Genomic DNA, 70,786 nt, shown 5'->3' on the forward strand with positions numbered 1-70,786 from the left:
TTTGTCAGATTGGAAAACTGGGGCTCAGATAGAGGGAAAGATTTGCCCAAGACCACCCTGTGAGCTACTAGCAGAGCAGAGGCTTGAACCACAGGTCTCCGGACCCGTGGCGGGGGCTTTTCTATCATCTACCTCTCTGCTTTGACCCCCGCCCTCCTTCCAAGTCCTTCTCCCACTGGAGCGCTTTGCTAGAACGTGGCCCACAACCTGTCCCCCCGCCGTCATGCCTCCCACAGGATTTTGACTTTCTGCTGATCTTTCTTGCGGATGAGAACGACAACCACCCCATCTTTACTGAGAGCACCTACCTGGCGGAGGTGATGGAGAATTCTCCTGCTGGTAGGTGCTGGGCCCACCTGGGGACTCCTGCTGCTTCCAGGCACCCCCTGGGCCCCAGATGCCTGAGGACCTCCCTTGTGCCTGGTGGAGGCCCAGCTGAGGCCTGGCTGAACACAGACCTGGCAAGTGCAGAAGGGTGTGGAGGGGAGAAAGAGGCACAGCTCTGAAGGGCTGGTGGGCCAGGGCTGCCAGGCCTCTTAGGGGCCACCAAAGAGGCCACAGGTCAGGTTGGATGTGGTCATTGGTCTCCAAGGCTGTCTGAGAACAGCCCCACTGCCCCTCCTCGAGGAGAGTTAAGGTGTAAGGACTACCCAGGAGGGGAATAAGCCTACTCCTCCCTGCTCCCTCCACTCCAGGAGCATAGGGCCCCCTAGAGGCTTCTGAAAGCTCAGGGAGCATCTGTAATCACAGGTGGGGGGCCGGGGCCCCTCATAGGTCAGTGTGGCCCTTTCCCCACACGCATGCACTGACCAGCCTCACCTCCCTTCCAAGGGACAGAATCTCCTCTTCACTGTCTCCCCAGGGGAGTCCCCTCACTCCTCCTCCAGCCTCCCCCGTAGCTTGGATTCTAAGTCGGAAAGGGATGAGCTGAGATACTCCTTGTCTCTGGCTGGGTGTCTCCCCTGAAGGAATTTGAAACTGCCTGTGTATGTGCTCACATGTGTGCAGTGCACGTCCACGTAAGGCATATGTGTGGGCTTACACATGTGCACAGACACACGCAGGCACATGGGTCCTGCACAGTGCACTCCGTGTGCAAATATGCCCACCTGCAGAGGCAGACAAGTGCGCAGCCTGGGGACTCCCAGGCCTGCAGGTGCTACAGTGTGAGTGCTCGTGGCCGTGTGAACACGGAGTCCTGCACACACACATGGGTTCCTAGCCATGTATAGTCGGACAGCTGTTAGAGCATTGTGGACACACATGCGTGGACAGACTGGGCTGGGGGTGCATACCTAGCCAGGGCCCCCACGTAGTGAGGGGACATCAGGGAGCCCCCAGACCCTCCCTCGGAGTGGCCAGCCTCAAAGGCTGCTGGGAAGGCAGGCGTGCTCCGGGCGGGCCGGAGGGGCTTGTTCACCACTGTTGTGTTTTCTCCCCAGCAGGGCTTTGAGGCCGCTCCCCAGGCGTCTGCGTCAGTCTGCCAAGGCTGCCGCAGCCCGGCCCAGGGTCTCCCACCCCGTCCACTTCACCTCCCTCCCTCCCTCTCATCCATCGTCAGCCATGGCTCACCGGGACTGGGGGGGGGAGGGGGAGAGGCGGGCAGGGGGCCGGGTCGGCCCTGCAGTGACCCATCTCCCCCGGCCCAGGGACCCCGCTGACGGTGCTCAATGGGCCCATCCTGGCCCTGGACGCAGACCTGGATGTCTACGCCGTGGTGACCTACCAGCTGCTGGGTGCCCAGAGCGGGCTCTTTGATATTGACAACAGCACCGGTGAGGCCTCTGCGCCACCCCAGCTCTCCCGTCCTGGCTCCGGGTACTCCTGCTAGGGTGACCCCACTGCTAGATCTAGGCTCTCCATAGAGACCCCATTCCTCACAATCCCCATCTTACAGCTGGGTTAGGCCACCCGGGGGCCGGGTAGGAGGAACCAGGAAGACACTTGGGGTCAACAGAAGGGACCTGCTGGTGCATAAGCTCTCAGGCTCGGCAGAGAGCATCCCCAAACCCACTCCCCCATCTCCCCTTCCCCAGCCCGGAGAATGGGGCTCCTCGTCTGCCAGAGGAAGCCAACGGTCTGTCCTCAAACCAGACCCAAAGCTCCCCAGACAGAGACTGTGTTACATCAGTCTGGTCCTGGCCGATTGAGTAACAGGTGACAAGGAGGGATATACTAGCACCTCTCTCAACAGAGCTGGTCAATCCTCCAGCCTGGGTCATTCATCCCAGGAGGGACTCGGGAGAATTGCAGAGGGCACCTGCGGAAGGGACAGGCACGGAACACTGGCACCTACGGGACCTCCCTAAACAATGGTTGTTGAGCCTTTGGGGAAGAAAGTCATTGGGTTGCCTTTTCTGCTTCTCTTTCACATCGGTCCCCATCAAGCCTTATCTTTCTCTGTCCCCTCCCTGTTGGTTCTCACCCGGTCTCCCACTGCATCTCTTTTCCTTTGTATCTCCCCGGCTGGTGGCGCTGGGTGCCAGGCGTGGTGACAGTGAGGTCAGGTGTCACCATTGACCGGGAGGCCTTCTCACCTCCCGTCCTGGAGCTACTGCTGCTGGCTGAGGACATTGGGCTGCTCAACGGCACAGCCGACCTGATCGTCACCATCCTGGATGACAATGACAACTGGCCTACCTTTAGCCCTGCCGCCCTCACCGTCCACCTGCTGGAGAACTGCCCACCAGGTATGCAGGGGCAGGCCCCAGGCCCCAGCCCCCAGGCAGGAGCTGGCTGGTGGTCTGTGGGGATTGGAGGCAGAAGTCACGTCCAGCGGGGAGAAGGATGGGCAGCAGGGTGGGTGGAGAGGGAGTCAGGAGACCCAAGTGCCCCTCACCTCCCTTCTCGGACCCACAGCGTCTTGTCTGCAAAATGAGATTATTAAGGTATGTTCCGTCCGTGTTACTGGATGGAAGAACTGACTGACTTAAAATCAAAATAGGATTAACATGATTCCCATCAAAATCAAACATGATTGGGGAGATAAATTTGATTCTAATGGTCATCTGGAAGAAAAAGGACATTTTGAAAAATAAGTATAATAAAGCCAGATTTGTCTTACCAGATATTTATAACATATTACCAAACTACAGTATTTAAAACCACGTGATATGAACACAAGACTCTGGGGCAAAGTAGGCCAGCAACAGATACCGGTAAATTATAAGGAATGTAATATGCGATAAAGGAAACAATGAAACCAATAGTGAAAACTATTTCGTGTGCAAAACATCTCTTCTTATTTAGTCTAGATTCTCACCCCATATCAGACACCAAAAAGAAACCCAAAGACATCCTAAAGGAGCTGTAAAAGAGTATAAAACATTAAAAAATAAAAGAAGACACTTCGGGTGACTATGTATCTGATTTCGGGATAAGAAGGTTCTAAACATATAAGAAACAGAAGAACGTCAAAAAGGAAAAATACTAAATTTTGGTGCATATGAATTTTAAACTTCTTTACATCATTTAATTATAACCAGTATCGAAAGGCAAACAACAAACTGAAAAAAAAAAAAAGGTATTTGTCACAAGTTATCATAATTATACAATTTATATAAATGGACAAAAATGGGCAAAGGACAAAGGCCAACACTTTGCAGAAGAGAAGATGCAACTAATCATTAAATTATTAAAAACTGTTCGGTCTCACAAATAATCAAAGAATGCAAAATAAAATAGGATACCATTTTCCTAGAAAATTGCAAACATGCAAAAGGCATAAAAGATAGATACTTATTTACAAAAGCAAAATAGACTCACAGATTTTGAAATCAAATTTGTGGTTATCAAAGGGGAAAGCGGGGGTGGGGAGGGATAAATTAGGAGTTTGGGATTAACAGATGCACACCACTATGTAAAACAGACAACAAGGACCTATATTCAATATCCTGTAATAACCTATGATGTAAAAGAATCTGCAAAAGGATATATATACGTATACGTATCTCGAAATATATATCTGGGTCACTGTGCCGTACACCTGAAACTAACACAACATTGTAAATCAACTATACTTCAATTAAAAATAAATAAATTTAAAAACAAAGTAGGCTTTATATATAACAATAAAAACAAAGGTAGATGCTGGCAAGGCTACGGTGGGAAGAGGCCCTTGTGAACCACCAAGAAGAGTATCTCGGTGTGGTGTTTTTAGAAGAAGCCACTGTGCTCAGCTGCTCCCCATTCTCACCCCCACAGGATTCTCAGTCCTTCAGGTCACAGCCACAGATGAGGACAGTGGCCTCAATGCAGAGCTCGTCTACCGAATAGAAGCTGGGGCTCAGGACCGCTTCACCATCCACCCAGCGACTGGTGTCATACGTGTCGGCAATGTCACCATTGACAGGGAGGAGCAGGAATCCTATAGGCTGACAGTGGTGGCCACCGACCGGGGCACCATCCCTCTCTCGGGCACAGCCATCATCACTATCCTTATCGATGACATCAATGACTCCCGCCCTGAGTTCCTCAACCCCATCCAGACGGTGAGCGTGCTGGAGTCAGCGGAGCCAGGCACGGTCATTGCCAACGTCACCGCCATCGACCGTGACCTCAACCCTAAGCTGACGTACCACATCATCAGCATCGTGGCCAAGGATGACACTGACCGCCTGGTGCCCGACCAGGAGGACGCCTTTGCCGTGAATATCAACACAGGTACAAGGGCCTGCTCCCCTCCAGCCTTCCTCCTGACTCCCTGCCCCAGCCTCCTGGCTCTCTGCTTTCTCCCTTACCCTCCTTCTATCGGTTCTCTTGCTCTGTTCCTCCCTTTCCCTCAGCTGCTCCTTCCTCCTCTCGTTTCCCCACTATTGACAGCACATCCTTCCCTCTCTCTGCCGTCTCTCCCCTGGCTCCTTCCCTCTCTGCCTTCTCTTCTTCCTTCTCCCTTGACCAGCTCCCTCTCTGTCTGCTTCTCTTACTCTACTAGTATTATATGAGAGTGCCCATGTCACCGCACTCTTGACGGCATTAGATATTACACAGTTTTCGTGTTTGTAATTTCATAGGTAAATGGCATCTTGTTTTTAATATGCATTTCTTTAATAACCGGGTGGTTGAACACTTTCTTCATATATATCCGGGCCATTTAAGTTGTCTCTAAGTTTCATATATATGTATATAATACAGAAAAATATATATGATATATATACACACATACATATTTCTATATTACATATGTGTGTGTATACCCTTAATGATTTTCTTACACTATCACAACACAAAGCGAACTGTGGCTTATCTTTCATGACTTACGCAGCTTATTATAATTTTGATGGTTTTACCATTTTTCCAAAAGTTCAGTGTTTTTGCTCCTTTGGGGAGATAAGGAGGGGACATGGGACAAACTTACAGGTGTCCTTCTTGGAAGGCCCAGAGGAGTGACAGAAAAACTAACATGGCTATGAAAAAAGGCTAAAAATCATTGTTATTCAGAGAAATGCATAGTGAAACATCAGTGAGATATTGGTTTTCCGTATGTGATTAGCAGACATTAGGATGCGGGACAGTATTGAGTATTGGTGACAATGTGGGGACATCCTATGCTGCTGTAGGAATTTTGACTAATTTCACATCTAGACGGCAATCCAACACAAAGTACACTCATACCCCATGACCCAGCAATTCTGTTCCTGGGTATACGTGACAAGGAAACACTCAGGTCGATAATGGGACTATCTGAGGATGTTCACTGCAGTGTTACTGGTGACAGGAACTTGGAGGCAACCAAGGCATCCATCCCTGGGATGTTGGAGAGTAAAATGTGGTGGGTGCACATCATGGGATACCAGGAAGCTGTTAGGAGCAACAGATGAGACGCACACAGAGAAACATGGGTAGACCTTAAAAACAAGTGCTTACGGAAAAGAATAAGAAATAGAATGGGTTATATATACCAGAATCCCATTGCATAAATGTAAAATACATACACAAAAACAATACATGATTTTCGGGAACACCTTCAAATAAAAAATACACTTTAATACGTTGCCCAAGGGGAGAGGAGTAGGAGAATAAAAGGGAATAGATACATACATAAAACAAGAACAGTGCCCGTGACCACAGTGTGCAGTGAACCAGAGAGTATGATTAACTCAGTATGCCTCTGAGGAAAAAGGAAAAAGGAAGACAGGAAAACCATGAGCCACTAGGAGGAATTAGGTAGCTTAGTCATGTGTCAGGTTAGCAAAATTCCTGCTGCAGTGGTTTCTCAGGACCATGGAGAGCTACTCCATGACCCAGCCCACCTTTATGCTGTACTGTTGCCCATTTTTTTCTGTCCTCCCTCCCTCCGACTGACTCTGTTCTCTTCTGTTTTCCTTTCCAGTGTCTTCTCTGCCCCTCTTCCTCATGCTCTCCCCCTCCCTTGCTCACCTCTCTCTCCTTTCTTCCTGCCAGAGCCTCAGCCCTCTGAGTGCGCCTCTCCAACTGGGTTCCCACTTGCTCCGCGGGCTTCCTGCCCCTCTGCCTCTTCCCGTCCACCCCATCCCTCCCAAACCTCCAGCCCGGGTCAGCTCTGAGCCCTTCCATCCCCCACGCCCTACTCTGCTCCCTCCCCTCTGCACCCTGAACTAACTGACGTTGACCCTCTTCTCTCTTCCTCACGGCTGGCAGGCCCACAGGTTTGAGCTCTGATTCTCTGTCGCCTCCCACCTCATCTCTTCTCTGCTTCACCCCATCGCCTTCCTCCATACTCACCGCACCCCTACCACCCTTCCCACCCCGTGGGGCCTGGGCCAAGGCCGTGGCTCAGCCTTTGCAGACTGAATGCAGCCACCCTCTCCCCATCCTCGCTCCCCAGCCTCGGGGGACGGGGAGCGAGAGTAGGAAGAGGAGGAGGAGGAGGAGGCGGCGGCCCAGGGTAAGTGACTGCCCCCTGGCTGGGGCCCCGAGGAGGACAGGAGCTCAGCAGAGGGATCTGCCAGGGGGACGGGAATCCCAGACACCCCAACGCCTGAGAGGGAGCTGGGAAAAGAGAGAGAGAAGAGGTTTCACCCTAGGATGAGGCCAATGGGAGGAAGAGCCACCAGGCCCTCAAACTGGCAGGAAGAAGAGAGGTCCCAACAGAGCCAGGCTGAGATGGGCAAAACTCGTTCTGTCCAGTTCAAGCCCAAGCCTCTGGAGGGCAGGCAGGGGCTTGGGGAGGCGTTGGGTAGGAGAGAAGGAAACAGCTCCTTGCTAGTACTGCCGTAGGGCGGTGCTCCTTTCACGGTGCCCCAGGCAGCCCAGCCGCGTCCTGTCCCACGTAATCAAGACAAAGGGGTGGGCCTTACTGCCTAGGCTGTGCCACCACTGTCCCCTCCAGGGAACCCCCTCAGGGCTTCTTAGCTGCCTTGACCTTCCTTTATGCTTGATCTCCCTAGAATACAAGCATTTTTTTAATCTTGATAAAATACATATAAAATTTACCATCATAACCATTTTTAACCATAAGTTCAATGGTTGTGGAATACAAGCATCTTTTTTTTTTTGGCCACGAAGCGTGGAGTCCTAACCACTGGACAGCCAGGGAATTCCAACAAGCAGGGGTTTTTTTGTTTGTTTGTTTGTTTGTTTGTGGTATGCGGGCCTCTCACTGGTGTGGCCTCTCCCGTTGCGGAGCACAGGCTCCAGACGCAGGCTCAGCGGCCATGGCTCATGGACCCAGCCGCTCCGCGGCATGTGGGATCTTCCCGGGCCGGGGCACGAACCCGTGTCCCCTGCATCGGCAGGCGGACTCTCAACCACTGCACCACCAGGGAAGCCCCCAACAGGCATTTTTTAAACAAGCAATTACATAGCACTTTTTCTAAGTGCCAAGCACTGTTCTAAGCCCTTTACAAATGTAAATTCAGTTAATTGTTATAATCCTCCAAATAGCCCTCTGTGGTAGGTACTGTAATTATCCTCATCTTACAAATGAGGAAACAGAGTGTAGGGAGGTTAAATAATTGCCCGGCTAGTAAGCGGTGAGTGAGGGGCAGAGTGACGTGCCCCCAGCTTGCAGACGGCTGTGGTGTCATCCCAGCCAAAGATGAGACCGGCAAGTCCTGGGTCCTTTGGGGATCATTGCCCTTGGTGGGGATTGGGAGCGTTGGCCAGGAGCACCCCTGGGAGGCCCAGATTTTAGGGGGTTCCCTTCGGGCTGAACCTGACCTGGTCTGGTCTACAGGGTCTGTAATGGTGAAATCCCCCCTGAACCGGGAACTGGTTGCCACCTATGAGGTCACTCTCTCAGTGATTGACAATGCCAGCGACCTACCAGAGCTCTCCGTCAGTGTGCCAAATGGTAAGGCTCCCCACAGGCATCTCCCACATGAGCCCGTAGAGAGACAGGCCCAGAACCGGCACAGGCCTGGCCCCGGGGGGGAGCAGCGGGACCCAGCTACGGGGCTGCCACGGGGGGGAGGGGAGATGGCAGCTACAGTGAGGCTGAGGGAGGCCCTGGGTCCCAGCTGTCAGGCAGAGCTCAGCAGTGGGGGATCCAGAAGCCCAGAATTGTGTGTGATCTTGAACTCCAAAGGCTCAGAGTAGGGAGAAGGCTTGGTAGAGGCTGGAAGGGGACTGAGAAAAGGATGGGTTGACAGAGACTTAGGTTGGAATCCCATTGTCAGAACTGGGAAGCAGGTTGTGGTTGGATGTGAGATAGGAACTTCAGGTCTGAAAAGAAGCCACCTGGTCAGGCCAGAGGAAGCAAAGAGCAAGGAAAGGTGAATTGAGGCCACAGACACCACCCTGGCACCACGGCAGAGAAGAGAGGGGCACGCATGCTGCCTTCTGCAGCTGGGCACAGGCCACCCCGCCTGCAGCCTGAGCCCGGACGGGCTGCTTAGAGGCACTGGATTTTGTGTGGGCCAAGCAGGGAGTGGGGAGGAGGGTGTAGGGATGGGGTGGCCTCACGTGGACTCTGCCATGAGACAAGGACAGCTGCTGGGGTGGGGAGATAGGCCTGGCAGATACTGGCTTATCTTTACAGCCCAGAGGCCCAAGTTTTCAGGAAGGAAGGGCAGACCTGGTCTTCTCCTGTGGGTTGGCCAAAAAGTTCATTCAGGCTTTTCCATGGCATCTTACAGAAAAACCCGAACGAACTTTTTGGCCAACCCAATACTTGTCCCAGGCTCAGAGAGGCAAAGGGCCCAGGCTGGTTATATAGAGGGAACAACTCAGAGAGGAAACAAAAGGCTGAATCATGAAAAGGGTCTTAAAGATCATCTTAGTCCCGTCTCATGGGACAGGTTAGGAAACTGAGGCACAGCGAAGGCCAGGGGTTCCACCAGGGTTACCCAGCCAGTTGGCAGAACCCGAGCCCCTTTCCCAATGGAAGAGTGAGTGACCACACCGGAGGCGAGGGTCACGTGCCATGCCACCACCTGAGGCTTGGGGCAAGCTTTAGGGAGCCCCAGGAGGACTGTGAGATGCTGCCATCCCCTCTGGGTTTGGTTGAGACTTAGGAAGGCCTGGCCCAGCCACACTGGGGCCCATTCATGCCACACTCACCCCCTGCCTCCACCCCAGCCAAGCTGACGGTCAACATCCTGGACGTCAACGATAACACGCCCCAATTCAAGCCCTTCGGGATCACCTACTACACGGAGAGGGTCCTGGAGGGGGCCACCCCAGGCACCACGCTCATCGCCGTGGCAGCCGTGGACCCCGACAAGGGCCTCAATGGGCTGATCACCTACAGCCTGCTGGACCTGATACCCCCGGGCTATGTCCAGCTGGAAGACTCCTCAGCAGGTAGGTGGGAAATCCGCCAGAGGAGGGTTGGGGAACGTGTCTGTGCCTGCTTAGCCCCCGAGAGGGACCATGGCTCGCTTCTCACCCTCCAGTTGGGGCCCCTCAGCGGGCTAGGCCAGATCCAGTACGGCTAACATTCTAGTCACTCCCAGATGCCCGAACTACAGGCAAGGACAGAGTGCCTAGCTCTGGGTCGGCATGGAAGCCCCTTTCGGTGTCTGCTGGAAACCCGGAATACTCCATCACCCTCTCTACCATCCAACCTCCACAGTTAGTATCACTCAGGGGGCAAGAAGCCCAAGAGGGAATTGTCCCAGGGGAGGTCCTCAGCGTGTTAGTGTACATGCCTTTGACTTGTGAATAGGAGAACAGCTGGATGCCAGTGATTCTCGGCCCTCTGGCCTGGGCAGTGCTGCCTGGCTACCCTCCTCCTTCAAGGGACCACACTCATCCCTCAGAGCCCCAGATCCCTCTCTTCATACTTCAGAGAGCTTCCACGAGTGAGGAGTGGCCAAAAGGGCAGTGGGTGTCTCTGTGCCTCAGGCAAGGTCATTGCCAATCGGACGGTGGACTATGAGGAAGTGCACTGGCTCAACTTTACCGTGAGGGCCTCAGACAATGGGTCCCCACCCCGGGCAGCTGAGATTCCTGTCTACCTGGAGATTGTGGACATCAATGACAACAACCCCATCTTTGACCAACTCTCCTACCAGGTGGGTGGCCAGGCCAACAAATTGGGTCTGGGACCTGCATCCGTTCCTTGGCACCTTTGGGCATCTCCCACTCCCACCCTGCCAGCCTTTAAGTCCCGTGGGAATGACCACCCATGAGTAGCTTGATGCCCTGGGTTGTCTGCATCAGTGAGTTTCTCGGGCAAGGGCTGAGACTCTAGGACTGACCATGGCCCGTGCTTTCTCCCTGCCCACTGGGCTCCAGGGAGCCATCTTTGAGGATGCTCCTGTGGGCACAGTCATCCTGAGAGTCACTGCTACTGATGCCGACTCAGGCAACTTCGCCCTCATTGAGTACAGCCTTGTGGACGGCGAGGGCAAGTTTGCTATCAACCCCGACACAGTGAGTGGGCAACGGAGGGCCTGGGTTTGGGGAGTGGGAAGTGGGAAGGGCCCAGGGTCACAGGCTGAGAAGCCACCAAAAGTATTACAGTCATCCCCCTGTTTCTGGGTCCTGCCACCTGGACATCTATAGCCTCAGAGGTCTTTCAGCCAAGTTGGCAAGCCCTGTTCTCAGAGTCCCAGACATCCTGTAGACTGCGGCCTTTCTGTCCCAGGAGACATGGGAGGAAGTGGCCAAAGTCTTTTGGAACTAGCCCCTTGTGGGACAAAAACTGAGATGTGTCTCCACCAGACCGGAAGACTTGATTCAAGTCCATGCGACTGCTTTTTGAAACTGTCAAAAATAGGAAGCTCTGCGGAAAGTGGGCGCAGTATTTGAGCACCTACTGTATACATGGCCCCATCCTCAGTGCTGGGAGAGGGAAGAAGCACCCATGGACATAGCCCCCATGCTCCCATGGGTCTCAGACTTGTAGGAATGCAGAAGTTCAAGAGAAAAATGGGTGATGATTTTAAATGTCGGCAAATTGGTTCAAAGTTGCTCTTGCAGTACAGCGAGAGAGCCCTGTGGCCTGGGGGTGGCTGGCCAGGCAGGGCCTTCCCCAGCTGTGGGGCTGGAGCTGGACTTTCCCTCCCACCGCCTGCCCACATCCCCCTGCACTCTGCCCTTTCAGCAGGGTTGCTCTCCTTCCTCTTGGTGTGAACAATAAAACACACTCCTGGCCTGGCACCATGAACAGTGAATACTTATGGAGTACTACTTTGTACCTGGCCAGGTAGTGAGCTCCAGCCTGGGCCATTCATCCCATCTCCAGGTGAACTGGGGTAGTAAGGACAAGAAGAACCACTAGAATGAGAGCTGCACGGGGCACAGGGGCTGTGGTCTCTTCAGTGCTATATCTCCAGAGCCCAGAACAGTGACTGCACATAGCAGATGCTCAATAAATACCTGTTGAATTGATGAAGGACCTGACTCCACCCTCCCCCTACTAGGGTGACATCTATGTTCTGTCCTCTCTGGACCGGGAGAAGAAGGCTCACTACATCCTGACTGCCTTGGCCAAAGATAACCCTGGAGATGTAGCCAGCAACCGTCGAGAAAATTCGGTGCAGGTGAGGGACCCTTGCGTGGAGCAGAGACACTAAGGACTGCCATTGTGGAGGCAGTAGGCAAAGCCTTTAGAGCATGGCTGCTGCAGGGCAGGAACAGAACCACCCTGGCCCCTCAAGAGGTGCGGTGGCAGGAAGGAGAGGCAAGAGCTTAGCTGGGGGTTCACGATGGCTGTGGCTCAGGGAGACGGGGCCTCTGTAGGAGAAACTTCTTGTGTCAGACCCCTGCTAAGGCAGCTAAACATACCTGGGTGTAACCCAAATAAAGGCTGGGGCTCCACATGGCCCAGTGTCTCCATGCTGTCCCATTGAAAGAAACACAGTCCAGCAACCAAACATAATTATAAAGCATTTATCTTTATGTCTCTTAACATTAATGAGGAACTTTGGTCTTCAGAACAGTGAGAGAATAAATTCCTTATTTTAGGCCAAAAAAAAAAAAAGAACATTAATGAGGGATCAAATTCACAACCCCATTTCCATTCCGGGTCTACTGTCCACACAGTTGCTCTGGGGAGGCCAGCATCCCACCTTTAGGCTCTGTCCCCATTTCCATCCAGAGTCCCACACCTCAAGACTTTGCTTTCTCTTTCTTTCTCCCCCTTCTTTCTGCCCTTTCCAGTCCTGTCTTTCTGTATTCAGTTCTTCCAATTCTCAGCAATAACCTAACCATCCAAAGAAAAGTCTCCTGAAGGGTGGGGAGGTGAGAAGCTGGGTGGGCAAAGAAGAATTCTCTTTGGCAGGTAGGCAACCGAGCTGGGAGCGCTCGCACATACCTGCATTCTGTCCTGTCACAGAGGCACGTGCTGTATTGGGAAGAGCACAGTATTTGTAGTCAGAAGCCTGAGGTTCCACTAGCTGAGTGCACTGCATTTGTCATGTAACCTCTCTGAGCCTCGGTTGTCAAAGCTGCAGGGAGTGGAGGGCAGGGGCAGTGACGATGATGCCTCCCTCCCAGCCTGGCGGTGAGTCCAGGAGATGCGAGGTGGGAAAGCGCTTTGTGCCCTGAAAGGGGTTCTTAAAATCATGGCTGTGAAGGGCTCTGTTACGGATGCAGTCAGGCAGGGCCACAGCAGCCAGGGAGAAAGGGCCTCCTGGTGTATCCACAGGACCTGCCCTGGGCTCTGGGGTCAGCAGACAGAGCCCAGTCCCAGGCCAGACACAAATCCCAGTCAAGAGGGGCGTCCAGAAAGTAGAGTCAGATATATGGGGCCACTGTGGGAAGGAACAGAGGACAGAGTAGGAGCTATGTGGGGAGGAGTCCCCGCTTCAGGACCCAGACACAGATGACCTGTTAACCACGGTACGAGTTGCCGAGCATTCACTCAGGCCAGGGACTGCGCATAGACCATCACGGACGAGCCTCACAAGCCCCTGAGAGAGAAAATCCTATTGTCCCCAACGTACACCTAAGGAAACTGAGGGTCAGGGGGTTAAATCAATAGTTTGGGGTCAGACTAAACAGTGGGCACTGTCCACCTGGGCTTAATCCTGTGTGACCGGGTCACCGGAAGCAGCCCCCAATGTGCTCCTGACCTTTGAGCTCACCCTCCCCTCCAGGTGGTAATCCAGGTGTTGGACATCAATGACTGCCGGCCACAGTTCTCCAAGCCCCAGTTCAGCACGAGCGTGTATGAGAATGAGCCAGCGGGCACCTCCGTCATCACCATGATGGCCACCGACCAGGATGAGGGCTCCAATGCGGAGCTGGCCTACTCCCTCGAGGGCCCGGGCGTGGGTATGTAGCCTGCTCCCCACCAAGGATGCCTTAGGGGGTGGGAGGGGCAGGCTGCCTTCCTGCAGCCCCAGGCCAGGCGTAATAGGAGGAAGGATGGGAAGGAGGTCTCAGTTGGAGCCATGCCCTGCTCTCCTGCCCCCACCTGCCAGAGGCCTTCCACGTGGACATGGACTCGGGCCTGGTGACCACAAAGCGGCCACTGAAGTCCTACGAGAGGTTCAACCTGACCGTGGTGGCCACGGATGGCGGACAGCCCCCACTCTGGGGCACCGCCATGCTCCTGGTGGAGGTCATCGACGTCAACGACAACCGCCCCATCTTCGTGCGCCCACCCAATGGCACCATCCTCCACATCAAAGAGGTACTGCTGACCCCCGGGGCCTCCTGCTACCTACACCCCCTTCCAGTATTCAGCCCGCTTCTCCATCCTGCAGTCATCCTGCAGCCTGAGAGGGTAAAGGGGCCCCCACTGCAAAAGCAGGGAAACTGAGGCCAGAGTAGGGAACGGGCCAGCTCAGTGCCACACAGGGCAGTATTGAACAGTCGCTAGTAAGAAGGGCTGGGCCAGCAAAGGCTCTTGGATTCACATCAGACTCTATCGCTTACCAGCCAAATGACCTTGAGCAAGTGACTTCTCTGAGTCTGTTTTTTCATCTGCAAAGTGGGACTTATAATAGTAGATGCCCCATCTCTTGCTCCTAAACGTCTGCAAGAAGGACAGTCTCCCCGCAAGTCACTTCCCCTACACTTGTCTCAAAATAAACACATAGCCCCTTCCGTCCGTCTGTTGTTCCTGCTGATACCAGTGTGGAGACAGCCTGGGACTTGAGGATGTGCATCAAAATAAGAAACAAGGGGAAGTGGCTGAGCTTCTGACTACCTCCAATTCTTCTTTCATGCCTTGCTCTCAGTTGTCTTGTAAAGATGGGGAAGTACTCCTTTGACTCCTGCCCTTCCCCTCCTTCCTCTCAGCACCCAAGCCCAAAATGCTCCTTGGTAGAATACTTGGGGTGTCTCCCACTTGTTCTTTGCTCCCCAAACTTCAGCATGTCTCCACATCTCAGAATGTCAGTGTTAAGTCCTTGCTGTCACTCTATCTCCTCTTTGAGGTCCCACAAGAGAAATTTCTCCCAGGGCTGAGCTCTAGGAAACTCTATGCTTTTACCTTGTGATTTGCCCTTTCCTGTGTCTACTGCAATGATGCAGTGGCCCTCTTTGCTTTGCCCACTAGGGAGCTCATAGTGGTCAGCCCACCGTGAATGATGTTGCAGGGACTTAGCACACACGCCTTATCTCCCATCCCTCAGTTTCCATCTTCCTGCCAACCATGGTTTTTCTTTACCCTGATTTTTTTTTTAACTTATTTACTCTTATTGTTGTGTATGCATTCTCGTAAGCTGCCTCAAATCTTTTTTTGTAGCGTGAGGCAGGGTATCAATTAATAATAATCTAGTTCTTTTGCACGCCAAAGCCCCCCCTTTTACTAAGTTTTTTCCCTTCAAGGGGTCCCTATTTTGAAAGGTTCATGTCTTCCAAACAACCAGCATTTGTTAAGGAATTATGTCTGTCATCCCACTTTCTGTCAATTAGATGTGACTGCCATTTGGAGTTTCTGATTGTCGTGATCAATGAGGTAAACAGTGAAACCATGCTGAGCTGATCATTTTTGAACTAAAAGCAAAGAAACTTGTTTTTTTCTTGTGCCCTTGGCAGCCTTTTCATGGGTCAATGTCTGACGTAAATTGGGTTTTTTGATATCTCAGACTTAATTCGAACTCGGGAGGCTGAGGCAGAGAGAGGTGAAGCGACGTGTCTAGGTCACGTGGTGATTTAGTAACAGATTAGCATGCACGTGTCCAGTCTCTAGCCACCATGTCATACCATGTCACCCTACCTGCATGCCCCCCATTTTCAGGTACCCCGTTGGGTGGATGGTGTTGTTTGGGGATACCTAGAACTTCTGTGATTGGGGTAGAAGAGAGCAAGACAGACCTGGGAACAGAGGGTGGCTGTGGCCTCAGCTTTGGGATTCCCCTTCTGTCTTCTAAACCTCAGCATGCAGTGGGATCGGAGGGATGGGATAGCCCCCGGAAGGGTGTCGCCCTGAGAGAGTCTGCAGCATGGTGGATCCCAGGCTGGACTTTCAGTGGGCAGTGGCCTTAGCTGGGGGTGGGGTGAAGGGATGTTCTAGCAGATGCTCAGACTCCAGGAGAGTCCAGCCAAGCAGACAGGCGTTTCCTAAGGATGCTGAAAGGTGGCGAGGACATTCTGCTAGGGGAGGAGAAAGAACAAGAGCTCCATCGGGTCTGGGAGCTGGGATTCTCTCAAGATGCCCCAGGAGCCTCCCTCCTGTGCCCCCTGCAGGAGATCCCACTGCGCTCCAACGTGTACGAGGTCTATGCCACAGACGAGGACGAGGGCCTCAATGGGGCCGTGCGCTACAGCTTCCTGAAGACAACAGGCAACCGGGACTGGGAGTACTTCACCATCGACCCAGTCAGTGGGCTCATCCAGACCGCGCAGCGCCTGGACAGAGAGAAGCAGGCAGTGTACAGTGTAAGGGGGTGGGGCATGGCATGAGGGGCGGGGCCAAAGAAGAGACTGCTCTGGGCACAGGACCACAATGTCCCCACCTAGAATGTCTGCGAGGGTAGTGACCTGTCCTCTGGGGATGCCTGCCTGGGGCCCTTCGTCTCTTCCTCTGACTGCACTTCTCCGCCCCCCAGCTCATCCTGGTGGCCAGCGACTTGGGCCAGCCGGTGCCTTATGAGACTATGCAGCCACTGCTGGTGGCCCTGGAGGACATCGATGACAACGAACCCCTCTTCGTGAGGCCTCCGGTGAGCTCACCCATCCCCTGCACTGGTCACCCACACAGGGACTCACCTGCCTGCAAGCACACACTTTCCTGTGCACACTGTGCCGTAGACACACGTGGTTACATGTGGAAACTGCACAGCACTTCACAGAATATTTATTGAGCAGCTACTAGGTCAAGGCATTATCCAGCAGTCAAAAAAGCAGACAAAAGAAAAAAAAAAAAGCCAAAAAAGCTGACAAAAATGCCTGACTCGTGGAGCTGATGTTCCCATGTTTGTATACGCGCTCACACAAGAAGCCTGAAAATCAGTTCTGCTTTAGCGAGCTGGGGCTGAACCTCTTCATGTGGACTCAGACTCTCTAACTTGGTTTTTTCTTCTTGTGTGCACCTAGGATGTAATGTTCCCTGGAGACCGTGTGCGTGCGTGCGTGCGTGCGTGTGTGTGTGAGAGAGACAGAGAGAGAGCACGCTCAAGCTCATGCCCTCCTCATTCAAACATCCATCTAAGTGCTGGGAGACTTCAGAGAATGTGCCAAACCCAGCCCTGCCCTCATGGCGGATGTCACGGGTGACACTCCCTGAGGGCAGAGCTGGAGTGTCTCCAGCCCAGCCCTTGCTCCCTTGAGGTTACAGCAATTTCTCTCGCCCCACAAGGCCTGGGCAAAAAATTCCCTCAGCACCCACAAAAACACTGCCTAGGGCCCTCTGGCAGGAGCCAGGAGCTCAGGCCTTCCCTTGGCCTCCCATGACCTCCCTCTCCCCCTGCAGAAAGGCAGCCCCCAGTACCAGTTGATGACAGTTCCCGAGCACTCACCACGTGGCACCCTCGTGGGCAACGTGACAGGCGCTGTGGACGCAGACGAGGGCCCCAACGCCATCGTGTACTACTTCATCGCAGGTGAGGCCTGACGGGGCTAGTGCCTACCTACCCTGGGGCTGGAGATGACCCAAATATGCCCCCGCCCTGCCCCTCACGCTGTGCCATGGTCCCCCCCTCAGCCGGCGACGAAGAGAAGAACTTCCAGCTGCAGCCCGACGGGCGTCTGCTGGTGCTGCGGGACCTGGACAGGGAGCGCGAAGCTGTCTTCTCCTTCATCGTCAAGGCCTCAAGCAATCGCAGCTGGACACCTCCCCGGGGGCACTCCCTAGCCCTGGACCTGGTCACTGACCTCACCCTGCAGGAAGTGCGTGTCGTGCTGGAGGACATCAACGACCAGCCACCACGCTTCACCAAGGCTGAGTACACTGCAGGTGCAGGGACCAGAGCCTGGGCCTGGGGTGTGGGATGGCCTCTGCTCTGCCGCTTACACCCGCTTGCCCGTTCCTGCAGGAGTGGCCACCGACGCTAAAATGGGCTCAGAGTTGATCCAAGTGCTGGCCCTGGATGCAGATATTGGCAACAACAGCCTCGTCTTCTACAGCATCCTGGCCATCCACTACTTCCGGGCCTTTGCCAATGACTCTGAGGATGTGGGCCAGGTCTTCACGATGGGTAGGGGCTCCAGCCACTTCATGGACTATCGTCTGGAGGAGATATGGTCTGTAGGGTTACCCCAGGGTATAGGTGGCCGGCCAGCCAACCAGCTGTGTCAGTCCTTCCATTAGCCCACCCATCCATCCATTCATCCATCCTTCAGCCAGACAGCCAGCCAGCCATTATCTGTTAATCCTTTTATTCGTCCACCTATCTTTCGATCTATTCTCTAATCCACCTATCCATCTCTACATCTACCCACCCACTTTCTTCTCTTCTTCTTCCCATCTCCTCATCCATCCACCCACCCATCCCACTGAACGATCCATCAGTCCACCCACCTATTCATCTATCTGTCCACCCATCCATCCATCCTCTCATTCATCCATCTGCCCACCCATCTACCCATTTGTCCGTCCGTCTGTCCATCCATCCTCCCATTCTCCTTTCCATAGATCCACCCATCCTTCCATTTGTGCACCTCACCCTCGCCTGCATCAGGCGTTGCGCTAGGTAGGCACTGGGGAGCCAGAATTCTCCCCAGGTGTACAAAGCACACTTGTACGTAGAAGTACGCATGTTTGCTTGTGAATCTGCCTGTGTGGATAGCTGAGCGTCTCTTTGTTAGGTTCTAGAAGGTGTTCTAGAAGGTGTCCCAGTGGGTGTCACATTACCATACCTCCAGCTCCAGCCCCTTCCCTGCTCTTCTCTGCCCACAGCAATCAATCCAGCCTCCTTGGCCTGGCTTTCAAAGCTCCCCAGTCTTCCTCCTAATCCCTCTTTCTGGTTTCACAGCCCCTCACTACCCTTGAGTGCACTGTGCCCACCCAGGCTGACCTGCTCACCATGGCTTCAGCCTGCTCCACACCGTCCTCCCGTGGCCTTCACCTCCTGGAATACCACTCTGACCTCCAACTCTGCCTTCAGATATGCTCCCGCTAGCCACCCTTTGTAGTCTAGTTCATGAGCTGCCACCCCCGGTCACACAACTAGACACCATCCCTTTGTCCTCTGAGTTCGCACTGCTCTTAACCTTAATAAGCATAGAGAGGCTTGCTACAGGTCACAAAGCTAGAAAGTGGCAGATTTTGAACCCAGGTCTACTGCCTTTTAAGAGCAGACTATGCTGTACCACTGCTGGTCATCTCTCAGCTGTGGCTGTGGAATTACGAAGCACACGTGTATGTGTAAGAGACAGAGAGGTGATACTGAGGGAACTCAGAAGTGTTCTGTAGCATCCCAGCATGGGACAGCAGAGTCCCAAACTTGTCCAAGTTGTGTTTTAATATGCAGCACGTTTAGATAAAAACTTAGAATTCTCCAGAAAAAGTGCACCACCCCCGGGCTTTCCCTACAGGGAGTGTGGATGGCATCCTGCGCACCTTCGATCTCTTCATGGCCTACAGCCCTGGCTACTTTGTAGTGGACATTGTGGCCCGAGACCTGGCAGGTCACAATGACACAGCCATCATTGGCATCTACATCCTGAGGGATGACCAGCGGGTCAAGATCGTCATTAATGAGATCCCCGACCGTGTGCGTGGCTTCGAGGAGGAGTTCATCCGCCTGCTCTCCAACATCACTGGTGCCATTGTCAACACCGATGACGTGCAGGTACCCTGCAGGAGAAGGGTTGGGGTGTGGGGCAGTGGAGGGAGAAGGGGGACCAGGCCGCAGGGACAGGGCATTGCAGAGAGGTCAGGGGTATGAAGGGGATCAGTCATTTCCTAGATGCATGGCCTTGGGAAAGTCCTTCCGGGTCTCTGGGTCTCAGTTTCCTCATCTGTAAAATGGGAGCTAATAGTAGTGCCTGGTTCAGTGACTGGCATCAAGCTTGGCCCCTGGTGAGCATCCAGTAGGGATGGGTTTACTGGCAGGGTAGGGCAGGAGAGGCTGTTAGAAGAGGCGCCCATCCCATCCCTCGCTCCTGCCACACACCCCATGATGCCCCTTCTCGCCTAGTTCCACGTGGACACGAAGGGTCGGGTGAACTTCGCACAGACAGAGCTGCTTATCCACGTGGTGAACCGCGAAACCAACCGTATCCTGGACGTGGACCGGTGGGTGGGCGTCTGTGCACAGCCTGTCTTTCGGTCTGCCTCCCTGCCCTAGAAGTCGGAGAGGGGACCCACTAAGGAGTCACAGATGACGCCATCAGGCCTGCTGTATGGGGGCTCTACCCCAGACGTGGGCAGGGCGGGTGGAGAGAACACGGTCTGGGTGTATGAGCAGAGCTCCACCCGCCGGAGCCTTACCCTCCCCATGTGTGAAATGGGAGTATTACAGCAACTGTGAGCAGCAGACAGGAGCTTGTGTGAAGGGATGGTGAACCCTGTAAGATACAGAGCTATCCGAGCTGGGTGCGCCTTAATCTTGCAAGGCTTGGTCGGGGGTGAATGTGGGGGCAGGCTGGCCTGAGTGGGACGGGCTCTCGGGGAACGGCCGAGGATGGGAGCTGAGGCCCCTGCCCCTCGCCCAGGGTGATCCAGATGATCGATGAAAACAAGGAGCAGCTGAGGAATCTATTCCGGAACTACAACGTCCTAGACGTGCAGCCCGCCATCTCTATCCAGCTGCCCGAAGACATGTCCGCCCTGCAGGTACCCCTGGTGACACCGCCCCCACCATCCCCTTGTTGCCCCGGGTGCTCTCAGCCACTCATGCTTGGCCCTGCTGCCCTAGATGGCGACCATCGTCCTGGCCCTTCTCCTCTTCCTGGCTGCCATGCTCTTCATCCTCATGAACTGGTACTACAGGACCGTGTGAGTGACCCCTACGTGCCCTGCCTTTTGAGACAGGCTGACCAGCCCCGCTGCTGGGACAGTCAGGGAGGCAGGCAGGGCCATGAGGCCCTGAGACGCCAGCCCAGCCGCAGCCTCCTTCACCGGCCCCTCTGCTTCTTTCCAGACACAAGAGGAAGCTCAAAGCCATCGTGGCTGGCTCGGCAGGTCAGAGGGCTGTGATGGGTGGGGAGGCGGGAGGGCAGGAGGGGCCCCTGAGGGCCTAGGGTGACAGCCCGGGCCCCACAGGGCTGGCTCAGGCCCAGCTCCCCAGCCGGGTCTACCCCTCCCCCCACACCCCAACCCTTCTCCTGCAGGGAATCGCGGCTTCGTTGACATCATGGACATGCCCAACACCAACAAGTTTTCCTTTGACGGGTGAGTGAGAAGTGGTGTCCCTGAACCCGGCCGGGTGCACTTTGGGGAGACCCACCCAGGACCCAGCTGCGGTGAAGCCCCCGCTGCCTCTCAAGCACTGAGGGCATCATGGACTGGCTGAAACCTGGGGTGTGGGCGCCCCCTGCTGGGCCGGGTACCCCTCTCTCTCCACCGAGTTGGGCTCCCCACCCTGACTGGGTCCCAAGTGCCAGGGGGCGTAGGCTTTGGGCATCGGATACAGGGTGAGGACTCTGCACCAAAGCTGATCCAGATGGACACGTTGTCCTGGTTCTAGCAGGATCCTGAGGCGGGAGGACGCACCCACGGGTACCACAGGCAAGGGCCCTGCCTCTCACGGCCCTGAAGGCCCAGTCCTGTGAAAAGCACAACTACGGCCTGGGAAACGGTGGGGGGGTTAGGGGCGAGGCTTCAAGGGCATCTGTCCACTTGAGCCTGGAGTCAACCCCACTCCCCACCTGCAGGGCCAACCCCGTGTGGCTGGATCCTTTCTGCCGGAACCTGGAGCTGGCTGCCCAGGCAGAGCACGAGGATGACCTGCCGGAGAACCTGAGTGAGATCGCCGACCTGTGGAGCAGCCCCACCCGCACCCACGTGAGCCCAGGCCCGGGCCGGGCAGGGATGGGGTGGACAGTCAGGAGGGACAGGTGGAGGTAGCGTACGCTCTTTGCCATCGCTGGCCAAGGAGCTGGCTGGCTGCGGGGGAACCGGTCCACTGCCCTGCACGTGTGCGTGCGCGGTCTACCTCAGCTCCAGCTAACGCGCCCCCTCTCTCCCCAGGGAACTTTTGGGCGTGAACCAGCAGCAGTCAAGCCTGATGATGACCGGTACCTGCGGGCGGCCATCCAGGAGTATGACGACATTGCCAAGCTGGGCCAGATCATTCGGGAGGGGCCCATCAAGGTGAGCCCTCCTCGCAGCTCCTGCACCCAGACCCCTGGGCTGAGCTCGGACTTGCTCCAGAGGATGCAGGGAGTGGGGAGGATCCTGGGAAACAGCTTTCTCCACCTCTAGGGACTCAGCTAGACCTGCCCTCCACGGGGGCAAGAACACCAAGGCAGAGAGGGGCCAGGGTCCCGGGCTGATAAGGAGCTGCTTCAGCCTGCAGTGTCCTGGAGGCCGGGACTCTGAGATACAAGCCCACGTGGGCTCTGTCTGGCCGCCGTCACCAGGCTCTGCTCTCAGTCCTCTACCCTAGGATCAGACGCCTGTACATCCTACACTCCCAGAGTGCCTTCCGTCACCCCCACCCGAGTTAGTTATGGGAGTGAGTGATGGGCGGCGCAGGCAGGGGAGGGCCTTGGTTGGGGGTTAACACTTTCCCTCCCCCAGGGCTCGCTGCTGAAGGTGGTCCTGGAGGATTACCTGCGGCTCAAAAAGCTCTTTGCACAGCGGATGGTGCAAAAAGCCTCCTCCTGCCACTCCTCCATCTCCGAGGTAGCGGGTGGGCCGGGAGCTGTGTGCTGTGCCCCAGCCCTGGGGGTGCGCTCTCTCTCTCTCTCGTTCATCCTCCTCGGAGTCTCTGGAGATCAGCAGCTAGGGCCCAAGACTGCACTGGGTGGGGGCTCAGAGAGTCAGACGGCGGGCTCTGCTTCTGCTATCTGGGCTCCACAGTGGGCTTCCCCAGGGGTGGGTGGGTGTTGAGGCAGTGTTTCTTAGACTTCAGGAGCCCCAAGAAGATACCTTTGAGAGGTGGTATCATTTTAAGAAATTGGCTGTAGGGTCAAATAGATATACATATTTATTTGCCTGCAGTGATATGTCAACACTTTAGAAAGTCAGACTTTATCTAAAAACCCAGATTTCCAGCTGGGCCAATATTCTCAACTGGAGTAGCTAAAACTGAACAGCTCCACACAGGACAAAAGTGCCATTTGTGAGTCTCTGCTCTACCTTATTAATCCCCTCCAGCTTCAACTGTGGACACTTTCCAGCTGGCCACAGTTAGGAGCTGGTCCTGCTTAAGGCCAACGTGGTAACCAATCCAGATGCCACAACCGCAGTCACAGGGTCTTTATAGATCAAAGTGAATACAGGAGATCTGAAAGATTCTCATAGGAAGCCCACGCTCCGGACAACACATCTGTAGCACCAGAAGTATCCACGGCTCCCCTTTGTACCCAGTTTGAGAAACACTGCCACAGGCCGCACAGGCCTGCTGCGGCACGAGCCCAGGGGTCCTCGTGTGCAGCAGGGAGGCGACAGGCCCATAGCAGGTGGGACTCGGGGCCATCCACCTGCTCAGGGCCTGGGCCTGCCCTGAACATGTGCGGGTCCCGGCCTCTTGCAGCTGATCCAGACTGAGCTGGAAGAGGAGCCAGGGGAGCGCAGCCCCGGCCAGGGCAGCCTGCGCTTCTGCCACAAGCCACCTACGGAGCTCAGAGGGCCAGGCGGGATCCACGTGACGCACGGCAGCACGGGCACGCTGCTGGCTACCGACCTCAACAGCCTGCCCGAGGACGACCAGAAGGGCCTGGGCCGCTCGCTGGAGACGCTGACCGCCGCCGAAGCCAGCGCCTTCGAGCGCAACGCCCGCACCGAGTCCGCCAAATCCACGCCCCGGCACAAGCTTCGCGACGTGATCGTGGAGAGCCCCCTGGAGATCACAGAGCTATGACTAGATGGGGGGAGCCCGACGGGTATGAGCAGCCCAACCCCACCCCTCCCGGGGCGAGAGCAGGGGCAGGACCTCCGGGCGGGGGAGGGCCCTCCCTAGGCAGCTCTGGGCGCGCAGCCTTGGGTCGGCCCAGAAGCAGGGCCCACGTCAGCTGCTCAGATTCCACTTTTGCCAGACGCTCATTCGGCATCTGATCTCTACCTTCATAAAATGTTATTTTTTTAAGAAAACCAAACAGAAATGGTGAGTATCTAAGAACGAGGTAAGGAGGGTCACCAAGAGGCCAAGCTGGCCCTCTTCCCCTCCCACCCCGCCTCACGGCACAGGCGTCCAGCACCGGGGAGGGAGCCCAGAGCAGGCATACCCTGCCTGGCCTTGACTCTCTGACCCCAGTTCAAGTCCCAGTGCATTTCTGCCACATCCCTGGCCGGACATCCAGGTGGGGGCAGTGAGTAATCCCTGCTTCCCCACACAGACATGGTCATTGTCAGCCAACGGCATTCTCCCATTTCACTGGCTTTCCAAACGTGCCGGGCTCATAAAACGACTGATGTTCCCTTGGGTTTTGAATATAGTGTTCGTGTGTATTCCTTTTTTAAATTAAGTTATTCCCTCCATATTCTCCCCTTGGTTTTGTTCAACTGATACGCACTGAACGTTTCTGGAATGGTCTGAATTTAAAAAAAAAAAAAAAGTCACAAGGAACCGGCAATTCACTCTGGCTCTGGTAAACCACCCGTGGGGCTGGGCCGGCGGGTTGCAGGGGTAAGGACAGGGCAGCTCTGGACCCACCTTTGGGGGCACTCCCCTGCCCACTGCTGGCCCCAGGTGTGTCAGGGAGGACCAGATGGCATTTTCTTTCTCTGGCCAAACGGGGCCATAGGACTGCTGGGCACTTACAGGTTCACGGCCTCGGAGCGTATCAGCAGCCACTCTTCTGGCTGAGGTGTCACAGAAACACTCGGCCTCTGGTTGACAGACTTTATTGTTAAATCACAGAAATTTTAGTGCAAAACAAACAAACAAAATCGGTAAGTTCATTTAGTAGCAACTGCGCATCTTGCCGTCTCCTGGCAACTGCAAGTGGAGGAGAGGATGCAGCCAACTGGAGAGAAGGCAGGGCGACGGCTGAGGCCCCAGGCCAGCAGCCCCTCTACCTGGAAGCCAGACGCTTAGGAGCTTGTCATCCACATTTATTCGCAGGTCAGAAAGACCATCTACAGGGAGGGGGAGGTCAGAGGGAAAGACCATCTACAGGGAGGGGGGGGGTCAGAGGGGAGGGGGCTGTACCGCCCAGAGCAACGGCGGCGCTGAGCAGCAGGGTGGACACAAGAGCAGGCATGACGCAGTCACCACTGTCCACACGCACAAAAGCAGGCCCCCAGGACCTCCACAAAGAGCTAGCAGGTTACATTCATGCAGGTTTTTTCCCCTCCCACCCCAAACCACAGAACTCCAAACACAGCATCAACCGGGAAAGACGAATCAAAGGCTGACCCAACGGTAGCAAGCCCGGCCCCACCAGGTCTCCTGAGCGGCTGCTTCCAGCAGCTCTATTACAGTGAGGACCACATTGTTTGTTTGTTTGTTTAAAAAGCCTAATAATTATTCTGAGCCTCTCATCTTTCATATAAAACTGCCTCTGTCTGGCAGTCAGCAGGCCCACGAGGAGGGAAGGTCCCTCCTTAGAGCAGGCCTCCGGAGCCCTCAGCACCCAAGGCCCATCCAGGAGGACGGACAACCTCAGTCAAGAGGCTCTGGCTCATGCCCACAGCCAGAGCCCCGTCTCCTCCGGGTACCCACCATGCAGGGACAGACTCAAGAGACCTCCAGTGTACGGTATGTCGGCATCCATGTAGCAGGGAGGAAAGGGACACTGAAGCAGCTACGCCAGCGGCCTGCTGACAGCAATGCTAAGATGAGGGCGAGAAGAAAGGGACTGAGGGAGAGGGATCCTATCAATCATTTTTATAACAACAAAGCCAACAGATCTGTGTGTTCGTTCCCCCAGACACAAGCAGGAAAAGATGCTGCAGTTTCTCTAAGACAGACCGCGCCTTCTAGTTCCACACGTGACGCTTGCAATGCTCGACAGCCTGACAGGAGAGAGGAAAGAGTTTAGTCTGCAGGTGACAAACGCTATCCCTGGCCCATTAGTGCATCAGCCGGCACCCAAAACTGGGACCCGCTATCCTGTCCCAGATCAGCCGGGATGGCACAAGATGCTAATAAAGGCCCGGGACAGCATCTCATTTAAACTCGGGATAGTAGGTGGCTATGAGTTTTGGGGACTCGTAAGGCAAGAGTCCAGAGCAGTGGATGAACAGCACCCCTGCAGGTAGCACCCCCTTCCTCTGGTTACACACCTGAGCCCCTGCCTCGAGGCCCCCAAGGCAGAACTCCTCACCCAAGAGTCAGAGGTATACATCAGCTCAGGGCAGCTCAGAAACGGGCCCGGGCACCCAGGAGAGCGACAGAAATGCACTCCACCGGTGGGCCTCACCCTCCTCCCTGCAGCGGCCCTGACGCCGGCTTACCGGTCATGAAGAACCCCCACGAGGAAGTTACACAAAAAGGAACATTAAGTAACAGAGGCTGAGCCGAAACGTCCCCACCCAGGAAAGCAGCATGGGTCACCCCGTAGTGGCTGCCCAGCCAGGAGCCAACTCCCAGGCTGCTCAAGAAGAGCTCCGCTGGGCCCTGGGTGAAGATTCAGGCCGGGCGCCAGCCAGGGCAAGAGTGACCTAAGAGGCGAGGCCTCCTGCAAGAATCCGATGGGCTTTGTGCAATCCCTCGGGTGACCTCGTGCATATCTGACACTGTCAGTCACCAGGGGGCTGAAGGTGGAAGCAAAGAACACTGCAGAACATCCACTGCCACCGCTCCCTCCTCAAAGACGACAATGCAGTGAGCCCGGCTTTTGCTGGTGCCCATAAGTAAGCCTAACTGCCCCCCTGGGCCTCAGTCCCCCTCCCCCACCCAGCTCCCCACCAAAGGAGTCTGTTAGAGCAGGTTCTCCCTCGAGCTGCCTGCCTGGCGGGGGTCCTGGGGAGCAGTTGCTGAGCTACTCACGTTGCACAGGGCTGCCGACTCCATGTTCTGGCACCAGTAGCTCGGGCCCCAGACACACTTCTCAGTTCCCAAAAGAGGCTTACGGGCTGGGGGACAGACTCCAATTTTCTATAAGGTCAAAGGAAGGGGGAAGAATTAGGTCTGCCCAGCTAATCCTTTTTCAAAACTGAGATGATTATCAGCTTCTAGAAGCAGCTAGAATCAGAGCTCTAATAAGCACTTTCCAGAAAAGGCAGGGTTGCCGAGGCAAGTGGTGGGGCCTGGATGCCTGGTTCTCCCACACACCATCCCCAGACTCTGGCCCCGGCCCCAAACCTCAGAGGAACCCTTCCAGGGTCCATGCAGCACCTCCCAGGTCACACTGCCCAGGAACCCATACCGGCCCAACGCCGCTTACCAGGCACACAAAGGAAGGGTCCAGCACGTCCACCAGGATCTCTATGAGCACGGGCTCGTACTCCGTCACAAACTGATCACACTGTTAGGGAAACAGCAATGTGGGTCTAGGTGGGCCCAGGCAGAGTGTGGGGCGCTGGCCGTGCTCTTCTACCAGAATTCCTGGCCTTGCCAGCCCAGTGGGCCCAGGGCCTCCCTGCCTGCCCGGGTGACACACCTACCCCCACCTGCTCATGTTCTTTTCCCCCTAGTGGCTCCACTTAAGCCAACAGAGCACCTTTAAGAAAATCTCAGCGGACTCCACGCCAGAGGCAGAAATGGCTGCTTCTCCCTCAAAACTTCAACCAGCAGCACACTCAGCGAGCCACCCAGCTCCTGCATGTCCTAAGCAGGGTCTGACATTCTGGCCGAAAGCAGCCCACAGCGTACCTGCTTCTGGTACGGGTCAGGCAAGAGGCTGCAGCCTTTCTCGAAGGCAGCAAGGATCTGCTCCTTCGTGCTGTTCTTCTCCAGGCTGCGCTCCAAATAGGTCACCAGCTTCTTGCACACCTCACAGAAGCCACCGTCCTTCCGCGGCATCACGTGTGCTATGCAAGAGAGCACAGGCTCAGTGCTGGCAAGGCCCTCCCCAACCCGAGAGGGGCCGGCCGGCCTCGCGCGCACTGGGCTCACCGGTCAGCACAGGCAGCCCCCGGCTGGAGCAGAGATGAAGCATACTGCACACCAGCTCAGGGCTCGCCTCCTGCAGGAGGATCGACAGGATGGAGCTGCCATAAGTGTCCACTACCTCCTGGCACTCCTCGGATAAGGACGAGGGCAGCTTCGAGCACACGCTGTCCAAAGCATGAATTATTTCTTCCTGAAACACCCAGAAGAAAGGCTCATGTGAGAAGATGGGAGGCTGCGTGGGGTGGGAGAGACTCTGAAAATGCTGATGTGACCAGGGAGCCAACAGCAAGGTGCTGTTTTCTCCCTCAAAGGCTAGACCTACAGAGCAGGGCAAAGAGGCTGCCTCCGGCCCCAGCCCAGAGGGATCCGCTGCTGGGAAGTGGTGGTTCCGACTCCCGGGCTGGTGTCCCATACCCACAAGGGCCAAACCCAGCTCTCGGGCTGGGTCCTCCCACCACGCCATTCTGGCTCCAGGGCCAGGAGCGCTTGCGATGGCAGCATTTCCCGAAATCCCCGTACCTCGGTCCTGTTGTTGTCAATCAGCTTGACCACCTCCTTCACCACGTACTCGCACACCTCACAGTAAATATCAGCCTTCGCCGGGACCGGATCCTTCTGTTGAAAGGGCAGAAGGATACTAACACTGAGGGCCTCGCCTCACTCCTCGGTCCTGCTCCTCTAAAGGAGTGGGGCAGAGGCCAGGACGGGCTAGCGTCACACAAAGGCCACTTCCTGCTGCATTCAGAATGGGGTGTGGCTTCCTCCCAGTGTCCAAGCCCCAGTCCCTGCTGCTCCTAGATGGTGGGAAACCTGTCCCTTTCCCCAATCCTCTACCACCCCCCCAAAACCAGGAACAGAAGCAGTGAAACTGTCCCCCAACCCCGAAGAGCTGTCCATTCAATGTCCGTTTGCTTGCAATCACCTCATCATTCAGCATTCATTCTGGGGAGGCGAATGGGGGAGCAGGAACAGAGAGAGGATTCACTATGAGTCTACTGTTTAGAAGACAGCGTTTTAAACATGTTTCAGGTCTGCTCTTGCGTTTCAAGTCTCAGCGCCTGAGATTGCTTTTCCAGAGCCTACCTTTGATAAAACAATACTGTTGAACATAATTTTCTGTGACAGTGGCAACATTCTCTGGCTGTACCACGCAATACAGCAGCCGCTAGCCACATGAGTCTACTACTAAGCACCTGAAATGTGGCTAGTGTAACCAAGGAACTGAATTTTTCTTTTTTTTTTAAATGTAAGTATCACATGTGGCTAGAGTACAAGCTATAACTCTCCATCTTCTCCAGCCACTAACTCAGTCAGCAAGGTGGGCCAGAGCCTCTGAGCGTCTCGACTGGACAGCAGGGGCGGCAGCAGCGCTTCCGACTCTGCCAGACACAACCCTTGTGTGGTCCACACAGTACACGTGCCGAGAGAAGACAACAGGAGGAGACGAGACAGCTAAAGGTCAAGTGACACTGACATGGAAAGTTCTGGAACAAGAAGTGCACACACGTGCCATGTGATAAGACATCACATGGCTGGGCGCCTGTTCTGGAAACATCCAACAGCCACAGCATGGGGAAGGAGGTGGGCGAGGCCACAGAAAGCACATCAGAAAGGTTCGGTCAGAGCCGGGCACTGAAAAATGATTTCGAATGGTGTGCTAAAAACGTAGACTTGATCCCATGAGCACTAGGGTTTATAACCAAGGAGATAAATGTACGAGGGTAGGGGGCCCTGCATCAATTTAGGGGATACTGTAAACTAATGGTCTCAAACTCAAATACCTTTAAAAGCCAAGCAGGGAGGGCTTCCCTGGTGGCGCAGTGGTTGAGAGTCCGCCTGCCGATGCAGGGGACACGGGTCCGTGCCCCGGTCCGGGAAGATCCCACATGCCGCGGAGCGGCTGGGCCCGTGAGCCATGGCCGCTGAGCCTGCGCGTCCGGAGCCTGTGCTCCACGACGGGAGAGGCCACAAAAAGCCAAGCAGGGAGCCAAGAGTGTGTGCCTTGTAGGGTGTGACAATGTGGAGTGGCGGGGCATCACAAAACCAACGGCACCAGGTACCTTTATGGGCTCCACCAGCTCCAGGGCAGGGATGACGTTCTCCGAGACCACCTTGGCAGGCACCAGAGTCTTCATGGGCATCTCCTTCACCTCGTCACAGAACCCAACCAGCCCACAAATCTCCTTGGGCTGCTAAAAAGAGCACAGAAGCAGCAGTGAGAGGCAGGCCCAAACCACCACCCCCTGTCCCACGCTCTACACACAAAGTCGGGGTGCTGGAGGAACATCCTAGACCCAGTGTCAAAGCTGACTGCCCCCCAAAGAGCCCACATTAAATCTAAAGGGGCTTGTGCAAACGCAGATGCACCAGTTCCACATGGGGAAGGAGGTCATGCAAAGCTCTGAAGAGTGATCAGACAGAACTACTATCCGCTCCAGCCGCGGAGCACCCAGGGAAGCAAAACTCCTGGCACCTTTCAAGGGCAATCGAATCAACTCCAAGGACACCTGGTCTGTTTTTCAGCTCAGCTGGCTCGCCCTCAGGAGGAGGAAGTAATAAGCTACATGTTCTTTCTAGAGGAAGAACTACGATGCCCATAAACTAACAGAAAGCCAAACGTGTTAGAAATAAAACCATACCGGATCTTTCAGTAGCAGGACCCTTTAAAATTATACATTAAGGGGAAATACTGGCTTTTTAAAAAGCCACATTCTACGTTCACAATTGCACACACACACACACACACACACACACACACTCACTCACTACAAACGAAAACCCAGTCTCCCCATGTCATGAATCTTTTCAAGTCACAAGGTCTCCAGATCCCCTTTCCCCTCCAGATAGCAAACCACAGAAGAACTAGATAGTTTGGACAACATCTTGACCATTTCACTACGACAATGGCCAAGAGCAAGTGAAGTATACACACTTGGTATACTTTGTCAACAAATGCAACTAGCCCTGGCCTGATGGCATTTGCTCCCACTGGCAAATCATAAAGCAGCGGGAACAGGATTGCTAAGACGGGCTCTGTTAAGGGGAAAGAGTAGCTCATGGCTATGGTTCATCTTGTTTTAACATGCGGAAGGCTCTAAAATTAAATAAGGCTGGAGAATTCTGAAAAGTATATCCTAGAAGTATCCTATCTCTGGCAGGCTTTAAGAACGGGCAAAAATCAGAAAGGGGTTGAAGATATAGCAAAAGCTTTTTAGAAAAAGGACAAAGATGAGGAGGTGTGGCTGCTTTGTCTCAGATCAGCTTTGCCGCACTAACTCCCTGAGGGGGGCTAGGTGAAAATTCAGATATTTCAACCAAAGTCCTCTCCTCTTAGACTTCACAATACCTTTGAAAATCTTTAATTCTAAAAACGGATGCCAGTACTCAAAGGAGGGCAGTGCTCAGTACAACCCCGAAAGGGCACTAGCTCGGTAAGTCTAGTCTGGGGGCTCGGTCCCCACGTGTTGCCCCCAGTGGCCTGGCTCCTGAGTTGTCTCGTGTGGCTCCAGAGCCCAAAGGACCCCGTCACCCAGAGGGGCAGAAGCCATCAAGAGACTGTTTCCAGTTCTCTGGAGCCAACAGACAGGGGGACAGTCTGCTGGCTATCTGCAAAGGACTTGCTCATGCAGCAGAAGCATTTCTGGGGCGATGAAAAACACGACCAATGACATGCAATGCTCTCCTGAATCATGACAGAAACAAGGTGTCCCACTGAAGCTGGGCCTGCACTGAAGGAAGCTGAGGCCACCGATGGTTCCCCACCACACTGGTGGCCTGCACGTGGCTGGCTGGGCGCTGACTCCAACCAGAGTGCAAGGCTCTGCGGGCCTCATCTGCTGGGCCCCCCAAGGGGAAGTGAGGCCCCTGGCCCCTCCCAGTGCTGAACCACACGGGAGAGATGCGGAGGCTCCCTTGCCAGCCAAGTTATTAACACGGAGAGGGAGCCTGCCTTTCCCAATCTTTCCTTGTTATCTGTCAGAGCTGACGATGCCGTACAAAAAAGGATGAGCAAAATTAACAACAAGCAGCAGCAGACCCACTACTACAAGCAAATTCCCAGCACATACCTGATCCTGCTGCTGAACAAAAAAACAGGAAATCGGAGATGAAAAAAATAAGAGAAAGGAAAGGACACAACAGTTAAGAAAAAATTAAAACAACAATAATCAAGCAGTTAACCAGGTATAAGGATGTCTGTCACCAGAAGTTTAGGTGAAATGCCCTTCCGGTCACCTAGCAGCAACCTACCTTGTTCCTACTATTGCATGCACGTGGGGACCCTGAAAGCTACTCTCTCCTTCAAGGGTCGGACCACACTGCCCCCAGAAGCCTGTTGGTGCACCATCCCCATGCCCCTAACACGCCACGGCAAAACACTGAGCAGCAGGTCCCCAGAAAACACGTTAGGAGGGGCTTTCCTTGCTCAGAAGCCAAGCCCACCACGCCTGCAAGGCCCTCACCTCAGACTGGGGATGAGCGGCCGGGAACAAGACACAGGGCTGCTCAAATCAGGGGCGTGTGTCCGAATATCTAATACACCCGGAGGGGTCAGGGATCCCCAGCCCAGGTCTCAGGCCAATCTGCCCCCAGGTGGCCGAATGCCAGCCTGGAAGGCTGGTTTGACAATGCAGGCATACCTCACTTTATTGAGCTTCACAGATTTTACAAATTGAAGGTCTGTCGCAACCCTGCTTCAAGCAAGTCTATTGGCCCCCATTGTTCCAATAAATAGCATTTCCTCACTGCGTGTTTCTGCGTCACATTTTGGTAATTCTCACAATATTTCAACTTTTTACTGCTATGACTCACTGAAGGCTTAGATGATGGTTAATGGTTTTTAGCAATGGAGTATTTTTTAATTAAGGTATGTACGTTGTTTCTTTAGACCTAATGCTACTGCACACGTAACAGACCACGGTGTGGTATACACATAACTTTTATATGACTGGGAAGCCAAAAAATTCGTTTGACTCACTTTATTGTGATATTCACTGTACTGCAGTGGTCTGAAACCAAACCTGCAGTATCTTTGAGGTAAGCCTGTGTTATTAAAAGCCCTGCCCTTTGACTCAGCAATTCCAGTCTTAGTTACCTATCTTAAGGGAAAAACCAGGAATGCGCATGTGTATCTACTTGTCCCTGAGGAGAACAAACTCAAGGACTGTAGGCCAGTCTCAACATAGTTGGGAAGTCAGCATGACAGAGAAAAAAAGGACAACTCGCCCCTCACCCACTGCAGATCAGATCTCAGGAGGCCAGTGCATCTTCCCCATGTAAGGATGCCTTCAGACCTCCCTGCCCTGTACAGTTTGCTGCGTGGATCGAGCTGGCTTCACTGTGCTTTCTGGATATTTTCTACCTCTAATAATGAAGGAATGCCCCTACCCCCTGGATGCATGAGAAGCAAGTGCAGGAATTACGGGCTCCAGCAGCAGCTACAGCTAACACTGCTGCAGAGTGCAGGACCAGCTCTGGGAGGCGGATGCTCCCGCCTCAGAACTCAGGCTGGAAGACAGCAATCCTCAGGCCTGGCCTAGCTACAGAGCAGACTATTCCCAAGGGTCCCAGAATGAAAGCCAGATGCTAGAAATCTGATGGCCAGCTCACATACGCACCGGCAAACCAACCACCAGGAAGCCAGCAGGGCAGTCCCGGGGGTCAGGCTACTTCAGCCTTTCCCTTACCTGGGGAAGGCAAGGGGGAGGTACTGAGTTGCAGGTGGACAGTCTGCTGGTCAAAGAGGGCTCATTCTGGCCCAATTCAGTACTTAAAGGTAAAAGGGAAACTAAACCATATAATTTTCAAAATCCTAGAAATCACAGTTTGAGACAAAGAAAAATGCTAACAAGGAGCTTCCCCTGCCACCTACCATATGCATCACCATTTGGATAGCAATTTCCGAATACTGGTTGATATAGTTCTTGCACTGGGGAGAGAGAAACAGACTGTTAGCGAAACTCACTACTACAACAACACACCAAAACCCCACCCTTTCCAACAGTGTCAATAGGTGAGTATCAAGCAAGTTTCCAAGAGTGGAATCATCAATGCCTGCTCTGGGCAAGTCTCAATAAGATAAAAAATGGCAATCTGGTTACTCCATACCTTACAGGAAAACACGTGTGCAAAAGTGTTTTGAAAATGTTTTCCAAAGGCCCTTAGAGATGAGGTCCTCCAATTTCCTTTTATGGCCCATACTTTCCCCGAGGTCACACGGCAACTACTCAGTGGCAATTTAGAGTGAGTGTGGCTACAAGATACACTATGATGGATCAGAGATTACTTTTCAAATCCGTTCACACATTCTTGGACAGGATTATAAAGTTTAAATCCAGTATAATCCAGTTAAGTTATAATGATTTTCATAAAAATCTAGGTATTTCCTGCAGACCCTATCTGGTCATGACTGGGGAGCCTCTATATGTGAGAAAACAGGGTGATATGACAGCTCTCAGAGAGGTTAACCTGGGGAAGCCAACTGACACAGCGAATATACCAAGATACTTCAATGAGGCTAAAAGATTCACAGGTTTTAAAGAAAGTTAACAGAAAGGAACCCTTAGCTCCCAGAGCGGACTTCTTACAGCTGGCCTCCCCACGTCCAGCCTTGCAGAGGTTCATTAGTGGTCGGGTACTAAATGGCATTTTGGTTTTAGACATCAATCTCATGAGTGTGGGTAATGGGAACACGGTCCAAGACATAAACCCCCCACGGGGCTAACGAAGAGTTTCTGAGCCTGGAGGACCAACATTCACCAAAGTAAGGAAGGCATCCCGGGTGAGCCTCTTACAAGCCAGGCGCGTGGCTTCCCCTGGGCAACCACCCTGCTGGCGGCGGGGACAGCACACCTAGAATTACGAATAGACAACAGTCAGGCCTTAGAACCAGAACAGGGTTCTAAGTGGTTCTACTGTTGTTTCTTAAAGTTGTGGTGACTGCGAGAAAAAAAAAAAAAAACTTCACAAAAGTGGTCTCCTTCTCCTTCCACTATTTTGTCCCACGAGTTCTGCTACATATCCAAACTCAATGAACCAGCCAGGTATTTAAGCACCCACCACATATCTGGCTGCTTTCTGGGAACTGGGAATTGTCTGAACATGTCTTCTTCAAAGCCCTCAGGCTGGAACTTGAAATGGCGCCCCAGGAAGTGAACTTTTCTTGCCTCCCCCACTGCTGTCTCCACAGCCCAGCTCCCTGGCCCAGAACGTCCTCCGATGCCTGAGGTAAGGCTCACCATGTCGGCCATGCCAGGCCCCAGGCGGTCGCACTCCTCCCTGGCGTGGTCCATCAAGGCCTCGACAAAGCTGGAGTTGGTCCTCACAGCAGTCTGCACGTCAGTCACCATCTGAATGCAGTCCTGGCAAACGTCCCCTTCAGCCTAGAGACACAGGGGCAGTTGGTCTGTAAACACTGCATATTCCTAAAAACAGCTAAGAGTGTTCAGATTCCGACATGCTCGTAACTGCAGCACCAGGGGTGAGTCCCTGAACTGTTCCTAATGTGTTTTTACAGGCTCTAAAGGGACTGACAGGTTTAAAATCAAGTGGGCATTGATTATAGTAAAGCTTAACAGGAAGGGGGAACCATCTCTGCGTCTGTTAGATATCCCGGTTCTTCAGAACCTCCATGCACAACCATCTGAACGGTGGGTTGTGGAACTGCAGAATCAAGTAAAGGAATAAGGCCCCAGTCTGAGAGCTGTACGCACACGCCGCCCCCTTTCGTGTCACAGCTCAAACCCAACCAAAGACAGGGCACGGGGCCCTGGGGGGCCAGGCCCACTGCCTCACCTTGTGCTGGGGCTTGCTGTGGGGCCCGTCCTGAGGGTAGAGGAGGAGGGGCACGTTGGCCATGAAGGGAGCCACCACCTCAGCCATATCCAGGTCCGGGATCTGATTGGACTTGAGCTGGTTCTGGTGATTCAGCTCTGCCAGGTGCTTCTGAAGAGACTCACAGAGGTTGAGAGCGGAGCACACCTCCCCGGGATGGCTCTGGGGGGAAAGAGGCACAAGTGGAAATCCTCTCCCCAGAAGGAAACAGGCCACCTGGCGCCTTCGAATTCTCCCTTTCCTCATCTCCTGGCATGACTCACGTGCGCACGCCCAGCTAACAGGCGCATCTCAAACCAAACCGCCCGACCTGCTTGGCCAGCCCCACGGCTCCATTATGACAAATGGTTCCACTCTCGGGGGTGCCAGCCACCAACATGGAAGACATGCCTAACTCCTCCCCTCCACCAGCAAGTCCAGTCCGTTTATCCACTAAGACCATGTGCAGCTGTCCGCCTCCACTGTCCCCATCAGATCTCACACCTGACCGTCCTGCCAGCTCTTGCAACTCCCAATTGGTGGGACCCAGACCAGACCAACCCCTTTGAAAAGGGGTCATCTCACCTCTCCCCGTGAAACCCTCCAAGACCTCCCCACTGCACCGACAATCCTGAAACAGCCTGAAAGGTCTTGCGTGATGTGACCCCTGCTTTCCTCACCAAAACCTTGGCCCCATCTCAGGACACTCCTGCCCCACTGGAGGTTCTTAGGGTCCTTCCAAATTCCACAAACCTGGCTCCTTGTTCCTTGCTGAAAACCCAACCTCTGGCACATGGTTTATGCATAACAGATACTTACTGAATGAAAGTCAAGCATCCTTGTAGCTGACATGAGTTATCAAGTCAGCACCTATAACTGTTATACCAGTTTACATTCCTTCATTAATTCTGTGAGTTCCCATTTCCCATACCCTCCCCAACCCTTGAACGTTACAAGCAGAGTGGTCTGCATTGCCAAAGCCATTCTGGACGAAAACTGTACAAAAGATCTGGTGACAAAATCTCAGTCTATGAACGGACTTTCCGTTTTAGTCACTGTAATCTGGTCTGGAACCTCCCCCGGGCCCCAGAGGTGCCTTGAAGGAAGAGTCTATCTACTCTCCATCACGTACCATTTGTCCTTTAATCATGTCCAGGATGACCGGGAGGTAGGAGTCGACGATCTCCTTGCAGGAGGCAGACATGTTCGGCTTGGGCAGCCAGTCGCAGGTCCTCTCCAAGTACACGAGGATCTCTTGCTAGAGAGGACAGAGGCAAGGGTCGGACCAGGATGGACTCCTTCTCCACAAACGGGCTGAAAGCAAGAGGCCCTCCACAACTCCAGAAACGTGAAGGCTAGAAACAGTGGCCCTCGGGGAAGAGGACCTGGGAGAGGGCTAGTGTGGAGCCGTGGCCCTGCCAGGTCAGGGAGGCAAAAAGCAGGTGCGAGCAGTATTCAGAACGAAGATCCTCTGACCTGCGGTCTCACTGGCACAGGGAATTCTGAGCAGAAGTCACCAAAAATGGACCTAAAGGTTAACGGCATATGATACAAAGTCCCGATCAACCTCGGGCATTTGACGCCTAGCCCAGGAGTCAGCAAACTAGGGCCCACGGCCCGTTTTTGTACAGCCTGTGGGTAAGAATGGTTCTTACATTTTTAAAGGATGGAGGTGGGGGACGTTACATGACAGAAGCAGTCTGTGACCCACAGGACAGTTATTTCCGACCTGAGCCTAGACCATTCCTCGCTGGACGCCCTCAGTCACAGCTCTGTACGGAACCGATGCACGTGGCCACACGGCCACCGCTCACACGCAGTCACACACCCTGGTGGCGGCTCACCTCAGTGGCGTTGTCTTTCAACATGTCACCGGCTGCAGTGATGACGTCTTTGCATATGTCGCAGGGGAGGGATTTCTAAGAGGAAGGAACACGAGGGAGAGAGCTCTGTATTCGTAGGACATAACTCACACCGCACACAGCTGAACACTGCCATGGCCGTTTTCCTGTTTCATCTAACCATGGCCATCTCTGACACACTGGAACATCCCGGTCCCCCAACCTAGGTGAGAAGCAGTGGACACCGCGGGGGAGGCTTAGATGTGGCTGATCACGCTACGCTGTGCTTCTGCAGGATAGAAACCCTCTTCCTGTACCCTCTATACCCCTCAGCGCCTTGCTCAGTGCACACGGCACAGGCTACATTTCGCATTCATGCTCACAACAGCTCTGGGAAGAAACTGAGGCTCAAAAGTCAGCTGGAACTCAGGGCAGCAGAAATCAGAGAAAATCGGTAACGTGACGGAACATCACAGAGTAAGAGGGTGCGGGCAGTGAAACAAGGCCCAGTCAGACCTCTGCGCACTCCCACCAGCACTGCTGCCGGCGCTCTGTCTGCCTTCCACCTCCTGGGCAGTGCTGTGTGCCAGTGAAGGCCGCACGTCACCATTGCAGAGCTCAGAGACATGACGCGAGTCTTCTAGACAAGACTGGCATCCCTACATGGCCCAGGACCACGGAAATTCTAGCCAGTCCTCAAAGCTCTTGGGGCGCTCCCTTCTTTATGTCAACCAATTTTCAACCCATGAAGAAGGAACTAACACTTCTGGGTGAGATTAAGGAACACCTGTGAATTTAGCTGCATTTAGAGAAACCGCCTTGAACCTTCGGACCTGATCAGGCTAATACTGTGCATGCGGCCACTCAGGTTACATGTGCCTTTTTTTCAGTATCGTGAACTTATGATATCGTGAATTTGTGCATGATGCCCGAGAGGTTCCGGTATCCACGAGACTGTCCTGTCAAGAGAGAAAGATCTAAACTGCCCCCGTGATACATTAAACTTCAAAAGAGGAAGCAGTATTAAAAACAAGATCAGAAGCAAATTAGAAACCAAATCTGAAAGTAATTTTGGCCACAGAGAGTGGTTTAAGACAGTGAATTCAGAAAACTAAAAGAGCAGTGTTACTGAATTAATTCTTCTTCTCCTACTGAAGGAGTACTAGTGGCCAGCGGCATGTTTTAGACCTCAAGCTCCACGCAATCAAACCTGCCTTGTACCACAGGCTGAAGCACATCCCAGAGCAAACAAACAGCACTTCCTGTAGTCCCCTGGCCCAGCCAGCAGAGCTCGGGCGTCTCCTGAGGACTCAGGTTGCGTGGAGTGTGCACTTGAGGTCTGTCATCTTAAGAGTATTCCCCATATTAATGTGCTATATTTATCACTGTTTAGATGAAAAATCAGTGGCATCTTTTCCAGTCTGGCTATAGTTGGAAATAAAATTTTAGATAGCTACCAAGCTCTAGGGTCTGAATCAGTGATCTGCCTGTTTAAAAGACAAAAATACCAAAAAAGGGGGGAAAGGATTTCAAAAGCTTAGCATCTACTTTGAGTGAGTGACCAAGGACAGAGCTGTACCCGTGTGCCCTGTCCTGGGAATGGGAGCTGCACCTGCCGGTCCCTTATGTGGGGTAGAGAGGTGGGAGCTGCATCTGGAGGGCAGCATGGGGCACGCGGTGGAGGACAGGCAGGACCTCCCCCTATCTGTGCCACCAGGACACTGGGCGGCCTTGGGGGAATGGAGCCTCCCCGCTCCAGCCCGCCACTCCTCCGCATGGGTACCCCCACCCACAAACAGGTCTCAGGTTCACCAGGAAGAACAAACAAAAGGAAGCAGGAGAGAGCACTCCGTAAAGGGCAGCAGTTACAGAGGACACAGAGGCCCAGCCGTCGGAGGCACTCACCACGGCCGGCTTGTTCCAGACGGTCTGCAGGCAGTGCTGCACGGCCCCGCAGTCAGACGCCGTCTTCACGTTCTGGCACCACACGGCCGAGCCTCGGGTACATTCTCTCAGGCCCAGGACGGGGCTGGCGAGAGCTGCAAGCAGAATCAGTGTGAGGATGCGGCCCATTCCCACTTACCAGGCCCACCTCACTTGCTTCCCCAGCATCAGGGGCCTTGGCATTTTGCGGGACACTAGGCTGGCCCCTCACCAGCTGTATGAGACACGAGCCACAGAGCCAAGGAGCTGCGTTGTCACATCATATGTCACAGGGCTGAGAGGGACTAATCTACCTGGTTCACCGTTTTCCTCTCACACTATTTTTAAACAGTATCAGATCAGTCCTTTTAATCTTTACCATCTTAAATCTCCATGAAGTAATGAAAGAAATCACAAGAGGAAAGACTGGCAGGTTTAAAAATAGAGATTTTAACTTCTGTAGAAATGAAAAATGGCCAAAGTTAAAAAAAATTGTAATGAGGGCTTCCCTGGTGGCGCAGTGGTAGAGAGTCCGCCTGCCGATGCAGGGGACACGGGTTCGTGCCCCGGTCCGGGAAGATCCCACATGCCGCGGAGCGGCTGGGCCCATGAGCCATGGCTGCTAAGCCTGAGCGTCCGGAGCCTGTGCTCCACAGCGGGCGGGGCCGCAACAGTGAGAAGCCCGCGTACAGAAAAAAAAAAAAAAAAATTGTAATGAGAACACAAAGAGTCATATCCTCATTACATAAAACAATGGCTTTTAATGTTGTTCTAGTAGAAGAGACCTTTTATAATCAACTGGGTGAGTTTCTGCACATAAACAAGTTTGCTAGCAAAAAAACAAAACTACATAGCCTGGATATCACAAAGTGTAGGTATGTCCATTCGAAACCGATTGCACACACAGAGTTTCATCTATGGTGTAACAAGGAAAGGACTCAGGCGGAAGTCACAACCACAGAAATGGGATTAAGGAAAAAAAAAACAGAAGAAAGGTTCAAGTCACCTGGAACCAAAGAAATGCAGGTTAAAGCAAGAAGGTACCATATTTTTAAAGTTAAAATAGTAATCAACGGAAAACAAAAACAAAAAACCTTACCACCAAATAGTGATAAATTTGTGGAAAAAGATGCATTCTTATAAGGCTGACAGCAGTGTGACTAGTAAGTACTTCTCAAAATATATTAATATATTTCAAGAACTGAGGGGAAAAAATCCCTCTTCAAAAATCCACTTCTAATAAAACATTTTAGGGAAATCCAGTAATTCAAGAGGTAAAATACAATATGCCTAAGTGTATATATATATATGTGTGTATATATATATATATATATATACACACACATATATATAAAGTCAAATTCACGACATTAAAAAAAAGGCAGATGTAACCTGAATGGTCAAAACTAGAGGGAAAAAACTAGTGATATTCTTACCAAAATATTATGCAGGGGCTTCCCTGGTGGCTCAGTGATTAAGAATCCGCCTGTCAATGCAGGGGACACGGGTTCGATCCCTAGTCTGGGAAGATCCCACATGCCACGGAGCATTTAAGCCCGTGCGCCACAACTACTGAGCCCGTACTCTAGAGCCCACAAGCCACAACTACTGAGCCTGTGTGCTGCAACTACTGAAACCCATGCCCCTAGAGCCCATGCTCTGCAGCAAGAGAAGCCACCGCAGTGAGAAGCGCGTGCACTGCAACGAAGGGTAGCCCCCGCTCACCGCAACTAGAGGAAAGCCCATGCGCAGCAACGAAGACCCAACACAGCCAAAAATAAATAAATTTATAAAAAAAAATATTATGCAGTTGCTAAATATACTTATAAAAATGATGTACGTCAAACAGAAAAATATTCAAGAATATGAAATTGGGGTTGTACAAAAATCAGAAAATAAAACAAGATGGTTGGCTAAATTACTTTTTTAAATTCCCCATGTCATGTTGCTTGTGTGTAATTTTAAAGAATATTTTATAAACTGCCCTGAGAGAACTATGGTATTCCTTGATTCTGGAACTAAAAACTGGGGAGAAAACTCTCACATTCACATCTCACTAGGAAGCAACAGATTACACCGGGCCACATGCAGACGTATGACTGCACAGCAGCTATCACAGGAGGGTTGAAGTAACTTCTACTGTAAACAGAAAACATTTGGCTTGGGTCTGAGAAGAAAACCCCACAGCCACGTAGAAACAGATTTAGAACCGCAGGAGTCATGCTGCATGTTGCTTCACCTTGTAAACCAAGAGAGGACACAGTAATTCTATAGACATCTCTCTCTCTCTCTCTCTCTCTCTCTCTCTCTCTCTCTCTCTCTCGCTCTCGCTCTCGCTCTCTCTCACTCTCACTCTCACTCACACACACACACATATCATAGGCTACAACACATGGAGGGCGGCGCAGTGGTTGAGAGTCCGCCTGCCGATGCAGGGGACGCGGGTTCGTACCCCGGTCCGGGAAGATCCCACATGCCACGGAGCGGCTGGGCCCGTGAGCCATGGTCGCTGGGCCTGCGCGTCCGGAGCCTGTGCTCCGCAACGGGAGAGGCCACAACAGTGAGAGGCCCGCGTACCGCAAAAAAAAAAAAAAAAAAAAAAAAAAACTAGAAGGAAGGAAAGGAAATACTGTTATTACTTTACTAGCTATTCAAGACTAGCTATAGTTCGACAAACTGTTCATGCAGACACAGAGTCACAGGTCCCCAGAAAGCTCAAGCCAGATGATCTGCGCCCCTTCAGACACCACCAAACGAATTCTTAATCTGCCCAGATTACAGCCTTCTCTGCCCTTTGGGGAGCAAAAAAATCACAACCCACAACCAGTTCATGAACTCAACAGAACTGGCCTCATTCCAAAAGCTGTTGGTTTGATCTGGTCTCTGTGGGTAAACATGTGCCCGATTCAAAACAGTACCACACTCCCCAGATGGTTAACCATAACACAGCCAAGGTAGGCTGCAGCCTTCAGCCGTAGGTCCTGGGAGGTCAGAGGGGAGCAGGAGTCCCGTCACGAGGGTAAGGGCTCTGAGGAGTGAGGGGGTCACAGAGCCAGCCCCAGACCTGGCAGCTCCCACCAGCGCTTCCCACGCTCCTCTCAGGCACTGGCCTCCCAGTTCCCCTGAACAGTACCCACTAAGTACATCGCCTGCTTCTACATCTGAATTAGGAGCTCGAATTATGAACAGGAGGCTACAAAATGAGTCTCTAGGCAAAGGAACATACAGAGATACACAGTGACGCCGGAAGGATGGACCTCGGCAGATAAAAGCAGGGCTCCCTGCACAAGGCCTGACCACCACTCTCCATCCTTACAAATACTCAGTCTAGGGATTTTCTCCAAACTTCCAGCCAGGAACCGGCTTTAACTGACCAAAATCTATCAGGTTTCCCCGAACACAATGCACTATCATAGGCCCAAGCTGCAAGAATACTTTGTAACTTGTTTACTCCCCCTAGGAACTTGAAAGAGTAATCACCTGCTATAAAGACTTGTTACTTGTTTTGGCCAGGCTATTCTGGACTAAAAAAGTAGCCCCTTCTATCTGAGATTGGTCCAGCTACTGCAGAACCCAAGGTCATTTCCCAGTCCTAACAGTCGCTGAATGGTAACAAGCCCCCACCTCAGAACTAGAGGTAAAATATATGCCTGGTGGCCAATCTGGCAGACCTGAGAGGTCACCCAATCCAAGCCTAAAACGGACTGCAGGGACACTAAGAAATGAAAACTGAAGTCCCAGCTCCCAGAAACTCAGTTCTCACCAAGACCTCCCCATTTACCTCCAAACTAAAGCCAAATTTATAAAGGTGCACGTTATTAAAATGGTCTGTGGTGCGATTTCCTAAGATGACCCGAAACAACTGCGTGTCCTCAGGGTTGGTAATGAGGCTGAAACAAGCCTGGCGATGCCAAGTGCGTGACCTGCTGAGAGGTTCAGGGGCTTATTTTGGGAGCCGGTCTCCTGAGAGGGAATCAAACAGTGGGTGAGAACACGTTTGGAACATAGATCCCTTCCTCAGAAAACATACTAATACACAACACCCTCACACCACTTCAGGGGGTTCTCAACACCTGTCCAGGGACTCCAGCTGGGGACTGAAAGCTCTCGGGGTAAGCATGGTTTTTCTCCACAGAAGTGGGAAAACAACTAAGATGAAGACGCAATTATCAACTCCATTGACCGCGACAAGCAGTGCTTTCAGGTGGGAGGGACAGACACAGGAATAATGGTGCTGCGTTAGCAGAAACACGGAGCTGCAAGGAGAATGCCCAACTGTTCCGGGGAGCCGGAGGTGGCTTCTTCAAAATGAAAATTGAACTGGCACCTGAAAGAAGGCAGCTGAAAGACTGGTGGGGCGGGGCGGGGGGAGGGGGATTCCTGAACATTCTGAGGGAGAGCAGTGATCTTTGCTGAAGGGAAAGAACACTTTTGTCTTTTCAGGAGCGGGGCTCCAGCAGACCTCAGGCCCACTGGGAAAGGCCCCACCAGGCACTCATCCCTTGTGATGAGTGTCGCCCATGGTCCATGCTGTGGGCGACAGCTCGTGTTAGTGTCACCCAGTTGTGATGTGGCAGAAACGAGGGGGAGGTGGGGAGATCCAGATGATGGGCACCTAAATGGAGTGGAAGGCTCATCCCAAAAAGGCTGAGCAGGGAGCAGGGACAGCAAGGGCTGAAGACTGACAGCTGGGAAAATGAAACTCTCCGGGTTAAATTTAAATGTGCAGTCTGTTGGGCTGAAAGAAAAAGCAGGGCAGCAAAAGCCAACAGCGCAAGGACAGAGGTGGGGCTCGGAAGCTGCGGCGGGAGTGGACACAGGCAGGCAGAGCACACCTGCGCGCCCTGCTTCCCGTGGGAGAGTGACAAGCGCAGGTCGGAAGGCGAGGCCCTTAGGAGACTGCAGGTGTTTAGCTGGGGGAGAGAAGGTTTCCGGGATAAGCACAGTTATCTTCACAGGTGAAGGACACCTTCCACCTCTGACATGGGGGTGGATCTGCTCTGGGTGGTGGCTTCCGATCCCAGACCTCAGAGCGGTTGGGTAGAGGTGAAGGGAAGCAGACCACAGCTCAAGGTAAGGAACACACTTAACACCCACAGGCTATAAAAGGGGAATCGCAGACTTCCCTGGTGGTCCAGTGGTTAAGACCCCACGTTCCCACTGCAGGGGACGCGGGGTTTGATCCCTGGTAGGGAATAAGGGTCCCACATGCCACACGGCACAGCCAGAAGAAAGAAAAAAATTAAGGAAACCTGTGAGAGATTAAGCAGGTTCTAACTAATAAGTGCAGAGTCTCAACTTGAAGTCAGAGTTCTCACTCTGAAGCCTGAACTGTCCTCTAACCATTAAACTGATGCTTAAAAAAAAAAAAAAAAAAAAAAAAGGGAATGAGTTGGCTTGTTATGTGATGACCTCTACAAGAGTGGGAGCAACCAAGCAGAAACGAAATGCCCAACCTACACGGATTCTGTGTCAGAGGGATCCTGAGTGGTGAGCGGGGCTAGAAGACCTCTAGAGGCTACAAAAGTCTTCACTGTTAGAATAATGAGGCAAATGACATTTTCAGTATTCACACATAACCAATATGAAAATTACCCTAACCTACATTCTTATGAGTTATTTCTCAAAACATCTTCCCAGCAAAGCTTTCATCTCTATTTTCATCTTCCCACACTGCCCTCAAAAACCAACTTCCTTCCCTGAGGCAACAGGCTGAACTCTAAGACAGTTCTTAGAACGTCTGCCTGACACCCTGGAGATTTGATTAAATTTGTCCTATTAAGAAGGATCACTGCTCAGGGTAAGGCGAGCACTACACTTCTTAGTTCAAGGGCCTGGCATTCGAGCCCTCAGTGACAAATGCTGGCGGGCTGGAGTCAGAGAAATGATCACTTCAGAGACACTAAAACCCCACAACCAAGTTTCATTTTATGAGGACAGGGTTTCAGGTTTGTTTTTTGTTTTTTTAAGACTTCAGTGGTTATCTCCTTAGGAAAGGGGTGGGGGCTCTGTTCCCTTCTTACTCCTAGGCTTAGAAGAAAATAAGCAGATGTGCTCTAAACCACTCCACATGTAGGTCACTTATCAAAGACAGGCTGTAGTGGAATTTTACTGTCTTGAGAACAGCTGCCACGAGCTGGATCCGTCATGGGCTTGGTGGCCGCTCTAGACTCTGACCCAAAATCCTCAGTGAGCCTGGGAGGGAGGGAAGGAGGGAGAGCTCACCACAGCCGTGTGTGTTTTAGCTGCTCTTACGATGACTTCTTAAGTGAGAAGGGGCTAAACCCCAAGTTTAGAGCGAGGCTTCTAAGGCAACTTACCCACCATCTAACAAGTTAAAGGTTTTTCAAACACGGTATACTGAAAAGAAAATAAGATCTGCCTGCAAGTCCTGTCCAAATGACCCTAAACAAATCGCCATCCTTCTCAGCTTGTTTTCCATCTGTAAAATGAGGATGAAGCCATTGATCACTGGATTGTTTTGAGAAAGGAGACGACGTAACTATGCACTTTCAACGGCCAGAGTATTAGTCTCTCAACCATCATCTCTCTCTCTGGTATCTTAATTTACCCACATTATCTTGACTCCCCTACCAGACTGCCTCTGAAATCAGACAGTGAAGGTTCAGATCATGGCTCTACCACTTCTAGTCATGTGACCTTCAGACTTTGGTCTTCCAATCTGCAAAATGGGGCTATTACTAGTACCTACCCCAAGGGATTTGTAAAAATTAACCGACTGTAAAACACAGGGCAGTGCTGGCATGCTACAGAAGTCCAATGAGCACTATTACTATTATTATCCACAGTAGCAACTGGAAGACCTTTTTCACATCTACTATCTTGCCCAGAACAGGTGTTCCACAAATAGCTGAATCAAGGATGTTCTATGCTTTCTCTACATTTAATCAGGTCATTAACTGGCAGCTCAAAGACCTAGAGAGCTGTTTCCCAGCAACCTCAGAAGTTGTTGGTTGCTAAATTCAAGACCCAGAAATCACCAGGAGAGTGAAGCACAGGCCCCACTGTAATGAGCCCAGGAGTCGATCCTGTGTAGCTAGAAGCTAAACAAGAAGCCCTGCGTGGGCAAAAATGAGAGGCGCCCAGCGAAGCACCAGTACCACCACCAGTGAAAAGCTTTCAGTAATTCACGTCATTGGAGCTACAGGCTGATTGGCCCTCCAATCCCAAGAAAGTTGCCACTGTTGAAAATATTTTTGGAACCCACTTTTTAGAAAAGCCCCCTCAAAAACCTCTCCTTCTCTGGAAGGGCACAGAGGCAGTATGGCAACATGATCACTGCCCTGAGTGTTGGGGGTAGACAGACCTGACGAAATTCCTGCTGTGCTGTCTACTAAAGCCAAGCCTCAGACAACTTACTAACGCCACAATTATCTGCAAAATATGGAAAATAAGAGTGCCCTTGGGGCTTCCCTGGTGGCTCAGTGGTTAAGAATCTGCCTGCCAACGCAGGGGACACGGGTTCAAGTCCTGGTCTGGGAAGATCCCACATGCCGCGGAGCAACTAAGCCCATGGGCCATGGCTACTGAGCCTGCGCTCTAGAGCTCGTGAGCCACAGCTACTGAAGCCCGCACACCTAGAGCCCACGGTCCGCAACAAGAGAAGCCGCTGCAATGAGAAGCCCGCGCACCGCAACGAAGAGTAGCCCCCGCTCAACACTAGAGAAAGCCCACGCAGCAACGAAGACCCAACCCAGCCATAAATTAATTAATTAATTAATTAACTTCCTTTAAAAAAAAGAGTGCCCTCTTCTCAGGAATTCTGTGAAGATTAATAAGAAGGCACAGAAAGCACTGAGAGTGCCTGGTACTTATGAAGCTCAGTTAATTGTACACTGGCTTGTTAATGGTGGACTCGAGGGAAAGGATGACAAAGGGAGGTGTTCACATTCTAATTTTTGTATACTAGCATAAATTAATTTTTTCTCATGTTACTTTTAAAATCAGAAAAAATAGTTAAACCTTACAACCTGCTTTAGGGAACAATTATCACCCAGTGTGGCACAGACCACAAGTTGCTCCCTATATCTATTCTCCACTCCTTTCAAAGGAACAGAACCACAAATTCTTAGCTACACACATGGCTGCCAAAATTTAAAACCACATTTCCCAGTCCCCCTTGTAGCAGGGTCTGGCCATGAAACCACATTCTGGCTGATGGGATGTTAGTAGACATTATTGCACTTTTAAAGACAAGTGATGGCTGGAACTTTGGCAGCCATGATGGGCCATGAAGAAAGGGCCTAGACCTCAATGATGCAGAGCACTGAGCTAGAAGAGCCTGGGTCTCCAAATTCTTTTGGAAGTAGAACCACTATGCTAGCCCTAGACTGCCTGGCTCCTGAACTCGCTATGATAGATGGGAACAGTTCAATCATAATTAAGGCACCATTATTCTAGGTCTCTGTTGTCTGCAGTCAAACCTAAGCCTAACTATAATACCAGCTTAATCATCTACCTCACTCACCAAAATCGTCTCCAAATGACAAGTCTTTACTAAGGCCTACCTCCACTGCGATATTTTAAAGTCCATGTACACCATATAATTAACAAAGATTTTCAAAAACCACCTCAGAATGAAAGGGATAATCATTCCTAGAATGTGTGTTTTATGCCCTATTTGTTAAAACAATCAGTCTTATTATTTTAGCCATATAAAATCTTTTTTATTCCTTTTAAATATTTCAGTTAACATATGCTAAATACCGTTCGAGTCTAATTATCAAAAAAAAAAAAAAGGGGGTAACAGAAAATGCAAGCAGCCTCCCAATCTCAACAATCAGAGTACACATTCCACAGGGCAGTGGATCTGCTGCCTGGGTAATGCATTGCCATGGCAACAAGCCGGTTGCTAGGAAACCAAGAGAGAGGAACCCCAGGAGAGGCAGTATCTGCCTCAGGTCCCCCGCATTCAGACATTTCTCAGGAGAATTTGTGCACTTAGATTCCCTAAGAGCAGGAGATAACACAATGCACTCAACACTGACTACTCGATGAAACAGCTGGTGTCACAAATACCTTCGATGACAAAGAGCACTTGTCCCTTCTTTAGAGGATCTTGCTTTTGGAAAACATTCTGCAGAGCAGAATAAAAATACTGCCCATTTAATCATTCTGAATGGCATACGCTTAGAGGCAGCCTGCCTTGATCTGGAGGAAGTAAGGTCCAAATAGTCCTCTTATCACAGAAGGAATCTGTGGCAATAAAGCTTTCAAGCTGCTAGGCTGACATCCCATCACCTCTGGCTCAGATAAGCTATTATTTCTGTTACTTAAGACAAAGGTTCTTTCTTCCCTGCTTCTCCTCTCGCACTGCCCCCTTGCTTTTTAATTTTCCTCACAAGCCAGATCATTCTAGGACAAGAAATCAATCCACATGAAGAAAGCAACAGAATCCTCAGGTACACTGCCTTGTGTGATAACACACACTGAGGGGCAAGGCTGTGTGATCTTCTTAGATTGTAAAAGAATGATTCAATTTGGCATAATTGATTTTGGGAAGAGAAATTCCTAACTAGTTCATTCAAGAGCACTCCCGGGCTTCCCTGGTGGCGTAGTGGTTGAGAGTGCGCCTGCCGATGCAGGGGACACGGGTTCGTGCCCCAGTCCGGGAAGATCCCACATGCCGCTGAGCGGCTGGGCCCATGTGCCATGGCCACTGAGCCTGCGCGTCCAGAGCCTGTGCTCTGCAACGGGAGAGGCCACAACAGTGAGAGGCCCGCGTACAGCAAAAAATATATATATATAATAATAATAATAACAGGCTTGTAAGGCAACTGTAATCCAATAAAAATTAATTTTAGGGCTTCCCTGGTGGCGCAGTGGTTGAGAGTCCGCCTGCCGATGCAGGGGACGCAGGTTCGTGCCCTGGTCCGGGAAGATCCCACATGCCGCGGAGCAGCTGGGCCCGTGGGCCATGGCCGCTGAGCCTGCGCGTCCGGAGCCTGTGGTCCGCAACGGGAGAGGCCACAACAGTGAGAGGCCCGTGTACCGCAAAAAAAAAAAAAAAAAATTAATTTTAAAAAATAATTTTAAAAAATTTAAAAATAATAACAGGCTTTTTTTCCTGATTACCAAACCACGTATGTTCACTGCCTACAATTAAGAAAATTCAGGAAAGCACAAAGACGGAAGGAAAAGTCATACTCAGAGGGGCCCAGAAGGAGCTGTGACCAGCACCCACCCTCATGGGCCCTCTTCCACCCCTACCTGGAGTCACAGCCTTGAGGAAGTTCACTGCCAGTCAGAGCCCTCAGCTGCCTGGTCACATGCTCTGGTAGGAAGCCCAACCACAGGCTCATCCCTCCATAGAACCACCTGGGTGGCTGAGAAGGCCTGGGGTCATATGCTTAGCCACGGGTATGGGACCAAAGTCTCCAAACCAAATGTCATCACTTTCAGAAAATGAGTGACAATCAAAACTCCCTTCCTCCTTGGTTCCTGGCCTCAGGCCATGAGCAAAGGCCACAGTGGAGCCCTGCAGTACAGGGCTGAGACCCTGACCCTGAGGTACCAACACCAGCTAAGATAGAATTTTCAGGGCTTCCGTGGTGGCGCAGTGGTTGAGAGTCCACCTGCCGATACAGGGGACACGGGTTTGTACCCCGGTCCGGGAAGATCCCACATGCCACGGAACGGCTGGGCCTGTGAGCCATGGCTGCTGAGCCTGCACGTCCGGAGCCTGTGCTCCGCAACGGTAGAGGCCACAACAGGGAGAGGCCCGCGCACTGCAAAAAAAAGAAAAAAAACAAAAGAATCCGCCTGCCAATGCAGGGGACACAGGTTTGATCTGTGGTCCGGGAAGATCCCACATGCCGTGGAGCAACTAAGCCCGTGTGCCACAGCTACTGAGCCTGCGCTCTAGAGCCCGCGTGCCACAGCTACTGAGCCCGCATGCCACAACTACGCAAGCCCGTGTGCCTAGAGACCGTGCTCCGCAACAAGAGAAGCCACTGCAATGAGAAGCCCGCGCACTGCAACGAAGAGTAGCCCCCACTTGCCGCAACTAGAGAAAGTCTGCACGAAGACCCAAAAATAAAATAAATATATATTTAAAGAAAGAGCACTCTAGTCCTAACACACACTGTAAATCAGCTATACTCCAATAAAAAATATTAATTAAAAAAAGAAAAAAGGAGCACTCCAGTCCAATATAAACTCCTGTCAGCAAAGCTCTTCTTCCAAAGTGTCAACCTATCAGGTGATGATCAGACATAAACTTAAATCACCTTAGACAATATTACTCGACAACTGGACCATGAAGAAGCCCCTGACAGAAATGCCCAAGGTCCAGCCAGGTGAATGGGTACAGGCAGAGGTCAAAGGCACATCTGTATGGTTCTACACTCGGCCCAGGGTACAGCCCAGAAATCAATTCAGCCAGCCAGCCAGCCAGAAGCCGGCCCAGGCTCTATCCCATCCCTGCTAACCGGCTGGGTGGTCTCTGCACCCTTGAAGAAGACAATAATATGCATAAAAAAAAAAAAAAAGATTTCATGCAAACCCACTAATAAGGAAATTCAGTGTTCTGGGCTCATTGCACATGACTGTTTATTAAGTAAAAAGTTTCAGATACATGCAAGTGTGTCTACTATAAATGTCACTTTTGAGTACTTAATACTTAAAAGGAATACCACCTTCATTGGAAATGCTGAAATCTAAAATTCAGACCACAGCATGGATTAGGGCAGGATATTAGAATGTCCCCAGCATTCTGATTTAGTTGCTCTCACCTGAGAGGGCTGCTATGAGGATAAAATGTTAAGCAAAAAGCACTTAGAACAGTGCTGGGCACACAATGAACTCTCAGGAAGTGTCATCTGCTATGATGTCTGCAGTTCCTGCAAATCAGCTACACTGGTAGTTCACACTCAAAGCGTGGCCCACAGAACACTGAGGGTCTCAGAGATTCTTCTAGGGGATCCATGAAGTCAAAATTCTCATAATAGTGATATGAAGATGTTAGCTGCCCTTTTCACTCATTCACTCAAAAATGAGCAGTGGAATTTTTCTGGAAGCATATGACATGTGACAGTGCAAAAGAATGAATGCAGAGGCAGCTGAAAATCCAGCCAGGTGTCAAAAAGATTGCAAAAATGTAGAATAAGTTGTTCTTCTCACTAAATAGGTTTATGTTTAGGAAAACAGCTATTTTTCATTATAATCACAATACGTTAACATGTAACGGATTTATTTTTTTTAAGGATTATTTTTAAAATTTTGTCAGCTTCATTTATAAGATGGTAAATATCACAGATACAACCCAGATTAACAAAAGCTCTTTGGGGTCTCTCAATGACTCAGGAGTATACAGGGATCCTGAGACCAAAAGTTTGAGAACCACTGGGTTAAACATTTAAGAACAACTAAGTTCTGGAACTAAAAAGAGGGGAAACAACTCCTCAGATTATAGCTGGTTCCCTTTTCAGATTTACCTCAAATCAGGGCCACCAGGGGTATCTTAGTTATGTTAGGGTCCTGTGTCCCTAACCCCTACATAAAATCCTCTCCAAAAGGCTCGGGGTGGGGGTGGGGGGATTGGCTCTAACCTGGACACGAACTATTATTAAAAGCCAACACTTCACTTGAGTCCAAAGTCACTCTTGATTTGCAAACTCCTAAACACAATTTCGTAAAATTCGTTTCAGTTAATAAAAGAAAATGCTTTGTTTAATCGTGATAAAGATCTGGCACTACCAGCATTTAAGTTTCATGCACACCGACCCACCAGCAGTTACTGAGCTTAAGTCCTCTTGCTACAGCTCACACCACGGTTCAGCAGGACTGAGCACCTATTACAGGCCAAACACTGTTGTATGTGCTGCAGATCCAGTCAGTGACCACGACAACAAATAAAAACACATCATATGGGGCTTCCCTGGTGGCACAGTGGTTGAGAGTCCACCTGCCGACGCAGGGGACGCGGGTTCGTGCCCCGGTCCGGGAAGATCCCACATGCCACGGAGCGGCGGGGCCCGTGAGCCATGACCGCTGAGCCTGCGCGTCTGGAGCCTGTGCTCCGCAACGGGAGAGGGAGAGGCCGCAACAGTGAGAGGCCCGCGTACCGCAAAAAAAAAAAAAAAAAAAAAAAAAAATCATATGATGCCCGGCAGTGCCAAGTGCTACGAAGAAAAATGAAGCCAAGGAAGAGCAAGACATGGACATTTCAGACAGAGCAGGGCGCAACTCTGGTAAGGCAACACCTGGGCAGAGAGTAAACTACATGATTACCTGGAAAGGAAGATGACCCAAATAGGTAGAACACCAAATGGGCAACAGTAAGTAAGCAGTCCTGACCTGATGGGAGAGGAAGAACTCTGAACAGCAGCCGAGGGCCAGATGACATGACCTTGCAGAATAAACTTTAGGTTTTACTCCTAGTGAGACAGGAAGAGCCACATGACCCTCTGGCATCAGTGCCTGCACATGGAGACAGCATTCCAGCACAGCTGTTAAAGGAGTTCTGTTTTTTTTTTTTTTTTTTTTTTTTACTATAATAAGTGACGCCACTAAGACTGGCCAAAAGAACCTTCTATAACATCTCCTTCAATCTTATTTACGTAGTTTCCTGTCATGTAAAGAATTTCTTTTCAAAAGCAGTATCTATCCAAACGTGGCCAGAATTTAATTTTAAAATTTGGAAGTGTCATTAGAATCCATCTCACTTTTTCTGTGACACAGATGTCCATCAACAGGTTTAACTAAATTGACACATCCATACAATAAAATACTCTGCAGCTTTTTTTTTTTAACAGCTGGGAGGTAGAAGGTGATTAAGAAGATAGGACAACTTAAGTGCAATGTGGTACTCTGGATCCACTCCTGGAACAGAAACAAGAGATTACTGGGAAAATTGGTAAAATCCAAATGTAGTGTGCAGTCTAGTGAACAGTAAGGTTAATTTCTTACTTTTGACAAATGTACAGCGGTTATATAAGATGTTAACAGTAAGGGAAGTTTGGGTGCAGGGTATATAGAAACTCGCTGTACTAGCTTTGCAACTTGCCTGTAAATCTAAGATTATTCCAAAATTTATGTTTTTTTAGAAAGGCAGTAGTATAGATCTATCTGTATTAGCATGAAATAACCTCTAAAGATACAAATAAAAGGAGAAATGCAAATGAAAACCACCTCACCCTTTTATCATGGCAAAATTTCAAGTTTGACATCACATGTTAATACTGCAACTAAAAACCGCATATTCTGTGGGAACAGAAATTCCTAAAATCATTTGAGAGAGTAATTCAGCGATTTCTAATTAAGGTGAAAACAGATATACTCCTCAACTCAGCAATTCTGTTCCTAGGTATATCCTCTAAGGAAATGTCTGTTCATGTGCACCAGAGTCTTTATAGAAGCCGTTTGTAACAACAATAAAACAACTGGAAATAATCTAAATGTCTATGAACAGAATGGAGAATAAGTATGATAGAGATGTAATACTGTACTGCGGAGAAGATGAACGAAACAGATCTAAACATTTTCAAAATGAATGAACCTCACTAGCAAAATAAAAAAAATTACTAACCCAAGAATATATATTATTCATAAAATATTTGAAATATCCAAAACAGGACTTCCCTGGTGGTCTAGTGGTTAAGACTGTCGCTTCCACCGCAGGGGGCCGGGGTTCAACCCCTGGTCGGGGAAGTTCCGCATGCCGCGCAGTGCGGCCTAAAAGGTTAAAAAAAAAAATCCAGAACAATACTACACATACCGCTGATGATCACACATATATGTATGAAAGTATAAAGAGAGACCTGCAGGGGGATGATAAACACCAAGGCCAGGAAGGTGGTTATCTATGGAAGGCAGCGGTTGTTCTATATCTTAACTAGAGTGTTATATACATAGGTGTTCATTATCATTACTCTTCCACTTTTCCAGATGTCTAGAATGTTCCACAATTTTAAAAAAGAGCAAGGAGCGAAACAGTGTAATATGTGTTTGTGTTAAAAAGAAAAACAGAAGGGGAAATCATACACACAGCCACCTATAGGTAGCTCCGGAAGGCTCCTAAAGGAGCTGGTACCAGGCTGCCTCTGGGAAAGGCCCAGGGGACAGTGGTGGGAGGGAAACATACTTTTTACTCTATGCACTATTACACCGATGGAACTTGTTTACTGTGTGCAGTTATTATCTGAACAGTTCACCGCCATTGAGGGATGGGGAAACCAGACTGGGGCGGGGAGTGGAGAACAGACTTACCCCAGGTACCATGGTTAGGGACAACCAGCCTAGAATCTGAGTAGTCAGGTTACCAGGAACCAGCCCTGATGTGCTGGGCTGTTCTGTTAAAAACTGATGTATAAACCAAGAGTTTGGCTGCCTAGCCAAATTCTTTCCCACCTCCCTCCTAATGGCTGACTACCTACCCTAGTTTGTTTTCTGATCTGGTAATTACGTCCAACATAACATATTTACAAGTCAATTTAATTTTGTTTGTTGTTAAATTTACAACATCCCATGAAATGAAAGAAGGCAGGAGACATCACAAAATCAAGAGCAGAGACTGATTTTGTCCTTGTGCTGGTGGGACAAGGACATTAACAAACATAGTATTGTTTTTTTGTGGTTTAACAACAAACCCTATAGTACTTATTTACCTATGCCTTGTCGTACAGTAAGTTATTAAAGCATCACATTATTAATCCCATTGTACAGATGAGGAAGCACAGTTGAAGAAAATTGCCCAAGGTCAGTCAATGATGTGATAAAGTTAAACTTCTATTCTACAGTATCATCTCACTCCCATCATAAAGAATTATAAATTCCGCAAGAAAACATGGAATTTTGACAGGTTATTTTTCAGTGCATAGACCATTACCCAAGGCCATTAATTCAGGTTATTTTCTGGAACTTCACGGAACAAAAGTAAAGCAATGAGTGCTTTCGCCAACAGTCAAACTGTTCATCCCAATCACTATATTTACCATCAGTTTTAAAATGATTTAAAAAAAAAAAAAAAAAAACAGGCAGGGCAGGAAAATCCAGACCCTCCTTCCAGGAGGCAGAAGCAAATAACTGGTGGCGGAAGCAAGGCTTAGAGGACCTAGAATGCCCATGCTAGAAGACTGCTTCCAGAAGCTGCAGTGCACACTTGCCCAAGTGGCATGGTCTTGGCCCTGAGAGCTTCCCGTGCCTTATTAGGTATTTTCCCCAGCCAGCAACACCCTGTCGCCCTTCCTCATCCCCATTCAGTTAAGCCACAGCCCAGCCATTCCAGCTTCAGAGCCCAAGAAAATGGAGGAGCAAGTTCTCCTTCCCCATCTAGAAAAATCCTGACCACCTGATCTAATACGCTTCAACTGTCGTAGGAGGTATTGGATACACCTTGTTAAATGCAATTAAACCACTTACCAAATCCTTGTTATTTTCAGAGTAAAGTTGATTATTGACTAAAAATTGATAAACAGGGGAATTATCCAAATTCCTGGCAGGTGAGAACTGGAGTTGTTGACATTCAGCAGGCTGTGCTATACGTTCATGTCTTGCATCTTAATAAAAATAAGCTATCAGATGAGTATATATATTTGTACATAACACATTCTAGCATCCCTAGAGAGCTACCTGCCTCAGTGGCGGGTAAACACTATTCAGCTGGTTAGCCTCTACACAGGTGGCAGTAACAGGGGCAGCTAAGTTTCAGGGAAGAGGTACCATATCCCAGGCACCAAGCCACTTGTTTTATACTGACCACCTCATTAACACTGGGCCTGCCTTTTTCCACTAGAGGAATCACCCAACAGTATGTCCTTACTATACGATCCCATTTATAAAAAGCTCAAAAACAGTAATTAGGTTCTTACATTTACAGAGCTAGAAGCTAACAAAGCGGTTTCCTTTGGGGCAAGTGAGAGAGGGTGAGTGGATGGGGAGGCACAGGGGCTTCTGGATGCTCCTCCTTTACCTTGGGGGCTGCTTACAGTGGGCTCGTTCACTCTGCAGGAATACCTCAATGTGTACACTTAACAGGTGCATGTTTTCTGTATGTAAATTACAGCCCCATAAGTTTGTAAAGTTAAGCGCTTGGTGTTGATGGAAGGATAAAGAGCAAGCACTGTCAGAAGTCCTGGGTTCTGATTCTGACTTCCCCCGTAAATGGCCTACGATTTGGGGGAGCCATTTCTGGGGGGGCCTCAGTGTCTTCACTCCTAAGAGGTTAGAGGAGATACTCTCCAATTCTCTCAGTACACCATCACTGCCATTTCTTTTCCAGGTGGAGAAAAAGGAGGGGCAACTGGATGAGTAGGAAAATAACTCAAGAGCAAAAGTCTCTACCACCAGGACATCATTAAAACACAAAGCATAGAGCCTCTCCAGATTCAGGATGACACTCTCTGCCTCCACTGGAACAGCAAGTTCTAAGCTCTCAGGGAGCAGATGACGGCTGCTGTCACCAGACACCTTCATTAACAAGCTCACTATCAATATTAAAAATTTTAGGAATACATTTCCAAAAAGCTACACTGGGGCCAGAGCTGTCAAGGCAAGCAGGCATTCATACATCGTGTTCAGAGCATGACCTTGGCATAATCCTAAAGGCTGGGCAGCAAGATTAGAACAAGGCCATTATTACACACTCCTATTTACCCAAGTGTTCAGGGAAAAGGGTATCTAGTTTAACTTAACAGTCTGGTTAGCCATACTCTCATATATACCAGAGGAGGATTTTACATTTCCAAACAAACAATTTAGTCCTTTTTGTGTGGGTTGAGTGATTCAGAACCCTTAAGGGTCTCGTGAGGAGTGATTCACTGCCAGTAAGAACAGTTTGATACTGAAAAACAAAAAACTCGTTTTCAATCAGTATAGAAAATTTAGAGACTAGCATTAGTTTATCATACTGACTATGGAATAAAAGCAGTATCAACCCCAGCAAGAAAGTTTCTTTGGTGACTATAAAACCAAAAATCTTTCTTGACAAGCTGACTGCCTTTCATAATCCACAAGTAAAGCAAGTTTAGGAGCTTGGTTTAAGGTTAAGACACATTCGTGGAAGTTGCTGAAAGCTAACATGAGAAAAACACCTTAAATCTATCTCACCTATAAATATCTTATTTGATTCCCATCAACTCTGTCATCCATTACATTACTGTCTATTAAAATTTGGATTGCTGCATGAGTTAGAATGGAAGCTAGCCCTTAGATTACAGTTAACTAGAAACAAACTGAGGACGGGCCTGAAGATCAGGTTTATTGCCCTCAGTGGGCTATTATCTGAAAACATCCAAATTTGGGATCCTCTGTGTATTTAAATTAAAATCTGGCTCCAAGTCAATCAACCTCACTCCTTTCCCTTTACCATGATGATTTAGATGAGGTTAATGAAGGTTAATGAAGGAGGGCTGGTCTCGATAACATGGGAAGGGCACGGGACCCCTTCTAATTCCAGGAAGGCAGTACAGCTGGTTCCCAAGCATTGGCTACATAACCTGCGATGATTTTAACAACCGTCAGTACTATTTCAGGACCACAACTTCTCAGGTACTTAGATTTTCCCCAAAATAAAGGCCACTGCCAAAACCTGCCAATGGCCATGCAAGATGAAATGAGGGCTCCATTGCAAACTCATCAGGACCACAAAAACCCCGTATCATCTTCAAGATGTAGGATCAAGAGTAAATATATATGCAAAGATAAACATCAATACGGAAGATATACTTAGGTGCTTTCTGCAACTTCAATACTCTTAAAAACTGGGGCAAGTGAGGCCAAGGGCCAAAGTCTATCCAGAAGTTGGGGCTCCAGTCCATCTCCATGACGTGCGTCCAGCACAAGCACGACACAGCTGCAGGAGGGGTCACCCTACAGGCCCACCCCGAGAGCTGGACCGGCAGCTTAAGGGAGCCCCAGTCTGCCAACTCAGGCCGTGAGGGAGACGCTACTTCCCCGGCCCCGGCCGCCTCGCACACAAGCCCGACCCCAGCCCCTAGGCAGCCAGGCTCCCAACCGCCTCCCGCCTCCAGCAGCCCCTCCGCCGCCCAGCAGGTACCCGGCTCTGCGCAAGCGCCTGCGCAGTGCGCGCCCCTCACTAATCCTTATGGGGAGCAAAGGGGCGAGGCCCGGTACAACCCGCTCCGGGACTAGCGGGCTGCGTCCTGCGGGGTCCCCTTCCCCAGGTTGGGGGTCCCAGGGCTTACCCGCGCCCAGGAGGCTGGCCAGAACCAAGAAGGAGTACATGACGCCTCCTGACTCCGCAGTCTGCAATGCAGAGCGTCAGCTGATCCTCAGCGAATATAAACGTGCCCCGCCCTAAAGCCGCCCACCGCGCAGGCGCAAGCTCTGGCCCGGCCGGGCGGCCCGAATTCTCCCCGCAGCCTGACTCAGCGCCGCACAGGGCGCCTGCGCAAAAGGAAGGCTGGAAGGTGGGAGGAGTGTGGAGGACGAAAGGATTGAAGGAGCATGGGAGGAGGAAAAGGAGACGGAAGGGAATGGAGAGGTCATCAAAGAATACCTAAATGAAGAAGTCAACCGCACCTTTTTTCTATGAAGTACCATTTTCTATTATTAGTACCATTTTTCAGTTGAGAATCCGTACTCAAAAAGGTTATCTACTTTTTCTAAGCTCTCACAGTCAAAACTCAAACTCACCACTTGACCCACGCTGTCTCTTAAATGACGTTCATAGTATTTTCGTGGCTGGGCCAGCGTGTAACTTCATTCTGGGTCCTGACTTTTCCTCTTAGCATTTCATATCCACAATCCCTTCTCCCCATGACTCACAGACAGGTTTTTCAATGTTCGATATGTAGGGTTTCAGAACAGGTCTCTGAGATGTACTTTGGCATGTGGATTCTTTTGGCTAAAGGCAATGGAGAGCCTGTGGGCTCAAGAGGAATTACTGCCTCTCCCTTAACTACCTAGAAGAATTTAAATGGGGGATTTTTCCCAGAAAAGGTGTTATTACCAGGAACAAATTTTATCTAAGTGACCCCATCTATACGGCAGAGCAGACACCTAATTACGGAAAAATCTGCTCTTCTTATCTGCCTGTGGATGACCCTCCTGTCCTTGGAAGCCCCAGGCCCCTATCCCATTTCTTAGCTCAGCATGGTGTATACACCTCATTTTACCTCTCTGTCTCTGACCCTCTCGTGTTTGTGGGGTTCCCGCACATATGAAATTAAATTTTATTTTCTCCTGTTAATCTGTGTTACATCATTTTAATTGTTTGACCAACCAAAAGGAACCAAAAAAGGGAAGGGAAATTTTCCCCTTCCTAAAATATGCAAAGGCCCTCTCACGGTTTGTCCCAGAGTTGGAGGGAGTGGAGGAAAGGGATTGAGAAGCAAGATGGGGGAGGATAGAAAGTGTCTGAGCCATTGGAGAAGGAAACAGTGAGTGAAGCCTGAATTTGAGAATCAGGCTAAAAATCAGCCAGGGGCCTTAATGGAGAAGGAAGCTGCCCACCCTGTCTAGCCCTCAATCTTCATCTTACTCCAGAATAAGAAAGGCCTGGGTGGCCCACAAAACCACTTGCCTTCTACCTGTGGTTGACCCTCTGGTCCTGAGCAGAGGGATGACCCCAACCTCGCTGTCCTCCAAGGGCCAAGTACCTACAAGCCGAAGGGAAGGAAAGGAAGGAAACCTCAGACTTTTAGGGCAGGCCCTTAAAGGTCATTTAGTCCCATTCCATCATTGTACCAATTGGGAAATTGAGGCCTGGAATGGGAGGGACATTTATCCAAGGTTACACCTGACCAGGGAGGGGCAAACCCAGGGTCCCATCTGTCTGTGACAATCTATAATGCTCCCTGAGGAACAGCCCACAGACAGAGGTCTCAGCACCTTTGGCTCAGCTCCTCCACCACCACCCACACAGCGAGGCTTACTTCCCACTGGGGAGCTGGATGGGGAAGTGTGCACCGCAGCGGGTGATGTGAAAGAACTGAGTAAAGTTGGGACAAGATTTGGTCTAAACTGGATGCCTCACTGGTTGGCCTCAATGGCAAGACGGAGGCTGCATGGCTGCCCCATCTGCAGGCTTCCTAAGTCCAGGCACAGCATGGGGCAGATTACCCCAACAGCCAGATAAATGCAAGGGAGGTGGGGTTCTAGGACACAGCCTGGTTCCCAGCTCCTAGCCGATGAAGGAGGCAAAGCATCCCACGCAGAGGTTACAAGACCCCAAGCCAAAAGGAAACTTGGAGCCCTTCGGATCACAGGCTCTCACTTGGCCGGAGTAACTGAGCTCTCAGAGCTACTTAATGACAGAGCCTGAACCCACCACGACTCTTTTTAATACCCTCCCCCGCAACTAGAGGGATATGTCCGTGTTTTTGAGATGAACTTTTGTTGCCTTTTATTTGCACACCTGGAACACAAGAGTAATATGTTCCTTCATCCACCCCCTTCCCTGTAAGGACAGAATTTTAATAAAGAAGATAGAAGCAGTAAGTGGGTTATTATAATTTTTTACCACGTCAGTAGATGCTTCAATCCTCTTTAAATACCTTCCTAACCATCTGTGTGTAGGCAACAAGAGCTATGATTCTATTTGGACCCTTTGACCCTATAATACCATTCCTAGCTATATACCTCCCCAAAGACATAATCCAGAGCTAAGAAGTACTTTATCCAAAGTGTTCACAGAATAGCCCTTTGTAACAGTAGAAACTGGAAAGATTTCAAATGCTGAACAATGATGGGCTAGTTAAGGAAATGGGCCGGGACAAAACAACGTTACTTGAAGCAGCTTGAAGCATGAGGCAGAATCAGCAAGGTGCCCTTCTCTCTCAGAAGTGGCAGGATTTTCAGAAGAGGAACAAAGAATTGGAAGTGAGAAGAGTCTTCTGATTTGGGGTTTACCCGTCATCGCATTATTTCACTCACTGGAATGTCCACGTTTTACTTCATACTTCTTAAAGAAAAAATTATAGGAAAAATTTTTAAAGATAAGAAAATCCCCTTCTTTTCCTCCCTACTATGAGCTCAAGTTTTCAGGGAACTGCAAAGATATTTTTCCTTGGAAATGTGATCCATACTGGAGACCCTGGCAGGGTTCTTGATGACTTTCCAGTTCTGGGTCCCAGCTCCTCACGAGGCCCCACTTCTAGTGCCTGAGATCTTGTGAGACTCCCACCTGTCAGATGAATAATTCCCCTTCTGGCCCCAGAAGGCTTCCATCTGTTACTGCTTCTATTGTGCAACTGAAAGAGCACTGGGCCAAGACAGCTGATAGAACAGAGGCCTCCACTGTGAAGGCCCAGCCCACATGCCTGGCCCCAAAGCTCCACTCTGGCTCCCCCAACAGCCACCCTGGTCCCACCCTGGAAGTACCGCCTCCCCCCATAACACACCCACACTGCGTCTCAGAGAAGGAAGCTCAGGTTCCTCTCCCGCCAGCATCTCCCTCATCAAGACCTCCAGCCTCCAGTCTCTCCTGCCTGCATTTTCCTTTCTGCCTAGTCTGGACCCTCAGGCAACCCCTCTAGTAAGCCCCTCCCAAAGACCACTCTCCCCATCAAACTTTAGTCACTCACCTGCCAATTTCTGGCCTCTGCTGTCTTTTCCTCTCTTCCTAGCAGCCCTGGGCTGCTGGAGAAATGAACCATCCCAGCTAGGCTCACAAAGCCCTCTGTGTTACTTGGGACGTATTTGGCCCTCCCAGGTGGCCGAGGCTCCTATTGTCTCCTAATATGCTTCGCCTCTTTTCCCTTGATCTTGATAATTAGTAATCAAACCCCCTATTTCTGGCTGCGTACATGGCCACCCAGAAAAAGGACTACATTTCACAACCTGCCTTGCAGCCATAGGACTTCATTCTGGCCAATGAAATAAAAGAACAAGTGCCCATTTTGTGACTTTAAGGTACTGCTCTTAAAAGGAAGAGACACAGCCAGTGCAAATATTTAACAAATGGTACTGCCAGGACACTGACCATAGTGTTGGGGGAATGTCCTGGAAGGTCCCAACTGAGCCAAGTTGTTGTCTTGGAGGGGTGGGTGGTCCCAGGGGATGAGTAAGCAGGGGGATGGGCACCAGGGAGTCACCAGCTATTTACCAGCAGGTGGTACAGAAGTAGTTCAATAATTTTACTGCTGAACAACACTACTGATTTGTACCAGCTAAACGTCATCTAAGGCTGCAAACTCTTTTCTTCTTTATGCTGGATTGCAGACATAATGGCAGGAGCTCAAGCATCCATTCTGGGCCATGAGGTAGGAGCCTTGTTAAGGATGACAAAGCAACAAGATAAGAACCTGGATCTCTAATGGTTTTATTTGCCCTATATTGTCCACCTCCAGACTATTTATGTAAACACAGCCATATCTTGTTTAAGGTTTCATTATCTTGAGTTTTTGTTACTTTCCAGATCTTCTCAACAATGCTCAAGCCCTGACCTCATCTCTGTCTTCTTCATGCTCATTTCCTATTTTACCTCTTCCCTTCCATCTCTGAGGAGGAAATGCCTTTTCTTCTCTTTATGCAGCCAAACTGTAGCTGCTAAACCCTCCTGTGCTTTTGTTGATCAGCTCTTGTGACCTCTAGGTCTTTTTATTTTTATTATTCTTTTTATTTTTAGTATGTTTTTTCCTTTTTTTATTCTTTTTATTTTTAATATGTTTTTTCCTTTTTTAAAAATTAGAGTATAGTTGATTTACAATATTATATTAGTTTTAGGTGTGTCCATTCTTTTTGTTTGTTCCCCATGCCTTACCAGTTGTTAAATATTTTTATTATCATCCCTCTAGCACTTTGCTCCATCCATTGTCCTTTCCTTTTTCATATCTTCAGTCTCCCCCCTCACCGCTGACTCTTCCCCCTCAGATTATAAATACACACAAGGCTCTCCTATCCTAAAAGAAATCTTCTCACCCCTGACTTTCACTTCAGCTACTTTCTCGTACCTTCCCTTCACTGCCCTGCTCCTTGAAACAGTCACCTACACTCACCATATTTACTACTCTCCCTCCAGACTAACCCTAGCCCAGCCCACAGCTCCACTGAATGACTTTTTGAAAGTAAATAGTAAATTCCTACTTGGAACGTCCACCAGCACCTTCTCATTCCCTTTAGCCTCTGATACTGTTGGTCTGCTCCTCCTTCCTACAACTCTCCCACTTGGTATCCATGACACAGCACCACTCTGCAGGATGCTGGACATCCAGCACAGAAGTCCCCATGCCCACTTCCTCACCCATGATAGACATCACTACTAGAACGTAACTTCAAAGCCTCCTCACTCAGTACTCCAGCTGCTAGGACCAACTGATCAAAGTTGGCTCTTGGATTGACACATATTTGCCACCTGTCAAGTGGTGAGGTTCTCTGGGAAACATGCTCTGAGACTGAGATGTGTGGGCAGAAGTTTTTAGCTCATGCTCGCAGGGTCACACCTCTGAGGCAGTGAGGGCAGCAAGATAGGGCAGAGTGGGAAATTAAACTGCAGTAAAGTTGCCACTGAGGCCTCAGCCCACCCCAGGCTGCAGGGATGGCCCTGCCAAACTGTCCTCAGTTGAGGCAACATAATAGTGCCCCAGGGGAGGGGCATAACCTTGGGCCAAGGGCTTCCTTTGGCTGAGGGCAATTCCTGAACGGGGGCTAGTATGGACTGAACGTTTGTATCCTGCTCCAAAATTCATACATTGAAGCTTAATCCCCCCGTGACTATATTTGGAGGTGGGGCCCCCTAAGGAAGTAATTAAGGGTGGACCCCTGATCTCATAGGATTAATGTCCTTATAAAAAGAGACACCAGAGAGCTTGCTCTCTCCCTGCACCCCGTCCCCCAGCCCCAACTGCACACACCCAGGAAGGGCCATGTGAGGACATATCAAGAAGGCAGCCATCTGCAAGCCAGGAAGAGAGCCCTCACTAAAAGGCAAATCAGCAGAAACCTTGATCTTAGACTTCCAGCCTCCAGAACTGTGAGAAAATAAATACCCTAGTCTATGGTATTTTACTATGGCAGCCCAAGCTGACTAGGACAAGTGCACAGCTGTGAGACCTCAGCAGGCTGCCCTCCAGGCAGCAGGGAAATGAGTTGTTAAAAAACGAAATTCAGCTGAGTCAATTTTTAAGCTCTTATTGGCTCTACTCAACAATTCATGGGGGCTTCGCTGGCAGTCAGGTGGTTAAGACTCTGTGCTACCAATGCAGGGGGTGCGGGTTCGATCCCTGGTTGGGGAACTAGGATTCCACATGCCACACAGCCAAAAACAAACAATTCATGAACCAGGCAGCATCCAATCTGACAGACAGAACAGAGCTCTGAGGAGCTATACAAAATGAAACACTTTTATGGACAGAAGGGAGAAGGAACAAAAAAACTAGGCCAAGACAAGCAGCTTGTTCATGGCAAGCTCACTTCCCTTTAAGGGATGTCACGGTTCAGACAGATGTCAGATGTCAGCCAGATAACCTAACTAATACTGATTGCTGACTAGGTAATTCTTTTTTTTTAAAAATTAATTTATTTTTTTATTTGGCGTTGGGTCTTCATTGCTGCGTGCAAGCTTTCTCTAGTTGCGGCGAGCGGGGACTACTCTTCATTGTGGTACGCAGGCTTCTCATTGCGGTGGCTTCTCTCGTTGAGAAGCACGGGCTCTAGGCACGCGGACTTCAGTAGTTGTGGCTCACGGGCTTAGTTGCTCCGCGGCACATGGGATCTTCCCAGACCGGGGCTCGAACCCATGTCCCCTGCATTGACAGGCAGATTCTTAACCACTGTGCCAACAGGGAAGTCCTGACTAGGTAATTCCTGAATGACTGGTTTAAGAATCCATTTCTGGGAGAGCCAACACTATAATTCTCAGTTTGGAGCCATGGGACTTAACATAGGTGACTCCATTTGGGACCTACTGTCCTGTGTTTAACAGTTCCTTGGTCTTCACAGGGAGACCTGGGGGTGCACAGCACCACTCTAACACCTCTGCTCTGAGTTGTCCTCCTTCTTCTCTGACATTTCTTCTCAGAACACAAGGCCTTGGCCCTAACCCAACGCTGCAATCTGTTCCCTTGAACTCCCAGCCTTACCCCTCCATCTCATGGTCCCAGCCACTCTGCCCCACACCCTCTATGGTTGTCTGAGTAACCTGTGTGTTTTCACATCTGTGTGCCCTGTAAATACCCACCTCGCCACCTCAACTTCCCTTTTCTACCTCTTTCCCTGGTGAACTTTTATTCAACCTTCAAAACCCAGTTAAAATGATACTCCCAGAGGGAAGACTTTTCAATGTTTTAGGAGATGGTCAAGGCGCCCTCTTGTCCCTACTGTACTTTACTCACTGCTCAAGTAGCTGTCTGGTTATTTTCAGCAATGCTTTTATTGAGCACCTAGTATTATATATGCCAAATCCTGTGCCAAAGGCTGTGGACACTGAATTGAAAGACACAGGCTAATAGAAAAGCCACACATGAGGCCTGATGTTATCTCACCCCCTCCATGGAAGCCAGAGTTGCCCCACCAGCTCCACGGCTCCCTTGGGGCTCCTGGTGCACAGGTCCCAGTTGGTACCTTGGGCCCGGCCACGTTCCGGGCTGGGGACGACAAGCACAGTTTCAGGCAGCCCGTCTATTCTGGAAGCTGGCCACCCCCACGATGTGGCCTGGCCCCAGAGCTCTGCTCCCAGGTGTAGTCACAGTGGACTGTGCTTGGCTGAGCCAATCAGGTGCTCTGTGGGGAGCTGGCCCTGGGGGCTGCTAAGAGCTCGTGTTGGTGAGCCAGCTGTGGGCAACGGAGCCCAGGGGAAACAGCTGAGTCACTGTGAGGAAGTCGGCCAGTCTGTGAGGTCAAAACCCTTTTGAGAATCTGAAAGTCTGCCAAAAAGTGCTCAGACACAACATTCTGCACTGGTTTCAGGAGATTCTCAGACCTCCGCTGTCCATCTGTGAATGTCAGAATGAGAACTGCAGTAAACCCAAAGAGGGGAAGGGACAGAACACATCACAAGGCCAGTAGGGAACAGAACTGGGACCGGTCCTCCTGGTTTAGCAGTTTAATCTCTGTCCCAAGCACCTGCCCTTTCCCTCCTGGGAAGCCTCCCTGCTCCCTCCCTCCGGCCTCAGGCAAGTTTCTCTTCCTCTGACTTCTAGAGCACCCTCAAGCCCTTGCTCTGGGCCGAGCTTGGAGGGTGAACAATAACAAAGATGAGCTTAGACTGAATAGTTAGTTCCAGAGCCTGAAAGGAAAGCAAGAACTGGGCTCTAATCAAATTGACTACATTAGCATATCTTTAACAAATGAAGCTTCCTAATGAACTTGAAATTTAGAGGAGGTGGAAGAGAAGAATCAAAAAAGGCAAACTGGCATTATCCAACAGCAACAACAACCACAACCACAGCTGGCATTAACTGATTGTCTGTTATATGCCAACCTCCCTCCTGATCACTCTACATACATGGGCTCAAATCTTTAAGTCAAGGATTATGCCCATTTTACAGATAGAGAAACTGAGTCTCAGGAGGCTGACTTACCTAGGATATCCCTGATCCTGGCAAAACAGGATTCAAGCCCAAGACAGTTTGGGGCCGAGGCCTATGCCACACAGCCTTCATTGAGAATGCCCAGAATTGCCCAGGGGTGACACGGCTGGGACACTTACCTTAGTGCCCGAGGCATGGGGGCCATCAGGGCCTGATGCCAACATACAACCACCTTTCCATGTTCAGGTTCCACAAGCCCAGAACAGGCTCTGTAACTTGCCTGACGGTCCTGATAGCGGTGGGAAAATGCTGCTTGTCTGTGCAGATAATTCTGTTCAGGTGAGGGGGCTATTCCTTGCAGTAAAGACTGTTGGTCTAGCTTTCGTACTGAACTTGTGAGTTTGTGAGCCTCGTTAACTCTGGGCCCTGAAAACATTAAACTTCTCACTGGGCAGGGTGGACTAAGACCCCTGGACCGCAGTCATTTCATCCAAATTGTTACACCCTATAAAACCAACTGAAAAAAGCTGAGCCCACAGAAGGGATCGTTGTGACCCTGGGAAGCAGAAGCCTGTTTCAAGGTCAGACTTGCCCATTCAGCCCCAAATTCAACTAATGCGTGTTCCTGGCCAGCCCTGGGCCAGACACCAGGTATCCAAGGGCAGAGATGTCTTCCTGTCCTCAGGAGGTGGTAGTCTGGGTGGGGATGCAGATGGGTGAACACCCCCTTTTCTGAGAGGAGACCATGGCTGCCGATTTCTGAGGCATCTCTTCTCCCCTCCTCTCCATGGGGGATTAGGAAGGTATGACCCAAATCCTTTGAGCAGGAGACCCATGCAGCACCTGACTCCTTCGTAGGCTCTCCTAGGGCACAACAGGGTCAGCTCTGGTGAAGTTCACGTGTATATCCAGACACGCAAGATGGAGGCTGCCCCCTCCCCCCCGCCGCCACTTCACAAACCTACACTGAAGTCAGCCTTACTTACTTACTTACAGGAAACACCTGTCAAGGAAACTTACCACACACCAATCACAATCCTCCAATTCAGCTTAGCTAGCTCACCTGACCCTAGAAAACAGGCCCCACCAGCCTTATTATAAGGAAATCTCTGACCTCCTAGCCAATCTCGTCCTGTTCCCAAATTGCCTCTTCTAATGCTCTATAAAACCCTCTTGTCTCAAATCCCTCAGGAAGAGTGCTCCCCTGCTCGTGAAGTAGTGTCCCCCTAATGCATGGATCGTTTTTCCCTTGAATAAAGGACATCAAACACGACTAAATTGTTTTTGTTCTGTCGTTTGACAGTTCTCAACAGACCCCTGTCCCTAGCCTTCGAGTGGCCTCCAGCCCCTCCCTGCAGCTGGGAGCATCACCCACGAAGAGGGCAGGCTTGCCCTTCAAAACCCTGTCACACAAAACTAGAGAAACAGTAAAAAGATAAGTTGTGGCCTGGGGTGGGGAAGTGGTGAGGGGATGAATAGGTGGAACACAGGGGATTTGAAACTATTCTGTGTAACTGAAATGGTGGGTACATGACATTATGCATCTGTCAAAACTGTAACACCAGGAGTGGACCCTGATGTAAAGTATGGACTTTAGTTAATAATAGTGCATCAATATTGGTTCATTAATTGTAACAAATGTACAACAAGGCAAGATGGTTGTAATAGGGGAAACTGGGGAGGGGAAAGAAGGAGCATTTGAGAACTCTGTTAGTTGTTCAATCTTCTGTAAACCTACAACTGCTCTAAAAAATAAAGTCTATTAATTTAAAAGAAAACACAACAGACAAACAAAAACACCCTGCCACAGAGACCAGACCTTAAAAGCCCTCCCAGATTCTGCCTGATTTGCTCCAGAGGTAAATTAAAGGGTCGTGACCCTGCAGACACACTGGGACCTCCGGTGGCTCTTATAGAGCAACGCTGACATATGTAATGATATAAAGTAGAAAGTCAAAGCACAGAAAAGTTGTTTAATATGCTCCATCTGTGTTTAAAAAAAACATTTGTACATATTTTATCATATTTGCAAAGAATATTTCTGGAAGAATTTAGGGCAGGTGGAAGGGAAACTTTGTACCAAACGGCCTTTAGAATTCATTTAGAAACCATGTAAAGGCATTACCTACCCACTTAAAAAAAGTAAAGATGATTAAAACTATTTTAAAAAGAAATGACCAATATCATTAACTATTAGAAAAGAGGCTCAACATCATTAGTCACGAAGGAAGTGGAAATCAAAACCACAACGAGGGGCTTCCCTGGTGGCGCAGTGGTTGAGAGTCCGCCTGCTGATGCAGGGGTTCGTGCCCCAGTCTGGGAAGATCCCACATGCCGCGGAGCGGCTGGGCCTGTGAGCCATGGCCGCTGAGCCTGCGCGTCCGGAGCCTGTGCTCCGCAACAGAAGAGGCCACAACAGTGAGAGGTCCGCGTACCGCCAAAAAAAAAAAAAGACAGAATTTTCAGTCCCTCAAAGAACTCCCTAGGCCAAAATTTTCTTTCTGCAGAAAGAGAAACTGAGATCCAGAAACAAGAAATTCCTCCAAGGTCACCCAGAGAAAAGCAAGAGTTGTGGCTAATCCCAGGTTTCCAGACTCCCCGGACAATGCTTTTTCTACACTTTTGGCCTTTTTGCCCTAGAAATAATCTGCTAAACACATCAATTTGGAAGTTCACTTAATCTCTAAGGCGTAAGGAACCCTGCCCAAGGAAGGAGGAGGACTGGTTATCAAACTTGATTCTGGAAGCGACAGGGACTAGGCCTCTACAGGGCTGAGAAAGACGTGAGCTGCCCTCGTCCTTGGCCAGGAGCAGCTGGTAAGAAAAGGCTTAATTTGCAGGAGGTCAGAGCCCGCAGGCGTGTTGGGGGCTGGGTGCCCCATGAGTCAGTGGATCCGGCATTCCTCCCTCAATTTCCCTGTAGGTGTGGGTGGGTCCCACAGCCTACAATGGAAGCACCATCTAATCTGTCATCCTGACTAGGATACTTTTCGGAGTCATCTGGTCACACCACCCACCTAGCATCCTGAGATTCAAGGTGGGTTAGAGGGTCAATCAACACAGGGGTTAAGGACCCACTGGGCATGGTGTTCCACACCTGATGGGAAATAGAAGCTGAAGTTCCTGTTCTGCCAAACCTTAGTCCCAAGAGGTAGTAGCACACAGCCTGGGAAAGTAGAACTGAAAGCATCAAGGCTGAAAGGGCCCTTTGAGAGCTCTAGACTGGTCTAGTTTATTGCCCTTATTGTAGGACTGGGAAACCAGCAGCTTGGCGAGGCCAACGGCCTGGCTCAAGGTCACTCCCCAGGAGACCAGGAGACCTTTTACCGGCAGGCAGGCTCTGCACATAGTAGGGCTTTAGGTACCTAGCAGGTCTAAACTCTCCCCATTAGAACCTCCAAGCTGCACTTTCAGAGGTCAGCCTGGCACGCAGCGGAGTCTCAAGAGGGGAAACTCAGGCCAGAGGTGTTACTGTGAGGGGGAAACAGGTTGTGCAGGGCTGGGCCAGGGCTCCTGGTGCCTATTGGAAAATCTGTCCTTTCTGCCTCTCCTCTGATCTATGAATTGGGCCATTCAGATCGTAATGAACGTTACTAGTTAAGGAAATGCCCCTGAGGGGAGAGCTTGGGCTGAGAAAGCTCAAACAGTGCCAAGACAAGAGCCCAGCTAGGTTCCTGAGTCACCGACCCTCAAAGCCATGAGTCTCGGAGGGCTTCCCTGGTGGCACAGTGGTTAAGAATCCTCCTGCCAGTGCAGGGGACATGGGTTCGAGCCCTGGTTCGGGAAGATCCCACATGCCACGGAGCAACTAAGCCCGTGCGCCACAACTCCTGAGCCTGCGCTGTAGAGCACGAGAGGCACAACTACTGAGCCCGCGCACCACAACTACTGAAGCTCACACACCTAGAGCCAGTGCTCTGCAACAAGAGAAGCTACCACAATGAGAAGCCCGTGC

The 70,786-nt window shown here is 50.8% G+C and overlaps 2 protein-coding genes across 4 annotated transcripts; one reads left to right on the plus strand and one right to left on the minus strand.

Moving 5' to 3' along the window:
* Positions 1-8,163: 8,163 nt before the first annotated feature.
* Positions 8,164-25,319, plus strand: LOC309834781 (cadherin-23-like; the record flags this gene model as incomplete). 2 transcript variants are annotated; one of them, XM_082673844.1, is made up of 22 exons in its annotated part: positions 8,164-8,272; positions 9,499-9,723; positions 10,267-10,436; positions 10,660-10,797; positions 11,790-11,909; positions 13,467-13,644; positions 13,794-14,005; positions 16,009-16,200; positions 16,371-16,484; positions 17,234-17,363; positions 17,465-17,716; positions 17,796-17,957; positions 19,297-19,553; positions 19,902-19,999; positions 20,419-20,539; positions 20,622-20,701; positions 20,847-20,887; positions 21,037-21,097; positions 21,580-21,709; positions 21,896-22,018; positions 22,448-22,552; positions 23,406-25,319. In XM_082673844.1, the coding sequence occupies 22 exons, from the start codon at positions 8,164-8,166 to the stop codon at positions 23,730-23,732; spliced, it is 3,345 nt and encodes a 1,114-aa protein (XP_082529970.1). In that variant the 3' UTR covers positions 23,733-25,319. The 2 variants fall into 2 exon arrangements, with proteins under 2 accessions (XP_082529970.1, XP_082529971.1); XM_082673845.1 differs by lacking the exon at positions 22,448-22,552.
* On the minus strand, positions 24,700-58,721 carry PSAP (prosaposin). 2 transcript variants are annotated; one of them, XM_082673847.1, is made up of 14 exons: positions 58,606-58,721; positions 39,425-39,558; positions 37,523-37,597; positions 36,811-36,936; positions 35,661-35,861; positions 35,105-35,248; positions 33,739-33,795; positions 29,930-30,058; positions 28,389-28,484; positions 27,873-28,059; positions 27,630-27,787; positions 27,202-27,282; positions 26,805-26,912; positions 24,700-25,828 (listed from the first exon to the last, which is right to left on the minus strand). In XM_082673847.1, the coding sequence occupies exons 1-14, from the start codon at positions 58,643-58,645 to the stop codon at positions 25,793-25,795; spliced, it is 1,572 nt and encodes a 523-aa protein (XP_082529973.1). In that variant the 5' UTR covers positions 58,646-58,721; the 3' UTR covers positions 24,700-25,792. The 2 variants fall into 2 exon arrangements, with proteins under 2 accessions (XP_082529973.1, XP_082529972.1); XM_082673846.1 differs by having other exon boundaries at positions 29,930-30,061.
* Between the last annotated feature and the right edge of the window lie 12,065 nt (positions 58,722-70,786).

This window comes from Grampus griseus (assembly GCF_964374135.1).
Source record: "Grampus griseus genome assembly, chromosome: 16".
In the NCBI taxonomy this organism is placed as follows: domain Eukaryota; kingdom Metazoa; phylum Chordata; class Mammalia; order Artiodactyla; family Delphinidae; genus Grampus; species Grampus griseus.

Excerpts from the sequence above, each read along its gene's own strand:
- PSAP (XM_082673846.1), bottom strand. The coding sequence starts at position 58,645 with ATGTACTCCTTCTTGGTTCTGGCCAGCCTCCTGGGCGCGG. Across the intron at positions 36,937-37,522 it reads TGAAAGACAACGCCACTGAG|CAAGAGATCCTCGTGTACTT; the intron begins GTGAGCCGCCAC and ends TGTCCTCTCTAG. Across the intron at positions 27,788-27,872 it reads GGGGCTGCCTGTGCTGACCG|CACACGTGATGCCGCGGAAG; the intron begins GTGAGCCCAGTG and ends TCTCTTGCATAG.